The following is a 72,089-nucleotide window of genomic DNA, read 5'->3' on the forward strand; positions in this document are numbered from 1 at the left end:
GTTATGTCTCCATTTTCATTTCTGAGTTTGATAATTTAGATACTGCCTCTGGGCCCTTTAGTTAGTTTGGCTAGGGGCTTAATTATCTTGTTGATTCTCCCAAAGACCAGATTTTGGGGTTTTTTTTTGGGGGGGGGGTTGTTTTGTTTTGTTTTGTTTTGTTTTGTTCTGTGTATTGTTCTCTTTGTTTCTGTTTGGTTGATTTCAACCCTGAGTTTGACTTTTCCTACTTTGTACTTCTCTGTGTACTCCTCTTGGCTTCTTTTTGTTCTAGGGCTCTCAAGTGTGCTGTTGTTAGTAATGTACAGAGCCATATCAGAGTGTCATTTCTTGTAGGAACTTGACATTGATCAAGGTGAACTTCCTCTCCCAGCCTTTGGTGAGCAGGGATTTCTATGCTATTCAGGATCCTACTCCACCTAGGGTGGAGTGCTCAGAGCGAAGGTGAAGGCTATTGTTCCTCCAGGTCTACAAATTCTTGAATTAAGCAGGTGACACACCCAGCTGCCTGAGCAGTGGAGCCCACACCCAGACCAGTTTCCCAGAACACATTTTGGAACTTGGGGAGGGTCTTGCCTGAAACCTTAAAACACTGGGTCCCACAATAAACCACAGGACTTTGAACAGCTGGTGTTGTCTTTGTCTTCGTTCCTTTAATCGCCCACTACTGGCTATTGTAAGACCCCCAAAAACCAAGGGCGCCCCAGCACCCCCATGCCTCGGGAAGCAACACCCAAATCACTCACAAGAAATTGTCTCGATGCAATAGCATGAGGATTTCTTTATTCCAGAATTCTGGGTTCCATGGCGATACACCACGCAGGGTTAGAAGACTGTGGACCCCAAGTGCAGAATTGGGACAGCTTTTATAAGTTCACAACGAAGCCTGCGAATCACCAACCAATCATTTCTTAGCATGGAGAGCCTGCGAAATGCGAGCCAATCGATTTGTACCATTCTATAGTTTTTAGGCCAATCAGTTTAAATTATCAGAGCCCATGCTCAGTGGACCAATTAGTTTCCTATTTTCTTGGAGTCTATAGCTGTGTGAACTCCTGGATAGGTAATGGTGTAAGCAGTTTACAGCTTGGCTCATTTCCAGTAACCTTGTGGGGCCAGGATCACCTATTCAAGGCCTTTTTGCTAGCTCTAAACAAAGGGTGGGCTCTGAACTGTGACCTTTTATCTAGTTTCTAACAAAGAGCACAAAGAATGGGCTCTGGAATATGAAGTGTTTGGGGCTCCTTAGAAGGCTGGAGTTAGACTGTATTTTCTATTCTTTCATTCTCCACTCCTTCTCTTGTTAATAGTTCTAATCTTAGAACTATAGAACTAAATCACTGACTCTATATATTCTGGATTGTCCTGTCCTAATCTCTGATATAGTTGGCGTAGCATAAAAATCTGCACAGCACTTATTTGTTCCCTAATAAAAACTATTAACCGGTTAATCACACAGGTTCCAGTTGTAAGCAAAAGGAGTAAAATACAAAGGGTCTCATCAAAGCAGAAAGTAGGATTGTCAAGAGTATGAGATAAGGGGCTTTCTACCAAGTGTCAAGGTTTACTGCGCAGTGGCATCTAATGTAGACTGAATCTCCAACTTGGAAGCAATGTGGGATTTGCAAGTCTCTTTCTCTTGAGTAGGCCTCCCGGAGCTGCTTCCACACTTGCTGCCTCACCCACTCGAGGGCCTTGAGCGTAGAGAACAAAAGCCTGAAGAGCACAAATAGTAGGAGGGCTATCTAATAATTAATACAAGTCTCTGTGGTCAATTTGGTGAGGGTTTCTTTCATCAGGGTTCCAGCAACAGTTCCTGAAGCCTTCTTATACAGATCCAGTCACCTATCTGGAAACAGTGAGGAGTCTCTGGCATGCCTGGAGCATTTAAGGCAAATGTCATATTGTGGGACACCTCCTGGGTGGGTCCATTGAACACCAAAAGAGTTGGGGTATCAAAGAAAATCTCTAGGGGAGTCAGGTTAAAATGGTAGGGGCTGTTCAGAAACAAGGGGAGAGGTACTGCCCAGCCTGACCCAGTCTCCAAGGTCAATTCAGTTAAGGTCTCTCATAGGGTTTTGTTTATTCTCTCTACCTGCCTTGAGCCCTGGGGATAGTACATCCAATAATGTTTCCAATTAGTCCCCAATATTTTTGTCAATTTCTGACTTATCTTAGAAACAAAAACAGAACCATTGTCTGACCTAATTACCTTGGGCACTCTGAAACTCTGGAAAATTTCGTCTAACCTTGGCAGCTGTTTCCTGCTTCAACCCATCTAGAGAAAAGTATCTATAAATGACAGAAGATATTTTATAACCATATTTTAATGCCTTAGCTTTTATGAAATCTCTTAATGTACTCTAGGCTGTTCTCTTCTAGGTCTTTTGCCCCGTTTACTCTTTACTGCATAAGCATTTACTTGCTGGCATATCTTACACTGTTCTATTATCTCTCTAGCCTAAAACCTGAGTCATAAATATATACGTTTGGTCCCGTAGCTGCCAGAACAAGGTTTTTAATCCCCTAAATGAGTCCTTCTGTGCATTTGGCCTAGTGAGTCTTTAGCTTACTTTCTGGGGAGTATAGTTCTCCCTTCTTGTGTGCATCTTCTCTTGGTAATATTTGGTAGGGTGGCCAACGATCTCAGTCCTTTTTTAAGTGAGGGTGCTTCTTAATTTTGTGCCATTTCCCAATGGGTGTCTCTTATGGACCCATAACCAGTAGAAGCTCCTGCATATCCATTCCTGGAACCACTTGCTCTGCCTGTTATTGCCCATTGAGTTTTTTCACTTTGGACGTCCTGGGCAGTGAATACTCACAGTGGCTGACTTCATTAGGACATCTAAGATGTCCAAGATTTTCTGTTGGTTTCCGCTGATGTGAGCAGTCCTCTTGGCATATATCCCTGTGGACGTGGGCTGTGGCAAAGGCATACCTGTTAGCCACGTGGCTGTTGATTTTCTTGCTGGTTCCAAGTTCCAAAGTCTTGGTGAGGGCAATGAGCTCTACTTTCTGCATTGACATACCAGGGGGTAAAGATTCTTCTACCCAGATGACATTTGTGCCGTCCACCATAGCAGCACCTGCTTCCATCATGGAGAAAACTGCTCTGGTCTGTAGCAACTTTCAGCAGGGGTCAGTCTTTCTTTGTGGGCCAGTTAGCTGCAGCCCGTTGTGCAGGAAGCATATCTGCCCCCTCCCCATTTTGGAGAGTATGTCTTACTCCAACAGAGAGTAGGAACAGTCTGGGGTGACCCTAAATGGATGAGCTACCCATCCCATCCCTAGGTCCACTGTTCTTTGGGTAGTCCAGGAATACATTTTGGTGCTAGGGGCTTCTCGGATCCAAGATCTTTTCTTGGAAACAGCACCATTGGTTTGGAAGACTGATTGTTGAACCCCTGTGTCCACCAAGAACTGAGTGGGTTTCTCTTTCACTCCCACAGTTATCCTGGGTTGGGGGAGGTGGTCAGAAAACACATCTCCCCTAGTTGCTGTCTTCACCCAGGGCTAACACCTGGGTTTGCCATTTGGGGGCACTTTTCCCAAGACCAGGGAATTCCTGCTCCCGGCTTCTATTTCTTAGGGCACACTCTGGCTCAGTGACCTCTCTCCTTATAGTATGCACACTGGTCCTTTTCTGTCTCCCTTTTCTGCTTTTTCTAACCATTATAGCCAGGATTCTCTGTAGTTTCCTTCTTTCTCTATCATTTTCTTTCTTTTTTATTCCTCTGTTTCTTCTCCTCCTCTGTCTCCCTGTCTCAGCAAACTGTACTAAATCTCTCTACCGACTTTCTCAATAACCTATATTAAATCCTTATATAGACCTTCTCAGCAACCTGCACCAAATCCCTCTAGCCTCTGAAGCTTTTTCCTGATATATCTACCAGCCCTGTCTATAAAGGCCATTGTTATAATATAATAGCTTTATATACCTTGCCCCTGGATTCATAGCATGTATATTGACAGAATGCCTCTATGAGGTGCTCTAGAAAAGCTGAAGGTGACTCATCTAGTCCCTGCTTAATCTTACATACCTTGGTCAAATTTGTGGGCTACCATGCCCTCGAGACCTGCCAATGGAGTCTGGTGTTGGCCTTTCAGGTGCCTCTTACCTTTTGTCTGGGGGGTAATCTTTTTGGCTTCCTGTATTACAAATAAAACAGTCTCAAAGAGATTAATTAGTCTCTTGGGAAATATACGCTTAGTGAGAGAGCTACCATGGTATCAGGAGAGGTGGTTTCAGGTCCTCTTCTGCTCCACTCTGTGGTCCTCTCTAAATATCAATTGAGCATAATTATTGTCATTTTGTAAATTATAAACTATAAGATGGACATAACACCTAATTTATCATCCCTGTCAATTAAACAGAACCCTTTCATCTGTATTATCTTAAAACACTGTCAGAGTTAACACTTAAGAATTAACATTGTAAGAATTGACTCATGTCCTGGCTTTAAATTTTATGTCACCTGAAAATCATTTATTTAAATCTACATCAGCTTTCTCAAGGTTAAACAGCTTGGGCTGTCTGCGAGACTAACAGTCTTCAACCACATCAGAAATCTAAGAGTGACCAATATTAACTGAAAATATATAGAAAACTTCACATAGCTTTTAAGACATAAACATCATATACCATGGATATTTTACATTTTTGAAAACCAACTATCTATATAAAGTAATGTGGACTGTTTTCTGTTAAACTATCTTCAGCTATTTCTGATTAAAACCTAGAAAACATCCTAACAATAAACTCAGAGCCTTATATTTCTATTTAGCCCTAAACTTATAGGTTTAAACATCTCAGATTGGTAATAATAACAAAGAACTGGGTATAAATCCTGTTTTCAAATTTTTAGCATTTATACCAATGAAAACCTTGATTTTGTATCAAAATAAACCCTGTATCAAATAAGAGCTTATGTCTTGAACTTAATAACAATTATAAAGATTTTAGTATCTGAAAGACAGATTTTTGCATTTAATATTTTAGAATCTAGTCTTCTGGAGGTCTCCCTTATTTTGATCTCTCTCCCAGAGGAACAATATAACCACAAAGTTTAACATCACATCTATCATAACAATTTAAACAAGTTAAAATAAAAGAAATAAACCATTTGTACCAACTTAATGTACCAGAATACCTGGACCTGCCACATTGAGCTTTTTGTCAAGACTTATTTTCCCTACCAAGGGGTGTCAGAGTCCAAGTATTTTGTCCCTCCTTTTGTTCTAAGTTGGCACTCTTGAGTCATGTGACCTGATTTTGGCGTGCTTGAGTCATATGACCCGATTTTGGTACCACAGAGCTGCTTTTCAGCCAGTCTAATAGTCAAAATAATATGGTCCGTCTAACTCCAATAACACAAAACACGATACAAAACAACACCACATAGACAGCCTGACCCAGCCACTGTCAGGCCTCTAGATTCAAAAACACCAAGCAAGGAAAATCACACAATTTGCCCCTAGAGGGGCTGAGTTTCAGACACTAGGTGTCCCTGCACACATTGCAGGGACCAGATAAAACAGATTTCAGTAAAACATGGCTTCCACCATTACTGACTTGCTGTTTACAGATGGAAGAGAGCCTTATTTAGCTCTCTCCAGAGTCTAAAGCTTCCTCCAGATCCCCGAGGTCTCGACTCTAGCAGCTGCCAGTTGAACGCCCCACACCAGACAGGCTCTTTGAGCCCCAGAAGCTTGCAAGCAAAACCAAAATTTTCAAAAAGGCTTATAGACTCAGACCTTGACACACAGTAAGACAGACAGAAAACAAACCATGGCACCCATCTAGTGGTCAAACTGTAGACAAAGACACACAAAACTGACACGTATTCACCTCCACTTAGATGGACAGAACCAGATCAGAAAACCAGACAGCCAGGAGGGCGTATAAGTTCTCCAATTCAGTAGAACTACTGTGTCCTCTCCGACATTCAGACAGGAATCTTCCAGGGTCCCTGGTGTTCCCCCAAAATACCCTGGAATGTCTCCCCAGGTCGCAGCCTGTGGGACAGAGCACATCTGCTCACCACGGTCCTCTAGTTCTCACGAACTCAAGAGGACAGCTGCCCACCGAAAACACCTGTCTCCTCAGATACAGATTTCAGAAAACAGAGCAGGACACACACTCAGGACACAGACACCAGCTGGCACACACACATTCCAGAGGGGATCCACTTTACCTCTGAGTTGGTTCTTGCATGTGAAGGAAAGTCACACTTCCCAGTCAGGGAACCAAGAAAATGTAAGACCCCCAAAAACCGAGGGTGCCCCAGCACCCCACGCCTCGGGAGGCAACACCCAAATCACTCACAAGAAACGGTCTCGATGCAATAGAATGAGGATTTCTTTATTCCAGAATTCTGGGTTCTACAGCCATACACCACGCAGGGTTAGAGGACTGTGGTCCCCGAGTGCCAAATTGCGACAGCTTTTTTTTTTTTTTTTTTGGATTTGGGTTTTTCGAGACAGGTTTCTCTGTGTAACCCTGGCTGTTCTGGAGCTCATTCTGTAGACCAGGCTGGCCTCCCAGAGTGCTGGGATTACAGGTGTTCACCACCACCGCCCGGCTGCGACAGCTTTTATAAGTTCACAACAAAGCCTGCGAATCACCAACCAATCATTCCTTAGCATGGAGAGCCCTCGAAATGCGAGCCAATTGATTTGTACCATTCTATAGTTTTTAGGCCAATCAGTTTAAATTATCAGAGCCCATGCTCAGTGGACCAATTAGTTTCCTATTTTCTTGGAGTCTATAGCTGCGTGAACTCCTGGATGGGTAATGGTGTAAGTAGTTTACAGAACAAGATAAGCTTGGCTCATTTCCAGTAACCTTGTGGGGCCAGTATCACCTATTTAAGGCCTTTTGGCTAGCTCTAAACAAAGGGCAAGCTCTGGACTGTAACCTTTTACCTAGTTTCTAACAAAGAGCACAAAGAGCAGGCTCTGGAACATGAAGTGTTTGGGGCTCCTTAGAAGGCTGGAGTTAGGCTGTATTTTCTATTCTTTCACTATCCCTAGATTTTCTTCCAGGGACCCAGTTTGCTGTAGCTGCAGGCAGTTACAGTGTAAGATCTCTCTAGTTTCTTTACCGGGACACTTAGTGCTATGAATTTTCCTCTTAGCACTGTTTTCATTGTCTTTGGGAACGATGTGTCAGCATTTTCATTAAATTCCAGAAAGTCTCTAGTTTCTTTCTTTATTTCTTCCCTGACAAAGTTATCATTGAGCAAAGAGTTATTCAATTTCCACGTGTATTTGGGATTTCTGTTGTTTCTGCTATTATTGAACACCAGCCTTAGACCATGGTAATCTGATAGGATTCATGGGATTGCTTCAATCTTTTTGTATTGGTTGAGGGTTGTATTGTGACCCATTATATGATCAATTTTGGCTAAGGTACCATGAGGTGCTGAGAAGGAGGTGTATTCTTTTGTTTTAGGGTAAAATGTCCTATAGATATCTGTTAAATCCATTTGATTCATAACAATGACTATTAGTTTCACTGTGTCTCTGTTTAGTCTCTGTTTCAATGACCTCTCCATTGGTGAGAGTGGGGTGTTGAAGTCTCCCACTATTATTGTGTGGGGTTCAATGTGTGTCTTGAGCTTTAGTAATGTTTCTTTTATGAATGTAGGTGACCTTGCATTTGGGCATAGATGTTCAGATTTGAGACTTTCTCTTGTTGGATTTTTCCTTTGATTAATATGAAGTTTTTTTTCCTCGTTGCACTTGATAACTTTTGGTTTAAAGTCTATTTTATTGGATATTAGGATGACAACTCCAGCTTGTTTCCCAGGATCATTTGCTTGGAAGACCTTCTTCCATCCTTTTATAGTGCCTGTCTTTGTTATTGAGGTGTGTTTCGTGTATGCAGCAAAATGCTGGATCTTTTTTTTTTTTTTTTTTGGTATCCAGTCTGTTACCTTATGTCTTTTCATAGATGAATTGAGTCCATTCGTATTGAGATATATTAAAGACAGATGACTGATGGTTCCTGATATATTTGTTTTTATAGGTGATTTTGTATGCTTGTGGTTCTCTCCTTCTGGCTTTGTTGTGAGATGCTTAATATGTTTTTTTTTTTCTTTGTTGTGGATACCTTCCTTGTGTTGGAGTTTTCCTTCTAGGATCCTCTATAGGACTGGATTGGTAGATAGATTCTGTTTGAATTTGGTTTCTTCCTGGAATATTTTCTCCATCTATGTTGACTGAGAGTTTTGCTGAGTATAGTAGCCTAGGCTAGACTCTGTTCTCTTAGAGTTTGTGTGACCAGGGTCTCTGGGCTTTCATATTCTCTGTTGAGAAGTCTGGTTTAATTCTGATGGTCTACCTTTGTATGTTACTTAGCCCCTTTCCCTTGAAGCATTTAATATTCTTTCTTTGTTGTGTGCCTTTAGTGTGTTGGTTATTATGTGATCAGAGGATATTTTTTTTCTGGTCCCATTTATTTGTTGTTCTATAGGCTTCTTGTACCTTTGGCCATCTGTTTCTTTATTTGGGGAGGTTTTCTTCAATGATTTTATTCAAGACACTTTTGGTTTCTTTGAGCTGGGAATTTTTTTCTTCTACATTCCAGTTATTCTTAAATTTGGTCTTTTTATTTTGTCCCGTATTTCTTGGATGCTTTGAGTTAGGAGTTTTTACATTTTGAATTTTTTGACAGTTCTATCAATCTCTTCTGTGGTATCGTCTACAGCTGAGATTCTCTCTTTAATGTCTTGTATCTGTTGGTGATACTTACATCTGTAATTCCTGACCACTTTCCTAGTTTTTCTATTTCCAGGTTTGCCTTGATTTGTGTTTTCTTTATTGTTCATACTTCCACTTTTAGGTTTTGAACTGCTTTATTCAGTTCCTTAACCTTTTTTTTGGTTGTGTTTTCCTTTATTTCTTTAGGGGATTTATTTGTTTTCTCTTTAAGAGCTTCTACCTGCTTACATGTCTTTTCCTGTATTTCTATCCGTATGCTATTTATATCCTCCTTAAAGGACTCTATTATCTTCATGAGATAGGATTTTAGGTCAGTTTCCTAGTTTTCAGGTGTGTTGGTGTACACAGGGCTTGGTGTGGTGGAAGAACATATATTGACTTCTGTTTCTTACAGTCTTGTGATTGCCTTTCTCCATCTGGTAATCCCTGGTGCTTGCTGGTCTAGGTGTCTGTCTTGTATCTGCCCCTTTTGTCCCTGGGTTGCTTCAGATCTCCTGGTAGGCCTGCGACCCTGGCTGTAGCAGACCACTGTTGGGGCCTTCCAACTAGGGGGCTTCACAGAGGGTTAGAAAAGTTGCTGATCTATTGATCTGGATACAGTAGATCTCCTGGGAGTCCTTCAAACCACTGGGTCTTCAGAGGAGTAGTCAAGCTTTTATCCTGTGTGGTGATGTTCTCCAGAGGCCCTACAGACTGTGGTTTCTGTTTCCCTGTGTGCAACAGAAATCCCAGGAGGCTATCAGTCTGACAGTTCCCTTGTCCTGCATGCCAGGGAGCCTCTGGAAGGTCTTCAGACTATTGTGTCTGTTGCCCAGTTGCCCTGTGTACAGAGGAGCTCCTGGGATGCCTTCAACCTGTGGTGTCTTCAGGAGAACAGACAAGATGGTTTTCAGTTGTTCAATTGCCCTGTGTAGCAGATCTCCTGGCATGTCTTGGGCTGTGGTGTCAGACTGCTCTGAGTGCAAAGGATCTTTTGGGATGGTTGAGGATATGGTGCCAACTGCTCTGAGTTCAACAGATCATCTCAGATGGGACAGGATATAGTGTCTTCATAGGAACAGACCAGCTAACAGTCTGCCCCAGCATAAAGTATGGGCTGGAAGAGGAGTGGTATTCAGGGGTGGGGGTGATGGTGGGTGATGTGTCCCAAGTCCACTGGGCTCCCAGTGGCAGCTCTGGGACTTCAGAAGGTGAGGGTGAGATTCTTACCAACTGCTGAATGCAGCAGATCTCTAGGATGGGTCAGGGTATGGTGTCTTCATGGGAGCAGATCAGTTAGGAGTCTGCCTCAACAGAAAGGACTGGAAAGGAAGCCTCATAAAATCTTAATACATCATTTGAGTTCCATAAAACAAAGAAAACTAGGTGATAATACTTATTTATGCACAGATGTGGTCTCATTCTGAGATCTGTGGTAAGGCAACTTCCAAGTACAAACATCATATAATATACTTCAGCAGACTTAAGATACCTACAAATAACATCATTAATTGAAATTGCTCTATTGGTCCTCAGTCACCCATTGTTGGCTATCATGCCACTATATAGTACCTGAATACATTTGCAAAGATTTATATTTAAATTTGTGTTATTTACTAGGCAATATACATAAAAAAACAAAATCAAACAAACAAACAAACAAACAAAAAACTAGTACCTTGTTAATGTCCTGCTATAAGCATCTGATATCAGTGTGTGGAGTTGAATCACCTGTCTGTCCTTATTCATTAGAAAATCTTGTGTAGACTAAGGATAGCTATCCTATTAATTATAAGAGAGGATTAGTGACAGGCAATTGGCCAAATACTCTGAGCTTGATATGGTGATATTCCAAAATAGATCACTTTTAAACAGCACCGTCTGGAAAAAAATCTTTTAGACTAATATTTTAGGAGACAAGAAAAGTAGCGAAAATAAATGAATGCTTTGTCAAGATGTGACTGAATGTAACAAAAGACAGCAAATGAATAGGATAGAAAGCATAAAATACAGGCATTGTACATAGAATTGATTTATCGTCAGAACAGAATAACCAGCATATATATGTACACTTTTTTACTGTATTCCCCTGGTACAAAGGCAGATTAATGCAGGATACCCAATTTGCTTGCACAAATGGAAATAGTTTTCTGTTGTGTAATGAAAAATCTGTGGTCACAATCAACAGAGTGAACTCCCTGAACCTGTCTACCATTGATTTAGGTAATTGAAAAGTACAGATTGAGCCCCTTGCCCACCACTGTGTGTGTGTGTGTGTGTGTGTGTGTGTGTGTGTGCGTGTGTGTGTGTGTGTGTGTGTGTGTGTGTGTGTGTGTGAGCATGCATGCACACATGCATGATTATGGCTCTAGGCTCTTGTGCGGGACTCCTGGGCCTAGAATGTATTTTGAGATTTCTCATTGTTCTTTTTTTTTTTTTATTCGATATAATTTATTTACATTTCAAATGACTTCCCCTTTTCTAGCCCCCCCACTCCCCGAAAGTCCCATAAGCCCCCTTCTCTTCCCCTGTCCACCCACCCACCCCTTCCCACTTCCCCATTCTGGTTTTGCCGAATACTGCTTCACTGGGTCTTTCCAGAACCAGGGACCACTCCTCCTTTCTTCTTGTACCTCATTTGATGTGTGGATTATGTTTTGGGTATTCCAGTTTTCTAGGTTAATATCCACTTAATAGTGAGTGCATACCATGATTCACCTTTTGAGTCTGGGTTACCTCACTTAGTATGATGTTCTCTAGCTCCATCCATTTGCCTAAGAATTTCATGAATTCATTGTTTCTAATGGCTGAATAGTACTCCATTGTGTAGATATACCATATTTTTTGCATCCACTCTTCTGTTGAGGGATACCTGGGTTCTTTCCAGCATCTGGCAATTATAAATAGGGCTGCTATGAACATAGTAGAGCATGTATCCTTATTACATGGTGGGGAGTCCTCTGGGTATATGCCCAGGAGTGGTATAGCAGGATCTTCTGGAAGTGAGGTGCCCAGTTTTCAGAGGAACCGCCAGACTGCTTTCCAGAGTGGTTGAACCAATTTGCAACCCCACCAGCAGTGGAGGAGTGTTCCTCTTTCTCCACACCCTCTCCAACACCTGCTGTCTCCTGAATTTTTAATCTTAGCCATTCTGACTGGTGTGAGATGAAATCTTAGGGTTGTTTTGATTTGCATTTCCCTAATGACTAATGAAGTTGAGCATTTTTTAAGATGCTTCTCCGCCATCCGAAGTTCTTCAGGTGAGAATTCTTTGTTTAACTCTATACCCCATTTTTTAATAGGGTTGTTTGGTTTTCTGGAGTCTAACTTCTTGAGTTCTTTATATATAGTGGATATTAGCCCTCTATCTGATGTAGGATTGGTGAAGATCTTTTCCCAATTTGTTGGTTGCCGATTTGTCCTCTTGATGGTGTCCTTTGCCTTACAGAAACTTTGTAATTTTATGAGGTCCCATTTGTCAATTCTTGCTCTTATAGCATACGCTATTGGTGTTCTGTTCAGAAACTTTCTCCCTGTACCGATGTCCTCAAGGGTCTTCCCCAGTTTCTTTTCTAGTAGCTGCAGAGTGTCTGGCATTATGTGTAGGTCCTTGATCCATTTGGATTTGAGCTTAGTACAAGGAGACAAGGATGGATCATTTCGCATTCTTCTGCATGCTGACCTCCAGTTGAACCAGCACCATTTGTTGAAAAGGCTATCTTTTTTCCATTGGATGTTTTCAGCCTCTTTGTCGAGGATCAAGTGGCCATAGGTGTGTGGGTTCATTTCTGGATCTTCAATCCTGTTCCATTGATCCTCCTGCCTGTCACTGTACCAATACCATGCAGTTTTTAACACTATTGCTCTGTAGTATTGCTTGAGGTCAGGGATACTGATTCCCCCAGATTTTCTTCTGTTGCTGAGAATAGTTTTAGCTATCCTGGGTTTTTTGTTGTTCCAGATGAATTTGATAATTGCTCTTTCTAACTCTGTGAAGAATTGAGTTGGGATTTTGATGGGTATTGCATTGAATCTGTATAGTGCTTTAGGCAAAATGGCCATTTTAACTATATTGATTCTACCGATCCATGAGCATGGGAGGTTTTCACATTTTTTGAGGTCTTCTTCCATTTCCTTCTTCAGAGTCTTGGAGTTCTTGTCATACAGATCTTTCACATGTTTGGTAAGAGTCAGCCCAAGATACTTTATACTGTTTGTGGCTATTGTGAAGGGGGTCATTTCCCTAATTTCTTTCTCAGCCTACTTATCCTTTGAGTATAGGAAGGCCCCTGATTTGCTTGAGTTGATTTTATAACCTGCCACTTTGCTGAAGTTGTTTATCAGCTGTAGGAGCTCTCTAGTGGAGTTCTTTGGGTCACTTAGGTAGACGATCATGTCGTCTGCAAATAATGATAGTTTGACTTCTTCCTTTCCAATTTGTATCCCTTTGACCTCCTTATGTTGTCGAATTGCCCGAGCTAGTACCTCAAGTACAATATTGAAAAGATAAGGAGAAAGGGGGCAGCCTTGTCTGGTCCCTGATTTCAGTGGGATTGCTTCAAGTTTCTCTCCATTTAGTTTGATGCTGGCTACCGGTTTGCTGTATATTGCTTTTACTATGTTTAGGTATGGGCCTTGAATTCCTGTTCTCTCCAAGACTTTAAGCATGAAGGGATGCTGAATTTTGTCAAATGCTTTTTCAGCATCCAATGAAATGACCATGTGGTTTTGTTCTTTGAGTTTGTTTATGTAGTGGATTGTATTGATGGATTTCCGTATATTGAACCAACCCTGCATTCCCGGGATAAAGCCTACTTGATCATGGTGGATGATCGTTTTGATGTGTTCTTGGATTCGGTTGGCAAGAATTTTATTGAGTATTTTTGCATCGATGTTCATAAGGGAAATTGGTCTGAAGTTCTCTTTCTTTGTTGGATCTTTTTGTGGCTTTGGTATCAGCGTAATTGTGGCTTCATAGAAGGAATTGGGTAGTGTTCCTTCTGTTTCTATTTTGTGGAATAGTTTGAAGAGTATTGGTGTTAACTCTTCTTTGAAGGTCTGGTAGAATTCTGCACTGAAGCCATCTGGTCCTGTGCTTTTTTTGGTTGGAAGACTTTCTATGACTCCTTCTATTTCTTTAGGCATTATGGGACTGTTTAGATGGCCTAGTTGGTCCTGATTTAATTTTGGTATTTGGTATCTGTCAAGGAAATTGTCCATTTCCTCCAGATTCTCCAGTTGTGTTGAGTACAGGCTCTTGTAGTAGGATCTGATGATTTTTTGGATTTCCTCAGTTTCCGTTGTTATATCTCCCTTTTCATTTCTAAGTTTGTTAATTTGGATACTTTCTCTGTGCCCTTTGGTCAGTCTGGCTAAGGGTTTATCTATCTTGTTGATTTTCTCAAAGAACCAGCTCCTGGTTTTGTTGATTTTTTGTATGGTTCTCTTTGTTTCTACTTGATTGATTTCAGCCCTGAGTTTGATGATTTCCTTCCTTCTACTCCTCCTGGGCGAAATAGCTTCTTTTTGTTCTAGGGCTTTCAGGTGTGTCATTAAGCTGGTAATGTATGCTCTCTCCATTTTCTTTTTGGAGGCACTCAGGGCTATGAGTTTTCCTCTTAGCACTGCTTTCATTGTGTCCCATAGATTTGGGTATGTTGTGTTTTCATTTTCATTATGTTCTAAAAAGTCTTTAATTTCTTTCTTTATTTCTTCCTTGACCAAGGTATCATTGAGTAGAGTATTGTTCAGTTTCCACGTGTATGTGGGTTTTCTGTTGTTTCTGTTGCTATTGAAGACCACTTTTACTCCAGAGTGATCAGATAGGAGGCATGGGATTAGTTCTATCTTCTTATATTTGTTGAGGTCTGTCTTGTGACCAATTATATGGTCGATTTTGGAGAAGGTACCATGAGGATGCTGTGAAAAAGGTATATTCTTTTGTTTCAGCATAGAATGTTCTATATATATCTGTTAAATCTAATTGGTCCAAAGCTTCAATTAGTTTCATTGTGTCCCTGCTTAGTTTCTGTTTTCCTGATCGGTCCATTGAGGAAAGTGCAGTGTTGAAGTCACCCACAATTATTGTGTTAGGTGCAATGTGTGCTTTTAGTTTTAATAAAGTTTCTTTTACAAAAGAGGGTGCCCTTGCATTTGGGGCATAGATGTTCAGGATTGACAGTTCTTCTTTTTGTATTTTTCCTTTGACCAGCAAGAAGTGTCCCTCAGGGTCCCTTTTGATGACTTTGGGTTGAAAGTCAATTTTATCTGATATTAAAATGGCTACTCCAGCTTGTTTCCTGAGACCATTTGCTTGTAAAATTGTCTTCCAGCCTTTTACTCTGAGGTAGTGTTTGTCTTTGACCCTGAGGTGTGTTTCTTGTAAGCAGCAAAATGTAGGGTCCTGTTTACGTATCCAGTCAGTTAGTCTGTGTCTTTTTATTGGGGCATTAAGTCCATTGATGTTAAGAGATATTAAGGAATAGTGATTTTTACTTCCTATCATTTTTGACGTTATTTTTTAAATTTGAATGCTTAACTTCTTTTGGGTTTGATGAAAGGTTACTATCTTGCTTTTTCCAGGGTGAAGTTTCCCTCCTTGTATTGGTGTTGTCCTCCTATTATCCTTTTTAGGGCCGGGTTTGTGGATAGATATTGGGTAAACTTGGTTTTGTCATGAAATATCTTAGTTTCTCCATCTATGGTGATTGAGAGTTTTGCTGGATATAGTAGTTTTGGTTGGCATTTGTGTTCTCTTAGAGTCTGCATGAGATCTGCCCAGGACCTTCTAGCCTTCATAGTCTCAGGTGAAAAGTCTGCTGTGATTCTGATAGGTCTTCCTTTATATGTTACTTGGCCTTTTTCTCTTACTGCCTTTAGTATTCTTTCTTTGTTTAGAACGTTTGGTGTTTTGATTATTATGTGACGGGAAGTATTTCTGTTCTGGTCCAGTCTGTTTGGAGTTCTGTAGGCTTCTTGTATATTCATGGGCATCTCTCTCTTTAGGTTAGGGAAGTTTTCTTCCATAATTTTATTGAAGATATTTGCTGGCCCTTTAAGTTGTAAATCTTCACTCTCATCTATGCCTATAATCCTTGGGTTTGGTCTTCTCATTGTATCCTGGATTTCCTGGATATTTTGGGTTACAAGCTTTTTGCATTTTGCATTTTCTTTAACTGTTGAGTCCATGGTTTCTATGGAATCTTCAGCATCTGAGATTCTTTCTTCTATCTCTTGTATTCTGTTGTTGATATTTGCATCTCTGTCCCCTGATTTCTTCCCAAGGCTTTCTATCTCCAAAGTTGTCTCCCTTTGAGTTTTCTTAGTTGTTTCTACTTCTGATTTTAGATCCTGGATGGTTTTGCTTAGCTCCTTCACTTGCATGTTTGTGTTTTCCTGTAATTCTTTAAGAGATTTTTGTGTTTCCTTTTTCATGACCTCAGCCTGTTGACCAAAGTTCTCCTGTATTTCTTTAAGAGATTTTTGTGTTTCGTCTTTCATGACCTCAGCCTGTTGACCAAAGTTCTCCTGTATTTCTTTAAGTGTTTTTTGCATTTCCTCCTTGTTGGCTTTTGTATTCTCCTGGATTTCTTTCAATGATTTTTGTGTTTCCCTTGCAAGGGCTTCTAACTTTTGATCCATTTTCTCCTGAATTTCTTTAAGTATGTCCTTCATGTGTTCCTGTACCAGCATCATGACCAGTGATTTTAAATCCAAATCTTGTTTTACTGGTGTGATGGGGTATCCAGACATGTTGGTAGAGGAGAATTGGGTTCAGATGTTGCCATATTGCCTTGATTTCTGTTAGTGACGTTCCTGCGTTTGCCTTTTGCCATCTAGTTCTCACGGGTGTTAGTTTGTCTTGTCAGTGCTGGACTCACCAGTGCAAGCTGCCCCTTCCCAGTTGGCCTCTGGTGCACAGCTTACCTCCTGCACTGCTTGTAGACAGGGTGCTGCTGCCCAGGCTGTTCAGATCCCAAAGCAGGCACCCGAAGGCTCCCGCTGGGGCCCGCTGGATTCACTGGAGCACACTGACTTCTCCCAGCTGGCCTCCCGGAAGCCCAGCAAGCCACTTGCAGGACTTGGAGATGTGGTGCTGCCGCCCAGGCTGATCTGGATCCGGAAGCAGAGGGAGTAGAGCTGAGGGCTTCTGCCTGAGGCCTTGCCCCAGATTGTGTCTGTGGAGCAGATGGAGCCCGTGTGCACCCCAGGGAGTGCAGATGGTGTATGCTGCTGTGATCTCCCCTGTGTTCCGCTCACTCCACTGGGCAGCCGATCCGCCAACCGGGCTGTCGCACACAAGGTTAGCCTGGCCGCCCAGTCCCTGAGTCCAGGCAAAAGCCTGGGAGGCCAAGGTCCGAACAAAGTTCCCCTAGGGCTATGACTGTTAATTGGGTCCGCCAGGTGACTAGGATGGCGGGCAGGCGCGCCCACGCTCCCTGAAAGCGCCGGGAGAGTCTGCTGTGCTAACAATCCCCTGGGCGGGTTGACTCACAGATGGCTCACCAAGCCACCCAGTCCTTGGGGTCAGTCCTGTGCCTTTTGGGGCCTAAACCCCCCCTGCCCCGCTTTGTTAGCCTCAGGCTATGCCTGTTACAGGTCTGCCCGCCAGAGCTCTCTGTCGTCCTGCAGGCAAAATGGCGGCGGCGCGCACGCTGGCCTGGGCAAAAAACCTCCTGGCTGGGTTGGCACCCCGATGGACCCCGACCGGCCCAGGGCCTGGGTGCAGGCCAACGCCCGTCGGGCTCAGACCACCGCGGTGTTGGCCTCGGATTATGTTTGTGGACCTCAGTCTGTCCGATCCCCGGAGTCCGGAACCAAGATGGATGCACCTCTGCTCATTGTTCTTTTATATCAACCTTTTGCTGTAATGTAGAAATGAAAGTCTCCAAACTTGTTGTCACAGGGAGCAATATTTATGAAGAACAATAGGAATAATAATGCCCAATACTTAAAATTGGGAAAACATACTAAGCAAAGATAAGAAACTGTCTACCATGTTACAATGTATTTCAGTGATAGAACTTTTGTCTAATGAGATGTGAAATAGATGTCTTGCTTTCTAGAAATCCAACCCCTCAAATGAAGATGCTGCAAAACCTTTGATATGCATTAAGATACTGTTTCACACTGAAGATGTTCCAACTGACTTATTGTGTCCTTACTCCTTGCAGATAAGCCTTGCTCTTTCTATAAAAATAACCAGTGCAACCTGTAGAGGGTGGTCCTGAGGTTAAAATCCAGTTTCTCAATTGGTCCTTGATTTGTCAATAAAGAAGGCTGGGGGCCAATTGATAGGCAGATGGTACAGATAGGAATTCTGGGTTTCGGGAGAAAAAGTCAGACACAAAAAAGGAAAGAAGCTTTTCTGTCATGCTTTGGAGAAAAAAGAACACAACAATCATGTAACACCTCAGGGAGAGCTAGGGCCTGTGGTATCTGCTAAAAGTAGGTGACCAAGGATGTTTGTCAGTGGTTAAGTTAAATAAGCCATTAAGTTTAGGGAAGGAGGAAAGATGGAAATAATAAATTGGCATGCTTTTCCAGGCAGAAGATATCTGCACTCAGCAAATATGCTTAGAAAGCAAGTTATAAAGTAACAAGCTATGTGTGAACATCTTTTATCCTCAGGCACAAGTGTCTTGGGAGTGGGATGGTAACACAAACCATTCTAGAGCAAAGGCAAGTAGAAAGGGAAGCTGGGTTAGCATTGATTGTGGCCGATTCCAGAGCTAAGCTGGGTAGGACAGAGGGGAAGCCAGGAGGGGCCAGAATGGAGACTGAACCCCAGCAAAGGCAGAAGTACTTTAAAACTACACACAAGAGCAACCTCTGACATCATACATATTGAGATTCAAGAGCCCTTTTCTAAGGTTATATCCTCTATTTTGATCCTTGAAGTTTTTCCACTCAATACTTATGAGGTGCACGATAACCAAACTAAGTTGCTTATCCTGAGCCTTTTAAGGTCTGAAGTATGAAGGAGCCCCAGACCTATATACTGAGAGGTCCTTAGTAGGATACCCTCTGTAAGAGGAACCAAGAGACGATAATCTCCAAAAAACTGAAACAGGGTGAGAAGGACATCCAACAGAGATATACCTCTTAAGTGAAGCATCTTACAGTAGTCTTCACCTACATGGTTTATGATACTGGATCTTGATCCCTACAAGCAAGTTTACTTTGGCTCTTTCATTTTTGTCCTATGCCAAAAAATGTCTGTTGAGATACAAAGTTGTTAACAACCTCACTTTATCACCTAGGATGGCAATAGACTCATTCATGAATACTGTAACTGCTCCATGGTATGACCCACACTTAAGCTTTGAGATGTACAGAGATCCCTCATTCCCCTTCTCTTTAACAACTTTGTATTTCTAGAACAAATAAAAAACAAAGCATGAAAGAGAATTGCACCAAAAAGAATAATTTAGGTAAAACATCAAAGAATATCCTGTAAGCAAGAGGCATCATGTAAGGCTGTGCATACAGGCATGCCTACTGGCATGCAGTGTTCCAACCTCCACTAGATTGACAGGAGAAATAATTATTGTGACTCACCTGTACAACATGTCCATGTAAACAAGGACCTGGTCACCTAGGATTTCATTTTTAATAAATTCTCTAAAAGAGATAGAAGAGTACAGCAAGTGAACAATGAAAACATTATTTGTTTTTAGCTCAGTAGGTCCCAATAAAAGCTGTTTCATATGGAGTAATTTTTTCTTAGAAACCATTAAACATATAATGGGGCATTTCTACTGAACAGGACAATAAGTCTACTCATTTTAGAGGCAAATAGACTACAGATTGGACATGAGCTCAATCTTCCAGTTAATTACCTTAGGAAAACTAATATTTTGAAACCTTGACCTTTTATCTAAAATATGAGGACAATAATGTCTAAAGTTATTTCATTGTAAACATCACTTAGTAATGTTGTTGACTTATCAAAAGCATTCTTTAAAAGCGGTGTCTTCCACACTAAAATAAAATCAAAACAAATAAGTAAGAGCAGGACAGTAGTAATAAAAACTAACCATCTTGTGAGTTCAACTCCTCCATACTACACAACAAATTTTTTTAAATAACTTATGTCACACTATAGGTCAGTGTCAATCAGTGACTACTTTTGTCACAAATCCCACTGATTTGAGAGCCTGTGGGATTGAAAGATCCCCCCAGAGGGGAGACCCTCATTCAAATTGCAGGATAACATGACCCCCAAGAACTCACGAAAAACCGTCCTTGCTGCAATCACACGAGGTTTATTTGGGAAACCAGTGTACTGGGGTAAAGCTCATATCCCACACAGGGGTAGAGGAGTTCGACCCCGAGCAACTGAAGTCAGGGGTATTTAAAGGGGAAAATCACAAGGCAAGGGGTGGAGGAAAAAACATGCACGGAATGGGGAAGTACAGGATGGCTCAAATTTTGCTGTTACCTAGTTCCCAGAGCAGGATGTTCTAGAGCTGGGGCCAGGCTGATTCCCAGAACTAAGGGTCCAGTAAGGTGGGGCTTAGCCAAACATGCAGTTCCAACTCTATTTCTGTCTCAGGCTCTAAGTTCACTAGGGGTCTAATTTTCTCATGAGGGACTTAGGTCTTTCAGGATAACCAAAAGTAATATGAAAGCCTGGAAGTTTTATATTTATTTTGTGTCTGTCTCCTTTGCTTTGGATCAGACTACTGCTTTACTCTACAAAGACATTGTGTTCATAAAAAGAGAAAAAGGTTTAGAGAATGTGGTATACAGTGGTGTGGGGAAAGGGAGTGCCTAGAGGGCCCAGGCCCAGGCATCCCTTCCCCCAAGGGACCAGACACACATAGACAGAGTATAGAGTAGATTTTATTCAGGGCAGAGAATGGGAGTTAATGGGATAGTAGAGGCAGAGAAAGGCAGAGAGGGAAGTATAGGATTGTTGCATTCTGTTGCTGCCTGCAGCTACTGCGAACTGGGTTCCTAGAACAGAAGCTGAGGGGTGGATGGAAAAGCAGCGAAAAGAACAAGGGCCAGGACGATAGTTTACCGATCAAGGCAGAAACTTTAATGGAGGTCAGACCATTTAACAGTTTGGGCAAGCCCCTCTCCCCAGACTCCAGGCTGAGTTCCAGGGGAAGTCATCTGGCAGTCCTTGGCTTCACTGCTCAGGCAGCTGGGTGGGTCACCTGCTTAATTCAGGAATTTGTAGACCTGAAGGAACAATGAACTTCACTTTCACACTGAGCACTCCACCCTAGGATAAAAATTCCTGCTGTAACCTACTTCCCTATTATACCCTAAAGTCAGATTCCTGACGAAACCCTTGTCCTTGGCCAATGTCAAGTTCCTACCATGTGGCATGACACCCCCAAAATGGCTCTGTACATAGGATGGCCATGACCATGTGGAGAGAGGGAGGAGGAGAGCCTAAGAGGGGCAAGAGGAGTAAGAGAGATGAAGAGAGGCAAGAAGAATAAGAGAGAAAGAGGAGGGGGCCTATTACTGGCTTTTATAGGCCAGGCCTACCTGGCTGTTGCCAGGCAACTGTGAGGAGGGGCATACCTGGCTTTTGCCAGGTAATTGTGGGGTAGAGCTTAGACAGAACCCTAACAATCATGATAATCCTTTTAACTATAAAATGGGTGGTATCTATCCTGTATCATTCTTTCCAGGTGAAGTCATGGAGGTTGCCTTAACTAGGAGCTACAGTGGATTTCTAGGACAGCAAAGTTTCGCAGGACAGACCACTTCCCGAATGAAGACTCACTAAGTACCAGGACTTACTAGCTTACAGGAAATGTACTGATTTCCTTAAGCAGGAACAGTGGACTTGGGAGTAGATAATGATTAAGGCACTAGATTTACCAAGACTGCTGCATTAGGCATATCTCTTGCCTTCCCCTTTCCTCATTGTTTCTCTTGTCAAATCTAAAGATCACATCAGTGCCTACAAGGTAGACTTCAGATTTCCCAGACCCTTTTATTGGTTTATCTTCCAAAGTGTACATTAAGTAAAATTTTATCTTTCACCAATACTCTTTTTTAACTGGCTTCTTGGGAGAGACAGTTGAATCTATTCTATTGGAGTTCCCAGACTTGGGGCCTTTACACTAAAAATCAGTTACGTCAGTTACACTGATCTATGGCAAGTGCAGTTTTTATCTGACATAAATGGGCTATGTACCTCACAGTAAGTTTTAACATTGACAATAGGTAAAACTAATCACCCTAGCTAGTGAAAAGGAAGGAACCTAAGCCTGACATTGGGCAGGAGTCTGGTAAGCACTCAAGTTGTAAGACCCCCCAAAAAACTGAGGGTGCCCCAGCAACCCACGCCTCGGAAGGCGACACCCAAATCACTCTCGAGAAACGGCTTGATGCAATTACATGAGGATTTCTTTATTCCAGAATTCTGGGTTCCACAGCTGTACACTATGCAGGGTTAGAGGACTGTGGACCACTAGTGCCAAATTGCGACAGCTTTTTGACAGTTTATGACAAAGCCCGAGAATCACAAACCAATCATTTCTTAGCATGGAGAGCCCGCGAAATGCGAGCCAATCGATTTGTACCACTCCATAGTTTTTAGGCCAATCAGTTTAAATTATTGGAGCCCACACTCTGTGGACCAATTAGTTTCCTGTTTTCTTGAATGTCTACAGCTGTGTGAACTCCTGCATAGGGGTAATGGTGTAAGTTTACAGAAGCAAGATAAGCTTAGCCCATTCCCAGTTACCTTATGGGGCCAGGATCACTTATTCAAGGCCTTTCTGCTAGCTCTAAACAAAGGGTGGGCTCTGGAATGTGACCTTTTACCTAGTTTCTAACAAAGCAAGATAGCATTTTAAACTTCTGACTTCTTGGGGTCATTAGAGTTAGGCTGTATTATTTTCTATCCTTTCAAAGTCACTATCTTCAAAGTAGCATTTTCTTTTATTTAGTTATATTAATTAAAAATAAACTTCATACTCTAGAGCCAAAGAAGACTGATGAAGAAAAATGAAAATTATGATAAAAATGGTAGGATCAAATGCCTTGTACTTTATTTAAATGACAATGTCAATTGTTCATGGAAATATAAGTACAGAAGAAGCATCAGGCCAATTTAAGCCCAGAGTGCTCTTTTAATGTGGTCCAGAGCTCATGATTCTGACTGTCTCAACATGAAATCTTTGAAATCTAGCAGTAGAGACCCGTGTGTGAACTGAGATGAAATGAGACTACTGAGAAGCAGCTGTATCTTTCTGAGAATTTTCAACAGAAATTGAAATGTAGGTTGGAAGGTATCACGTATCTAAGCTTTATTAGACAACAAACAGAAAATTTGACATTATAGCAAATTCTAGAGTATTCTAAAGCATTTAGTGGAAAAGTGTGGACCTGTGTACCAGAGACTTTCCACGAAGATCTCAAGCCTGGCTCGATTCCAGGGCTCAGGCAAAAGGGAGAGAGAGTGAGCAGGAAGTGGGGGTCATTTCTGCTGCTTCTGCTGCTGCAGTTGCCTCCATCTCTATCTCCAATGACCCCTCTCAGTTGCTCCCCCTTGCCCTGAGCTGATTCTGGCTGGGCTGGGCAGAAGAGAGGCTGACTAGCTAGGGAGTCGTGGGGGGAACTTCAGGTCGTGTTTCAGGAGAGCAGACCTCTTCCTAAGTGTTATAGCTCTTGTGACAGAAGCTCTCAGGTGACAGAGTAGTTCTCAAACACCTTTAATCCTTCTGATTCCTATAAACAGTTTTGGAATGGGTCAGGGTCTGACAACAGTTACCTCTCATTGGCTTGGCCTAAGAGCTTGGGGAACCCTTATTTGCACATGGGAGGGCTTGGTGCTGCTCCTACCTGACTGATGGCCACACACCGCTCCATTGGGGGACTATGGGGGCTGTAGCTGCGACAGGAGCCAGGCGCCCAAGGGGCGAGGCCAAACACCTGCCACCCCTTGCAGGTGAAATAATACAGATTAAGATGAAATACACGTGAGAGAGACTGAAGGCGCTGGAGGCCCTGGCTGGATAAATAGTTTTTATAACATCTGCCTGAAATCTAGTTGTGGGCAGTAAGTTAGAGCTCAGAAGTCTGAGAAGCTACTCCTTCTACTTTTCTAGATGCAGGAAAGGGAATCCAAGGTAGATGTCTGGGAGTATTGCTACCTCTCTAACTCTACCTTCCAAGCTCATGCTTTCTTGTTAGCAACCCCTGTTACTGAGCTGACAGGGGAGGGGAGCTGGAAAGACTTTGGGAGAGTGTGATGATGAAAGTTAGTAAAACACAAATCTAGCTGCACTGAGTGGTGAGATGTCCTAGCTCCCTGTAGAGGACATGGAGTGTGTCAGAGTCCTTAGAGATTCATAGCCTTTAGAGAATCACAGTGCTGCTTTTAGCATTCTGAAAGAACTCAGTTGGCAATGGTAGGTGCAAAGTGACTAAGAAGACTGAATGAAGGAGAAAAATGGAACATTTATGAAATACCTTTGTGCAAGAGGCATTAAACAATTTACAGATATTATTTCATTTACTTTCACAACGTAGTTTCTTTCAAACAGGAAATACCCCTTCATTTTAAAGATGAAAAACAGTCTCTTGAATAATGCAATGGGGTGAACCTAAGCTTTTGTTAGACAACAGATTGTTGTATAAACCTAAGTATTTTATATACCATGCTACTTCCACTACAATGCATCACAGCCTATAGGAGGCACATGCATTCTGACAATACTTTTAGTAAAGCATGTGAAGGTATGATATTAACTTAACTAAAACTGGCATATAGTTGTGTCAATTAGGTCTGGTATGGTTTTCCATATTATATATGAATGACTCAGGAAAATCAAATTTTCAAGAATCTCTCTGGGTAATTCATATTTTATGCTATGTAATATGCAATATATTTCCTTGTTCATTAGGATGATCAAAGATGTAGTTAGGGGAAAGAAGTCTATTTTATGGCAAAAAACAAAGTCAAACAGAATAAAAGTCTAAATTTGAAAGGGTTGCATATTACACAGAATTGTCAGTATTTCTAATTTGTACTATCTTTCTTAATAATTTGCTTTGAATAATTGTTTTCTTGGGACTAAATAGCATCCCATTGCTTCAAAACAAAAGACATTTCAAATAAATAAATGATGGTTACTGTTTACACATAAAATTTACATACTTATCTAAGGTCCTCATTTATTTTAGATCTCTGAACATTTTCATTCCCAGGTACTAACAAATGTTTGGAACACAACCACATTACCAAAGCCCATCAGCATGTACTTGAGTTTACTTCAATTTCTTATATAATGGCTTAGTACATTCAGCACTCAATGACCTTGGCAGGAACAACCATGCTTTGAAGCAGTCATAATCATCATTCAGAAACTCCTAGTACATCCTGTGCTGTGGCTCCCAAATTCTAAATAAAATATAAAGACTTAATTGGGGACATGTCCCTTTTTGACAGAAAGATTTTTGCAGACTGAAGCTTATGTTCCTAGTGTAAGCATCAACATGAGGAAAATCTTGTCAAAACAAAAACAAAAGCAAAAACAAACAAACAAAAAAACCCCAAAACTATAGAGCTTCAAGTCTCTCATTTAGAGAGTTTAAGCAAGAAGCACATGCCTGATTAAGCTATTCTCTGTAGAGCTAAAACAATTATACTTTTGATTTTCCTGTTTGGTAATAAAACCATAAAATTAAGATAAAAATAAAATAAAACAAAATGAAACCAGCTCATAGCATGGTTGCTCCTCAGAATGAAAGGATGAGTTATTTAAATGTGGCAACACGGGAGAAAAACAGTTAATTTCATTTATTTGAAAACTTCATGGAGAAAGTATAAATTAAAAGAAAGTATTATAAACATTTCAAATTGGAGAGAGAAAAAGCTAGTCTACCTAAATCTTTTACCTAATGGTCAAGTATCCTAATGGTCAAAGTAATTTGCATTATGCTCATTGATACCTTATTTACCAGTCCTAACATGATCTACTTTTGATCATGTGCCTATGACTATGTAATCTTGGAGTTTTCTGGTGTACTTATCTCATTTACCATTTGATTGTCTTGAGGTTTTGCAGAATTTACTCTGGTCTGTAAGTGTCTATGGTATCTCTAGCCAGATCAGTGACTTTGCCTAATACAGTTAAGGGGCAGTTTAGAGACTCTCTGCTCAGGTGTAGGCCAGGCCATACCAGCCAGAAGAACAGTAAGAGGCCATGACTACCTAAAGAACTGATGCACAGGCCTGAAGAACAGGTAGGTAAACTAAGATAGTGACTCTCAGATGGACCAGTGGCCACAACAAAGTACTCCATAAAAACATGCCATCTCTGGACTTCCTGCACTCTCTCAGTGCCCTGCCTGATACTATTCCCAATCTCCAACTCATTTTCATCATGCCTCATGTCCCAGTTTGGGTGGAGACTTCCTGCTGTACTAAATGAAGAGCTAGCCACCAGAAGTCCAGGCCCCATTCCAGATGTAGACTCCATGTTGGATCGGAGGTCCCACTAGATGACCACAATGGCCACAATGACCAGAAGACCAAAAAGTAAAGAGAAGCCAAGGAACAAAATATGCATCCAAAAAAGGCAAACCCAGAATTAGCAAGCATCATCACCCCAAACCCAGCCTAGATACCAGCATAAGAACAAAATCAACAAAAGTCTGAGCACTATGTCCCCATCAGAGCACAGCTCTCCTACTACAACAAGCCTTGAAAATACCAACACAGCTGAAGTACAAGAAAAAGACTATACAACCAACTTTATGGAGATGATAGAATGGAAAGGATAAATCCCTTAAAGAAATTGAGGAAAAGAAAAGCAAAAACTTGGTGCAAATAAAGAAATCCTTTAAAGAAAGCCAAGAAGGCCAAACAAACAAACAAACAAACAAAAAACAGTTGAAGGAACAAGCAAAACGATTTAAGATTGGAAAAGGGAAACAGAAGCAATAAAGAGTGTCAGGTGTTAAAAATATGAAAGAAGAAATAAGTACATTGGTCAAAGAAAATTTTAAATCTAACAATGTCCTAACATAAAACATCCAGAAAATTGGGGGTACTGTGAAAAGTCTGTGGTGATTTGAATAAGAATGACTCCCAACGACTCATGAGTTTTAATACTTGCTCACCAGGAAGTTACACTATTAGGAGGTCCAGACCTGCTGGAGGAGGTGTATCACTGGGGGTGGGCTCTCGGGTCTCAGTGTTTCTAAATTCACTTTCTGCTGCCTGTGGATACAAAAGTAGAACTCTCCACTCCTTTTCCAGCACCATGTCTGCTTCCATGCTGCCATGTGTCCCACCATGACAATAATGGACTAAATCTCTGAAACTGTAAGTTAGCCCCCACTAACTGTTTTCTTTCATAAGAGTTTGGTGGTTAGGATGTCTCTTAATTACAATAAAACCTTAACTAAGACAAAAACCAAGCCTAAGAATACTAGGAATAAAAGAAGAATCTCAGATCAAAGACCCCCAAAATTGTTTTTAACAGAATCATAAAAGAAAATTTTTCTAAACTGAAAAAGGACATGATTATAAAGGTGAAAGAAGCTTACAGAGTATCAAATAGATTGGACCAGGAAAAAGAATCCCTCACCACATAATAATTGAAACACTAAAGATAAGGAGCAAAGAGAGACTATTAAAAGTTGAAAAGGAAAAGGCCAAGTAACATATGAAGGCAGTCCTATTAGAATTACACAGGACTTCTCAGTGGACACTCTTACAGTCAGGAAAGTCTGAACAGATATCTTCCAGACTATAAGAGATCACAGATGACACTGAAAACTACTACATACAGTATAGCTTTCAATCACTATAGGTGGAAAAAACAAGATATTTTATAATAAAGTAAATTTCAAACACTATTTATAAATCCAGCCCTACTGAAGGTAATATAAGAAAACTCCAACTCAAGGAGTTTAACTAAACCCACAAAATCACAGGAAATAAATAATCTCGCACCATCAAAACTAAAAGAAAAATGCACATATACATGTACATACACAAATATACACATACACTTACACCCCACGACCATCACCAACAGCAAGATTATTAAGTAAAAATCATTGATAATTAATACCTCTCAATATCAATGGATTAAACTCCCCCAATAAAATGACAAAGACTATCAAAATAAATGTGAAAAAAGGATCCATCCTTTGCCTATCTGCTGAAGCATATCTCAATATCAAAGATACACATTATTTCAGAAAAAAAGAGTTGAAAAAAGATATTCCAAGCAAATGGTCCATGAAGAATTTGGTGTAGCTATTCTAATATTAATTAAAGTAGGCTTCAAACCAAAATTAATCAAAACAAATGGGGAAGTACACATCTTGCTGATCAAAGAAAAAGAATCCACCAACATGACATTTGACATTTCAGTCTTAACATCTGTGTCCAAAGTACAATGGCATACATGTTTGTAAAAGACACATTAGTAAAGCTTAAGACACACAATGTCTCTCACACATTAATAGTGGGAGTCTTCAAAACTCTGCTTTCACCAATGGATAAGTCATCCAGACAAAAACAAAACCCAGAAATGCTAGAGCCATCAGATGTTATGAGCCAAATGTATATCACAGATGTGTCAAGAAGTTAGACTCCATAGAATCAAATATTCCTATTAAAAATGGGGTACAGAGCTAAACAAAGAATTTTCAATTGAGGAATATCAAATTCCTAAAGCACCTAAAGAAATGTTCAACATCCTTAGTTATTAGGGAAATGCAAATCAAAACAACCATGAAATTCCACCTCATAGCAGTCAGAATGGCTAAAATCAAAAACTCAGATGACAGTAGATGCTGGCAAGAATGTGGAGAAAGAGGAAGGCTTCTCCATTGCTGTTTGGAATGGAAGCTGGCACAACCACTCTAGAAATCAGTTTGACAGTTCCTCAGAAAATTGGACAAAGTACTACCTGAAGACCCAGCTATACCACTCCTAGTCATATACCCAGAAAATGATCCAACCTGTAATAAGGACACATCTTCCACTATGTTCATATCAGCCTTATTTATAATAGCCAGAAGCTGGAAAGAACCTATATGTCCTTCAACAGAGGAATGGATACAGAAAATGTAGTACATTTACACAATGGAGTACTACTCAGCTATTTAAAAAGATGACTTCATGAAAGTCTTAGGCAAATGAATAGAACTAAAAAATATACTGAGTGAGGTAACCCAGTTACAAAAGAACACACATGGTATGCACTCACTGATGAGTGGATATTAGCCCAAAAGCTCCAAATATCCAAGATACAATTTGCAGACCACATGAAGCTCAAGAAGAAGGAAGACCAATGTGTGGGTGCTTTGGTTCTTTTGAGAAGGTGAGCAAAATACTTACAGAAGTAAATATGGAGATAAAGTATAGAGCAGAAACTGAAGGAAAGGTCATTCAGAGACTGTCCCACTGGAGAATTCATCCCATATACAGTGACAAAACCCCGGCACTATTGTAGATGCCAAAATTGCTTGCTGAATGAAGCCTGAGAGTTCCTGTAAGAGCCTTGCAAATACCGAGGCAGATTCTTGCAGCCAACAATTGGACTGAGCGCGAGGGCCCCAGTGGAGGAGTTAGAGAAAGGACTGAAAGAGCTGAAGGGTTTGCAGCCTCATTGGAAGAACAACAATATCAGCCAACTAACCACCCCCCCCCAGAGCTCCTAGGAACTAAGCCATCAACCAAGGAAGACACATAGCTTCAGCTGCATATGTAGCAAAGAATTTTCAGGCATCAATGGGCAGGGAGGTTCTTGGTCCTATGAAGACTTGATAGATGCCCCAGAGTAGGGGAATTGAAGGAAGGGAGGTGGGAGTCGGGTGAGTTGAGGAACACCCTCATAGAAGGGGAGGGAAGATGGGATAGGGAGTTTCAGGGAGGGGGAAGCCAGGAAAGGGGATAACATTTGAAATGTAAATAAAGAAAACATCCAATAAGAAAAAAGAAAAAAAAAGAATATGTGTGTCTCAAAAAAAAAGAAAGAAAAAAAGAATATACCTTTTTGTCAGCACTTCACAAAACATTCTCCACAAAATTGACTACATACTTAGTTATAAATCAAGTCTCAACAGATACAGTAAAATTAAAATAACACCTGTATCCTCTCAGAATACCACATATTAAAAGTGGATTTTAAAACAGGGGCAACAACAGAAAACTTACAAACTCATGAACACTAGACAACTGTCTTCTGAGTGACTACTGGGTCAAAGCAGAAATAAAGAAAGAAACTAAAAACTTCCTAGAATTCAATGAAAATGAATGCACAACACTCTTAAACTCACTGGACACAATGAAAGTGGGATTAGAGGGAAGTTCATAGTACTGAGTACCTACAAAAAAAAAAGAGATTTCATATTAGCAACTTAATGGTACACCTGAAAGTTCTGGAGCTAAAAGAAGCAAACATCCAAGATAACTAGATGGTAGGAAATAATCAAACCAGTAGCTGAAATAAATAAAATAGAAGCAAAAAGCACAATACAACAAATCAACTAAAACAAGAGCTGCTTCTTTGAAAAATAAAGAAGGTAGACAAACCCTTAGCTAACCTAATTAAAAATCAAAGAGACAGTATCCAAATTAACAAAATCAGAAATGAAAAAAGAGACATAATAGCAGAAACTGAGGAAATTCAACAAATCATTAGATCTTACTTCAAAAGCCAGTATTCCACAAAATTGAAAAATCTAAATGAAATGGACAATCTTCTGAACAGATTTCACTTATCAGAGATAAATCAAGATTAGGTGAACAATTTAAATAGTCCTATAACCCCTAAGGAAATAGAGGCAGTCTCCCAACCAAAAAAACCCATGTCCAGATGGATTTAGCAGAGAATTCTATCATACCTTCAAAGAAGAGCTAATACGAATATTCCTTAAATTATTCCACAAAATAGAAACAAAATGAACACTGATAAATTAATTTTATTATACCGCAATAAACCTTCATATGCAAACTATACAAAGATTCAACAAAGAAAAAAGAATTATCAAGCAATTTTCTTCATGCACATCAATGGAAAGATACTAAAAAAAAATATAAGCCAAACTCAAGAATACATTTAAAAAAAATGATCATCCAACATGATCAAGCAGGATTCATTCCAAAACTATAAGGATAGTGCAACATAAGAATGTTTGTCCATGTAATCTACCATATAAACAATTGAAAGAAAAAATTACATGATCATCTCACTAGATGCTGAAAGACCCTTTGACAAAATCCAAAGTCTTCAGTATAAAAGTCTTGAAGAGATCAAGGATACAAGGTACATACCTAAACACAATAAAGGCAATTTAAAACAAGCTCACATTCAACATCAAATTAAATGGAGAGAAACAAATCATTTTCAGTAAAATCAGGGATAAGACAAGGCTGCCCACTCTCTCCATATCTATTCAAAATAGTTCTTGCAATTCTAACTAGAACAAAAAGAGACGATGGTGATCACGGTGGTGCACATAGGAAAGGATGAAGTCAAAGAAACATTTATTATTTTATTTTATTATTTTATTGCAGATGATATAGTAGGATACATAAGTGATCTCTAAAATTTTACCAGAGAACTCTTATAATTTGTAAACAGCAAAGTGGCTGAATTTAAAAATTAACTTTAAAAAGTGTGTTGCCCACCTAAATAGAAATGAAAAATTGACTGAGAATGAGATCATGGAAACAACATACTTCTTAATAGCCACAAATATTATACAATATCATAGGTAAATCTAAACAAGCAAGTGACAGACTGGTATGATAAAATCTCCAAGTCACTGAAGAGAGAAATTGAAGATGTCAACAATTTACAATGGTCATGGGCTGGTAAGATTAACAAAGTAAAAGTGGCATTCTTACTAAAAGCAATCTACAGATTCAATTCCTATCAAAATTTCAAGACAAATCTTTATAAACCTTGAATGGATAATACTCAACTTAATATGGAATATTAAAAAACCAAAGATCAGAGAAACAATACTGTACAATAAAAGAACTTCAGGAGGTGTTACTGTCTCTGATTTCAAGCTGTTCTACAGAGTTATAGTAGTAAAAAAAACTATGTGGTATTGGCATAAAAACAGACAGGTTGGTTAATTCAGCTAAAACAAAGACCCAGACATAAATTCCAATACCTATGGACACCTTATTTTTAATAAATATCACAGAAATATAGAATGGAGAAAGGAAATCATCATCAACAAATGGCACTCATCAAATTTGATGTCTGAATTTAGAAGAATGCAACCATATCATTATCTGTCACCCTGTACAAAACACATGTCCAATGAATCAATGACGTCAACATAAAACTAGTCAGACTGAATTTAATGGAAAAGAAAGTGAGGAACAGCCATAAACACATTGTCAGGTGAGACAATTTCCTTAACAGAGCACTGATAGCAAAGGCACTGAGATCAACAATTAATACATGGGCCCTCCAAAAACTAAATAGCTTTCCTAAGCCAAAGAACACTGTCAAAAGGACAAAATAGAAGCCTACAGAGTGGAAAAATATTTTTACCAACTCCACATCTACTATTATCCAAAATACATAATAAACTCAAGAAACTAGTCATCAACAAGCTAAATAATCCAATTAAAATGAGATACTGATACAATCAGAATTCAACAGGAATATCAAGTGGATAAGAAACACTTAAATGTTCAACTTCCTCATCCATTGGGGAAATGGAGATTAAAATGAATTTGAGATTCCATCCTATACTTGTCCAAATGGCCAAGATAAATAACCCAAGTGGCAGCTCATGCTGGAGAGGATGTGGAGCAAGGGGAACACTCCACTGCTGGTGGGAGTAAAAACTTGTACAGCACTTTGGAAGTCGATATGGGGGTTCCTCAGAAAATTTGGAATCAATCTACCTCAAGACCCAGGAATATCAGTCCTGAACATAACACCCAAAGGACACTCCATCCTACCAAAAGGACACTTGGACACTTGATCAATGATGTTTGTAGCAACTTTATTTGTAATAGCCAGAAACTGGAAACAACCTATATGTCCCTCAACAGAAGAATGAATAAAGAAAATGTCATATATTTACACAATGGAGTATTACTCAGCTGTTAAAAATAAATAACATCATAAAATTTCCAGACAAATGACTGAAACTAGAAAAAAAATCATCCTGGGTGTGGTAACCCTTACCTAAAAAGACAAACATTGTATGTTCTCACTGGTAAATAGATATTAATTGTAAAATAAAGGATAATCATATTATAATCCAAAGACCCAGAGAGACAAAATTACAGGGAGGGCTCAAGGGAGAATGTATTTCTCTCTGGGAAGGAGAAATAGAATATACTCTGTGGGTTGCATGAGGGCAGGTGGGGAACAGAACAGGAGGGATCTCCTGTGGAAAAGTACTGGGAGAGACAACTGGAATTGGGGGGAGGGCATTTTAAGGGCTATGTGAAACCCTAGGGGACTAGAAATTCCATGGAATCTTAGAGGATGACACTAGTGATGACTCCTAGTAATGGGGAATATGGAGCCTGAATTGCAACCTGGCAAGCCTTCCTATGCTGGGACAGGGAAACCAACCCAGCCACAAGTATTTGACCTACAATTGTCTACAAGGTGTGCTTGGGTAACAGTGGTGTAGAACTTGTGGTAGTGCCCAACCACTGACTAGTCCAACTTGAGGCAATGCCAGGTAAAGTAAACATTTCTGGTTTCTTGGAGGACTCAGTTATGTCATGTAATTTTTATTTCGGGAAACTGTCTTATGAGATGATGTTTTTGCTGAAGGAGACACATGGAGGAGATATTTTGCTGAGAACAGACACATGGTGTTTTTCTTGAAACTGCCTTGGAAGAGGGCATGTGATGTTTTGCTAGAGCAGACATTTGAGATATGATGTTTGGGAAAGGTATAAATATAACCCACCAAACAGTGATCATGCTGTGTGGTATTAGTTCTCCTTGTCACTTTTAACTCATCATCATTTGTTGTGACTCTGTAGACAAAAACGTATCAAAGAACCTCAGGTAGTGTTCAGAAAGCTTCTTGCCACTTCAGTGGACTTGGGCAGATTGGCAGAGCATCCTGGTTTCTTCTAGATCAAACTGATGGTGTTTCGAGAGTGGATTGAGTTACCACAGCTAATTCATATGAACTGAATGGCTGATATCCTGCCAACACTGATTTCATTCATACCAAATAACTATTTCTGAACAGGCCCACATGCTCCATTGCTCTATTATCCTTTTCTTTCTACTACCTCTGGTGGGTGGTGGGTTACAAGGAAGATTAAAGCATTTAAGTACACTTATTAAATTAGGTTTTGAAAAATATATCCCCACAGCCAAGATAGGGTACCCACTCCCTGGATAGCCACAATCAGAGGCAAGATAGTCCAGAGTCCTAGGATAGAACCAATCAAGACTGATAAAAAAAATAAAGTCAATGAAATGATTCCTAATGAATATCATTAGGAACTCACAGTTTTGAGCCTAGCATAATCATCAGACAGGTTTTATCCTGCAATTGATAGGAGCAGATATAAAGACTCAACCCAGCATTAGGTGTTGCTTAGGAATCCTGCAGAACAGGAGGAAGAACGATTGTAGGAGCCAGAAGAGTTGAGGACACCACAAGAATACAGCCCAGAGAATCAACCAAGCAGAGCTCACAGGGCCTCACAGAGACTGAAGGAAGCATATATGAGTCTGAGCTATGTCCTCTGCATATGTTATAGCTGTTAGCTTTGTGGTCTTGTGAGACTCCTAACTGTGGGAGTGGGATTGTCTTTGATGCTTTTGTCTACTTTTGGGACCCCTTTTCCTCCTACGAGGTTGCCTCTTCTAACTGTGATAGGAGGGTTTATGCCTAGTCTTCTAACTTGTTATGTTATGCTTAGTTTATATCCCTGTGGGGCCTGAGTTTTTCTAAAGAGAAACAGAAAATGGATTTAGGGGAGAGGGAAGGTGATAGGAAAAAGGGACAGTGACTGGGAGGAGTGGAGAGAAGGGAAAGTGTGGTTGGGATGTAATGTATGAGAGAATTAAAAAAAAAAGCATCAGTTTCCAATTTTAACAAACATCAGCTCACAAGTTATCTAACTAAAGTTCACCTGCTAAGAAAGTTGAGAGCAAACCTTTTTCTAGACCTTTAATGTCATTGTGTTTCCTGTAGATTTCTTTTCTATATATTCTTTTCTATACATTTTTCTCTGAGGGCTTCATTGAGAATGAAGTGAAAGAACACATGATCCTATCCAGGGTCCACATACATAGGGCATCTGTCACTTGGTAATTACTCCAGAACGGAAGCTAAATTCCTTTCATTAATATTACTTACACTGCATTGACATACATGCAAGATTAATGTTTCCTCTTCATATTATAGTTCATCGGTTTTTTTCTAAATAAACATGCTATTAAAGTGTTAGTAAATATCTTTCAAACCTCTAAGGTAAGAGCTTTTTTGTTTGTTTGTTTTTTGTTTTTTGTTTTTGTTTTTTGAAACAGGGTTTCTCTGTATAGCCCTGACTGTCCTGGAACTCACTCTGTAGACCAGGCTGGCCTCGAACTCAGAAATCTGCCTGCCTCTGCCTCCCAAGTGCTGGGATTACCAGTGTGTGCCACCATGCCCAGATGGATAAGAGCTTTAATTACGTACATTATTTTGGAAACCTCATTATCTTTACCAAGCTGGGTATAATAGTATATATGCAATAGTCACTGAACTGAATTAAAGTGAACAGGAAGTCAGAAAATTTTGGTTGTCATTGCCAGCTACATATTATGCTTAATAGAATGTGTTTTGTACACTAATGATTTTGAATGCCAGGTTGGCAGCCACAGATATTCTAAGAAGAGAAGCAAGCAGGAGGAAAGGAGGGTTTTTTTGTGAAAATCTAAGTTTCACTGGAATAACCTTAAAGTGCCCCTTATTGTTTCCTACCTCTGGCACTAGGAGTGGTAGCATGAGTCTCACTGCTAGTAATTGGTAGTGGCACACTGAGGTTCCTCTCACTAGTAACTGCTGCTGGATCCCAGGCTCTGAGGAGCACATGAACACTTCAACGAATTCACGAAGTTTAACATTTATAAAACTGTCTCTCCAGTGCTTTTAAACTTAATGTTAACCAGAAATTATGAATGATTTTGAATTCCTAAACTGCCTTAGTATCCAGTGTTGTAGAGGAAGACATTTTTATTGGTACCTGAAACTGCCTAGATTTTATAGCCATGATCTTCTGAGTCTTAAGGGTTATTTAAACAGTGTAGAGATCTGTCAAGAATTTTGGGGAAAATGTATTGAACACAGGTCTGTCCTGACTATGAGAATAAAGTTGTGGGTCTCTTGATCAGAATACAAGAACAGATAATGTTTTTCAACATTTTAGGCATATACATATATGCACACTTTTCTTGTTAAAACATTACATATTACTTTCATACTGTGGTGTAAAAATATAGATTTCATCTCAAAAGAAAGAAAATGTATTCTGGCCAAAAAAATGACCCTGGCTTGGGAACACATATTCAAAATGACTTGAATACTGTGGTCTAATGTTCTAACTAGCAACAGACCAAAAATAACATAAAACATGGGACATTTAAATTAGATTATTGGAACTAGATGGTGAAGATGTTAAAGCAAATCTGGGAATTCTCACCTGTAGGTCTAAGATGCTCTCTGGAGATATTCTATCTGATGATATTTTTAGTCTTTGTGTTGGGGGAAGCTGTGGTCCGTTCAGACATTTTTAATGGAATTTATTGACTAGCAATAAGTATATTAGATTGAACATCAAACATGAACACAGACAATGGGTGGCTATTAAGGAGAATAAAGATATTCCCAAATAACTTGCTTACAATCTTCAGCATTCCAACTCTACAATTATAGATATTCTGGTTAGTTTTCAGCCTTATATCATCTCTTACATGGACATTGATTTGTTTCTCTATTAATTTCCTGGTGTAAATGTCCCTGTTTTATATCATATCAACCTATGGGCTGGAGAAGATGAGCTCAAGGAACCTGCCAATGCCAACATCATGTATAACTTAACTGCCTCATTTTACTTTATAGTTAGTAGTAAGCTTTTGCTACCGGATTATATATATGATATATATATATCATATATATTATGTATACATGATCTATATGTATTTGATATATATATATATGTGTGTGTGTGTGTGTGTGTGTGTGTGTGTGTGTGTGTTCATGAACACCATGGATTATAAGTGGCAGTGGCCATATTCTTCCTATGTTGAACAGAAGTATGTCTTGCAAATGCTATAATGATCTGATGTAAGAACATAAAATGTGATCATACTATAAAGCAAGAAAGCAAATAATCACTAAGTTTTCCTGTTTTACAGTATAAAAAGCTCACTGGTATGTCCTTAATCTCAGACATACAATATTTAAAGAAAGGTCCAATAGCTTCTTAATATTTCTTCAATTATCTTAGTCAGCAGGAATTATTCTTTATTATATTAAGAGGAATTCTGATTTTTTCCTCTCCTAACCTCCTTCTATCTTGATAGAGTAAAGGCATATTTTGAGAGAAGTTATCTAAGTGGAACATACAGGAGCATGGCAACTCTAAGCCCTTACTCATGTTTCCTGAGTAGCATTAGTTCCATAAGTCTGTTGAAGTACTGAATCTTAGTTTTATTTCAAAACGAGGCAGTGGAAAGCCATGCATTATATTACGCAGATTCCCAACAGACAGAGCTCAGGTATATCTTGTATCATTCCAGTCATCTAGCATTTTAAAAGCTATGCTAGGATAAAGTAGGTCACTGTTATTGAGTCACTGGAACAGAGAAAAACAGATTGAGTTTAAAGAGGCAAAAAGAAATAAATCAAGATGTTCTCCTGTTCTTACTGTAAGTTGTGGCTTTGTGGTATCACTCATTCATGCAAAATCACCAAGTTCAATGTTCAAAAGGGCCAACTTTATTTACTTGTGAATAATATCTCAATAAAACTGAATTTAGAAACAAACAAGTAGTGATTTAAAAAAAATATTGACATAGGTTCACCACATCCATTTTTGAAAGCCTCTAATCAAGACATCAACTTTTTGTTGTTTTCCCCCCAATATAATATTTTTACCAATTATTTGGGAGTTTTATACAATGCACCCTGATCACACTTGCTTTACATTCCTCCTAGGTCCACCCTCCCCAGAAAACAAACAAGCAAGCAAGCAAGAGAGCAATCAAACAAATAAACAAACAAACAATGCCAAGCACATTTTTTGTTGCACAAACGCTCACTGGAGCATGGTCAAGTCCCGATGGCCAGCCCCTTATAGAAAACTAAGTCAGTTCCATCTACCCCACTCCATACACTCACTCTCGCTTTCTACCAGAAGTCATCAGCTGAGAAGAGCTATACTTCAGCATCTTTATGGCAAATTTTAAGGATTGTTTTCAATAACTTCCTGTCTGTACTTTCACTTTTTTGGGAGGGGAGGGATGTTGTGTCACACGCCTCCAATGCCTTTCATTCTCAGGTATGAGTCTGCAAAAGAAACTCTGTTACCCATAGCAGCCAGTGACAGCATGCAACATGGACTTCCACGTGGTTTCTAGAGGCAGCACAGAGTGTGAATATCAATTTGGTCTCCAGCAGCTGCATAGATCATGGACATCAACATGGTTTCTGGTGGCAGAATAAGATCCTCAATATGGTCTCCAGTGACAGTATGGATCATTGATATCAACTTGGTGCATGAGGTACCATGGATTACAGACATCAACATGGCCTCTAGTGGCAACACAGACCATGAATGTCAACATATCCTGCAGCATTAGCAAGGACCATAGACACCAACATGGCCTCGATGACAGCATAGACCATGGAACTCTTCCAAGAAGTTATAATCTAGAAAATGCACCATCCTACATCTCAGATATCTTGTTGGTCAGAGTCACGATGATCATGGCTTGGGCAGCATGTTGGGGGTAGGAGAGAACTGTGAGAGTTCCAAGTTGTTGTTCACCACCCTGCCCTTTGCAGCAGCTACCTGGCCAGTGCCTTGAGAATGTCCATTGTCTTTTCCACCTGCAGGCAGCACCAAAGCCCCTTGCTCTCCTGCCTCCACCAGGGTATGCGTCAGCATTATCAGTAGCTCCATGCCATTGGTTCAGGCCTAATGGGCATCGACAGAAAACTGTATAGATTTGTTGAAGTACATAGATAGGGATTTAATATGGAAAGTTGGTGATAGAGTAACCCTGAAACTTATTTCTGAAATAAATATCATATCAACTCTCCTTTTACTCAGAGTTTATAGTCTCAGTATCAATAAAGAGGAAATACCAAATGTGACTGCCAACAAGGGTATTATGGTATGGTTCAACATTTACTATGGACTATCTGATTTTTTGTGTCACTCCCAGCAAGGGAATATATATCTTCTAAGTTTTGATATTTAGACCATCGAACCTTTTGTGCTCCATGGAGAGAGCTGTTTTGGTTTGTTTTCAGTTAGAACATTCTGTTTTTTTTGACTCTGAGCAGAATGTTCATGGTGTTCAGCAAAATAAATTTGTTTTGAAGCAATGTAGAAGGGAAGTTATTTACCTGTACTTATTCCTGAAGTATAAAGTGAATTTTTGAACTTTCAGATAGTGGCTCGATACACACTTGTTTTTTTCTGAGTAATATTGCTTCATATGTGATAAAACATCTTAAATTTAAATTGACTACAGATTTACTTAAAAGCCAAAGCAATTTGATACATTCTTACCTCAAGAAAATATTAGAAGAATTTAATTTACTGCTAGTGTTTGATGGTAGAAATTCTTGACAGTAAAGTGTAAGTCATTCATTTTATGACTCATTTCTTGCAACTCAGGAAAATAAATTTAGTAATTCTGCATCAGTGCTATCAAGTCAAAATAAATTAGAAATATTCAAAGTCTTTCTAAAGTATCAGGTAAAAATTATCACACCTAAAAGGGTACTTGGGCATAGACCACATTTGTTCTTTATTCCTAAAGTCCCTGAGTAAATCAGACTGTGAATTATCTCTCTGCTTATGTGATGGAGGCAAAAGTAAAAGCCATGGTCTTTGCTTTAAAAAAAATCATGGTGAAAGTCTTGATATAAATTTTGTGATTGGAGTCATCTCAAAATCCAGAATTTGTAAGTCTGCTCTAAACTCTTTTTATATTACTTAAAAGTAATTTACAGAAATTTACTTCACTAATACCACCTCCTTAGAAATGCTTTTCTGTCTAGAACCTAGAGGATCTGTCTTCTCATGAGAAAAATGTCTGTATCGATTACAGAAAGGTGGTTTCTAGTTCGATTCCCTCAATGATTCAGCAAGGACATCAGTGTTCAATTACAAACAAGGCTTGTAAGCCAAGATGTGAGACATATATGCATCATGACTGAGAACAACAACTAAGCATTGTCACCCAAAGAACCTGCTTTCCCCCCTTCATCTACTTTTCTATTAACTTAAAAGAATACAATGTCACTGCCCTAGACCATGCCAGCTAGCTATAATCTAGGCATTTGTTCTCTCTTGTTGTCCAAACATAAGATACATTCACATCATACATTTAAATGTACACAAATTTGCTATAGTCAATTTAGCAATGTGGCCTCAGCTTGACTGATCAAGCATAGTCATGTCATGAAAATGGTAGAATTGAAACAAGGAGACCTCTTATTTCAGAATCAGACGATACAAATCTTAACCACGTACATAGTTTTTATTAACATTTTATTTTACTATCAATTATTAGTAAGTTTACTTATTTTGTGCTCATTCTACTCTGCATCACTCTTTTGCATATTATATTTACTAAAATTATAAAAGGTAGGCTACCTATGACCTTTCCACATTCTCTTACACCAGACCCAATTCTCAGTATCACCCTTATTTCAAGAACAGAACACCAGCTGCAACTTCCCCTCCCTGCTGTGCATGCCTCCCATGGATCCCACAGACCATATCTCCCTATACCCCACCCTTCTCTTTCAGCCTTAAAGCTATGATTCAGCTTCCAACTTCAGCGGACATACTCTGATCAACCATAAGCCATGCCTGTCAGATGACCAGCCTTCTCCCATGAGCACACCAGCCTACCGAGCAAGTAAATCAGGTAACACTCAACTAACACATTCTCTGAAAATCTAGAGAAAACAGGAAGAAAGGAAGAAAACTCTTACCCAACCAAGACAGACTCAAAGATCAGCCCCTGTATCTATATTAAGCCCAACCACAGACAGCTAGATGCCAGCATAAGAACACAATAACAACCAGGGCAGTATGTCTCCACCAGAGCCCAACTGTCCAACCACAACAGCTCCAAAATATTTAACACAGGAAAAAATGTGAACAAATCCCTCAAATAAAGCCAAAAAACAAAAACAAACAATATCCCTTTAAAAAGCCAAGAAACAAACAGTGGAAGGACACAAATGAAAGTGGTTCAAGACCAGAAAAGGGTACTAGAAGCAACAAAGAAAACACTAACTGAGGGAATCTTGGAAATGAAGGGTCCCTGGTTTGCAGAAGAATTATACACCAGACTCAAATAGTATGTGAAAGCAAAGAGTGTGTGTGTGTGTGTGTGTGTGTGCGCGCGCGCGCGCGCGCCTGATTCCAAGATAGAGACAACCAAGTAAGCTCTCAGACCCAATTTAACACACTAGGAAAATTCTGGCAGATGTGGCCTTTACCTTAATCTGTTGGCTCCATCTCTAGGGACATTCCAGACCCATTACTGTGGTGCGGGGGCTGGAATCTGTTGCTAGGGAAGTTTGGTCTGTTGCTGAGTCATTGCCCTTGCCTCAGGCCTGTTGGGGATGCAGCTTCTGATGTCAGGGCAGTTTCTGATTACCTGCCTGAATCCTGGGCTGGTTTTATTGTTGTTTTGTTTTGTTTTGTTTTCTTTTCTTTTCTTTTCTTTTCTTTTCTTTTCATTTCTTTTCTTTTTTTCTTTTCCTTTCCTTGCCTTTCCTTTCCTTGCCTTGCCTTGCCTTGCCTTGCCTTGCCTTGCCTTTCCTTTCCTTTCCTTTCCTTTCCTTTCCTTTCCTTTCCTTTCCTTTCCTTTCCTTTCCTTTCCTTTCCTTTCCTTTCCTTTCCTTTCCTTTCCTTTCCTTTCCTTTCCTTTCCTTTCCTTTCTTTCCTTTTCTTTCAATAAATGACTTTCCCTAGCTTGCCTAGACTCTCCTAGTTCTTGGAAACAGAGATTTAAGCCTAGTGGTTTGAATTGTTAATTTGAAGTCTGTCATGGAGTCAGCCTATCTCATCAGGAAATCTGGTATAGGACTAAAAGACCAAACCCAAGAGTAATAGGAATAGAAGAAGCTCAAAGTCCCAGAAAATATATTCAAAAAACCATAAAAGAAAAATTTACTAACCTAAAGAAAGAGATGCCTATAAAGGTATAAGAAGCTTATAAAACACCAGATAAATTGGACCAAAAAAGAAATTCTTCTAGCCATATAATATCAAACCACTAAAAGTCCCTAAGGGCTTCTGTCAGTCTTATACCCCATCTCAACTCCTACATCTTCCCCCTCCTGCCTGAGGTCAAGGGTAGGCCAAATTCCATTCTCTAGCCTCAGTTCTCAGGAAGAGCAGGAACATTCTTGAGAAAAAAACACAGAATGTACTGACTGATAGTCACCTGACCCTCTGGAATGTCCCAGATAGTGTTCCAATGTGTGTCATTACCTGCCCGTGCTTGCTAGTATAAGATCCAAAAACCGAGGGTGCCCTAGCACCCCATACCCCGGAAGGCGACATCCAAATCACTCGCGAGAAACGGTCTCAATGCAATAACATGAGGGTTTCTTTATTCCAGAATTCTGGGTTCCACAGCCGTACACCACAGAGGGTTAGAGGACTGTGGACCACGAGTGCCAAATTGTGACAGCTTTTATAAGTTTACGACAAAGCCCGAGAATCACAAACCAATCACTTCTTAGCATGGAGAACCCGCGAAATGAGAGCCAATTGATTTGTACCACTCCATAGTTTTTAGGCCAATCAGTTTAAATTATCGGAGCCCACGCTCAGTGGACCAATTAGTTTCCTATTTTCTTGAATGTCTATAGCTGAGTGAACTCCTGCATAGGGGTAATGGCGTAAGTTTACAGAAGCAAGATAAGCTTAGCCCATTTCCAGTTACCTTACAGGGCCAGGATCACCTATTCAAGGCCTTTCTGCCTAGCTCTAAACAAAGGGCAGGCTCTGGAATGTGACCTTTTACCTAGTTTCTAACAAAGCGAGATAGCATTTTAAACTTCTGACTTCTTGGTGTCATTAGAGTTAGGCTGTATACTTTTCTAACCTTTCACTAGCCCATAGATTTAAAGCCTAATATGCTTAGCTAATAAGTTTAAACTGTAACCTTGCTGATGTAACCTGTGTGCCTAAAAAGTATAAGAACTGCTTGTAATAGCCATTTGGGGGGGGGGGTGTCTCCTTCTAGTCACTCTCCTTGAGGGACTAATTGAAGCTCAATCCAGATATGCCAGAAAATAAACCTCTTGCTTTTACAACAATCTCCATCTCGTTGTCTCACTTTAGGGCATCTCGAAGTAAGTACCACTGATCCAGGATGGGGATCTTACACCACCAAACATACAACACAAAGAAAGAATATTAAAAGATGCAAAAGAAAAAGACCAAATAGCATATAAAAGTAGCATTATTAGATTTACAACTGAATTCTCAATGGAACCTCTAAAAACAAGAACTTACGTAATACAATAAAATGGGTGCTAAGAAGACAGTTTATAATACGAGGTTCTTTAATTTTAAAAATGAATAGAATCCTTACTACAAGCTAAAAGCATACCTAAAAGTTCTATAACACAATGAAATAAGCACACCCAAGAGGAGTAGACAGCAAGAAATTATCAAATTAAGGGCTAAAATCAATAAAATAGAAAGAAAGAAAACAATGGCTGTCTCTCTTAGATGGGTTGGGTCTCAAGTTGGGGAAATCATTAGTTGACAGTTCCCGCAATCTCTGCTCAATCTTTATTTCTATGCATCTTTAATAAGCAGGACCAATTTTGTCTTGAAGACTTTGTGAATGGGTTGATGTCCCCCTCTCTTGACTGGAGTTCCTCCCTGCCTACAGGAGATGGCCATTGCAGTCATCATGTCCCCTGCTGGTAGAAGTCTCAGCTAGGGTCACCCCCTTAGACTCTCTGGAGGCTTCCCAACAATCTATTTTTTGTTTTGTTTTGTTTGTTTGTTGGTTGATTTTTTTTCGAGACAGAGTTTCTTTGTGTAGCCCTGGCTGTCCTGGAACTCACTTTGTAGACCAGGCTGGCTTCGAACTCAGAACTCGACCTGCCTCTGCCTCCCAAGTGCTGGGATTAAAGGCATGTGCTCCCACTACCTGGCCCCAATCTATTTTTAATTAAAAGAAAAAGCTATAAAGGAAACTACCCATGATATCTATTATTTTAGAAATCTCATTCTATATAACATATAAAATCCGCTTCATTGTATCTTAATTTTGTTTATATTTTTAATTTACCCTCTTTAAAAAGGAATCTTAAAATACTGCAGCTAGTCCCCTCATTTTCTGTCTTTTAGAAACACTTTCTATTCTCTTTAGTTTTGCTTTATTTTAAACCTTAATTTTTATTCATTTATGCAGCTTACAATTGCTCATATCTTTCTCAACTTATTTATCTTTGCTTTTGTGCATACAGCACTTTCAAAGTGAATTATTTTTGCTGGTACATGTCCTTTAGTGGTTCATTCAGTAAATATGCATGAATAGTAAAATCTCTCAATTATAATGTATTTAAAAACAGCTTTCTTTAACACTCATTTTGAATAATGATTTCAAAGTACATAAACTGTTCTATAAAGTGTTTTGACTCCAAGTTTTAAAAGAGTCCATTTTGCTATAAGACATAATGAGACATTAAATTGCCTTTAGACTTTAATACAAAGTAGCAATAGATATGCCATATTGCTTAATTCAAGGTAAGTGTAAAGGCCAGAGAAGAGCCTGTATTTGTGTTATACATAAATAACCAAATAAAAAATGCCTTTCTGCATTATATTCTTGTAGCTAAAGATTAAGAGCTACATATGTTCATGGAAAATGAAAGCATTATACCATGTTATATTATCAATAAGACTCTAATCTATGCCTAGATTTACTGATACACCTGATATCTTGTTTTTCTCACTTAAACATATATCCTGTCAGCACATAAACATTAAGCTTAAATTATTGCATAATATTTACTACTCAAAATTCCTCAAGGAACAAAATTAAAAAAACAAACAAACTATAATTTGTATACAATGGTAGTGTTCAGATTTGCCATTAAATCATTGCTGGAGTCTCTCCTACCCCCCCTCAAATGAAGGGGATGTCCCTTACTTTATTCTGCTGTTTGTCTAAGTTTACATCACTCACACACACACACATCTTAACACTATTAGTTATTTTTAGCTTCCAGTCCTTCTATCATTTCTGCCCTGAGGCTTCCTTCTCCCATTTGTGTTTGAACATTAGTTTCTTTGTTGTGGCATTTTCCCCCCAACAACTATTTTATGTGTGAACCTCATTTATGGGTCCTTCCTCTGCTAAGCAATGAAGTGAATCTGCCTTTGTAACCAGTTTCTGACTAAATGCGAAGAATATTCCTAATTTCACCTCCAATGAAATAAATGAGCACCCTTTATTACTAGGTTTATGTTAATGATTAAAAATAAAAATTAAAACAAACTTGCCTTTGAATATATATGTATATATAAACACATGGATATGTGTATACATTTTACTGGATGCTATTAAGACTAAAATCTGAGTATTCTAAGCACTCCAGGCTTTCCAATCTTAAGACTGCATAGATATAAAAGTCATGCCTAAATGGTTGGAGCACCTTATCTGGCTCTGTATTAAGTGAGATTATTTGATATTCTTTGTCTGACTGATAAATTTAGGGTACCAAATGTCTTTTAGTAATCAATCTAGAGAAGTTCCTTAAAGAAATTTTTGAAGTCAGACAAGCCAAGTTTTAAGCTTTCTTTGTCACCATGTATTGTCTGATCTTGTAAGAAGCAGGATATGATTGCGCCAGTCTTTCATCATCTAGTTTATATTACCTGGATACTTACTGCGTGACAAACATTACTCTAGACTTCGGGGATACAATAGTGACTCAAAGAGACATGCCCTCAGCACTGGTGGTGACTGTATTTTGAGAATGAGAGAAAGGAAGAAAATATGTACAACCAAATTAATAAAAATTATGGTTGTACCTGTCTTTATGGATGGTTTTTGAGCATTCACTAATTTCCTGGGACTGGAAATCATCTTGGTAAAAGGATCTTACAGTACATTGTGGGAACTAGGTGCACAACTGTACATTTGTCATTCCTGAAAGAAGGAAGGATGGAAGGAAGGAAGGGAAGGAAGAAAGGAAGAATGAAAGGAAAGAAGGAAGAAAGGAAGAAAGAAAGGAAGGAAGAAGAAAAGACAATGGTAATAGCATTACTATGAGGACACCGCAGAGAAGTGAATTCTGGGCCTCAGCAATCATTGCAGCATTAGGACTGGCAGCAAGATAGATCAGCAGTAGCCTAAGGCTATGGGTTTTTTTTTCTTTCATTTAGGCCAAGTTACCACTACTTTTTTTTTCAGCATGCTTTAGCACATTAAAGCACTCCTAAAATATTTTATTTTACTAGAGCTCTACCTTCCAAATATTCAAGACATTCCTGTATGTGGTATTGTCAACTTTTCAGAACTGGTTAATAGATCTGATAGCCTAACCCCGAGCTCTGGGAAGGGCTAATTTGTTGAGAATTTTATTTCTGAGGTTTTATTGAGATCATTTCTTTTCTTTGATGGTGGAGGGGGATTCTGCATTTATTTACATATCTTCCTTTGTTTCAATTTCATTTTTCTTAAAACCCATTCACTCTAAGGGAATTCTACTTGGTGAGAAATTACAAACCTTGTCCTCAAAATTGTTAAAAATATTTTTTAAAAAAATACAGTATTCTAGCAGTTGACAATTACTCAGGCCTCCACACTGTACCATGTGGAGAGACATCAAAGGATTGGACCAGAATCTCTAGTCCAATGCATGGATCAAAGTCATATCACTGCAAGGAGTGCACTGTAAATACTCATATCCACATCTCAGCAAGTGGAAAATACCTAGAGACTACTGTAAAACATAACAGAATATATAATAAAAATGTTGACATTTTCATGCAGTGAATTTTGATACTATTTAGCTCTCTCTCTGTCTATCACTGTCTCTCTGTCTCTGTCTCTCTTCCTCTACGTCCACTGATCCCTTTCTTATTCTCAACTAGTGTCCTGCCCATTAGCATGTCTTTTTTGTGAGTTTGTTTTCAGGGCCTGTGCAGGTAACCATAGCTGCCTTGTGATCATGAGTGCAGTGGTCCTATAGTAATCAGAATTCAGTGTCCTGCAGCACTGGATCTCATCCTCTTGTGCTGATGACCTTTCCGATTTGTTTGTAATTTTATGGGGAAAAGAATTAATGAGGCTTCACACTTGTGACTTTAAAGTTCTTTCTGCCTTGGGATGGGTTAAAACCTAAAAACTCTATTATATACAGAATTTCAACAGCTTGTAAATTGCCAATTAACAGTTAAACCATGGTAATCAATGAACAATTAAACCTGCAGAATTCCATCCAGATATAGATGTCAGAAGTGTTTCTGTCTTTATGGGTTGAATATGTGAAAAAAAGCCTCTCATATTGATCTCAAGTCCTGAATTTTAGATCCAGCTGCATTATCATTTATAGATTTTAACACTGACCCTAGAAGACTTAAGTAGTGATAGCTTATTGAAGATGTTAGTGGTCTGTATAAATGCTTACATTGTCTGTGTGTGCTTACACCACTGCTGACAGAAAGGTACAAATGGGGAGTTCTCCTGGTTTTTCCCTGCTTTCATCTGCCTAAGAAAGTCATATTCTTCACTGAGGCCTTCCACAACTCCATACTCTGTGTCAACTGACAAATCTGTCCCTTGGACTCCTGCTCATACCTATGACACCTGTCAGAAGTCTCAGAAACTCCCAACGTTTAACATTCTTCCTACCGGTGGCTCAGTTCTTCCCATATCTCAGATTAATTCTCTACTATTCAGACAGGTAAAAATCAGTGAAATAGTATTGTTTTCCTAAAAATATTGAATATCTCTTTGGCAATAGGCAAAGAGATACCTTTTTGGTGCTATTTTTCTAATATCAGTTAGGAACAGAGTAGTGGCAGTCCTTTGTTCATCCTGACTTGATGTCTGGCTGGATGGCCAAAGCTGTTTTATGTATAAGACACATACAATTCAAAATCAAAATAAAAATAAAAATAAAATAAAATCGAGGTAGCACAGTGCAGAGGGAGGAAGATAGAGATCTGCTCACTGACACACTATCCACTACCTGCTGTCCTGTACAGGGCACAAACAAGCCATATAGACTTGGCAGAAGATGACACCAAGGCATGTCTGACCTACATGGGAGCCACCAAAATGTGAATATGTGGGGGAAAAATGAAAGAGAAGTGGAGCAGATTTAATATTACAAAGAAAGATGCAACTGGAGACTTGAGGGTAGAGAGGACTATTCTGTTGTGTGGCCAGCCCCCCTCCCTTAGTCCATGGTGAAGTCCCAGCCTGAACTGCTGCTTAGGGACATGTCTGGGTCCATAACTATGTAGTGGCAGTGGTTAATGTTAATGTCTAGTGCTTATATTGCCCTTAGAGAACATGGGATGCCCCTGGTTGTGACAGCTGAAGGGAACCACGTGGATCTTCAAGTGCTATGTAGAACTGTCTCCATTTCTTAGTGGCTTTAGCACTCTAGAGAGTTGTTCCCATCTCTCACTGCCAGAGAAGGGTCCCTGCACCTTGCTTGGTCAGCACAGTAGGGTTGACTTTGGATGAAGGGTGTCCCTGTGGCAAGACCGCAGGGGAGCTTGTCTAGGTCATTTGTGTATTGTGAGGTGGTGTGGAGTGGTAGTGACATTAAAGAAGAGAAACTGTCCCTGTCCCTCACCACCTATAGCACCCAGGAAAGCCGGGCTTGCTTGCAACTCGTCTAGGAAGCTCAAAAGTGTTGATACTGGTCAAGGGGAACAGCTGAGCCAGCCCTTAGGGTAAGAGCTTGGAAGAGGGGCATGCCACTCTTCTTCTGAGGTGGTGTGGGTGGGTAATGATGCCCTCCTGAATCACCATCTGTGTTAGTCAGGAGAGCTTGCTATGAGGGGGGAATACATAGCCCTGCCAGAGGGTTACAGCACTCAGGAGAGCAGTCCCTGCACCTTGTCTCAACAGCACAGTGGAATTAGCCCTGATGGCTAAAGCACTGGTGAGCCAGCCCCAAGGATGTAAGAATGGGAGAGCTGGTCTAGCCTTTCACAGGATGCGGTACTTGAGAAGACCCAACACTTTGACTGCCAGGAGCCATTCTCACTTAGATCTCAAAACCTCCTCCTTTCAACCATCTTACACGCTCAATCCTGCCTTTGGAAGGAGAAATATTAGCTTTCAGGTTTGCAAATATCAAGTTGGTTAGCACATATAGAGCTTATGTTGGTTAGAACAAAAAGAACTCACCTGCAGTTAGGTTACTATAAAAATCTCTTTCCACTTCACCTTCTCATGATCATTTTAATTTGCCAGCTTCTTTGAAGCCCAAGACAGCTTTGTCATAAGATTCTGAGAAAAAATTCTGAGAGACTACTTCCTAGAGAAAATGTTTAGAGATAGTGTTTGCCCCCTGAGAGACTGTTCCCCGAAGACAATGTTTTCCCCCTCATACCCCCTCCCTACATCCTGCTTGCTTTCCTTTATATTGCAGTGTGTAAAACAATAAAGTTTGACAGCTTGATCAGAATCAGACTTGCTGTCTGTCTCTCATGTCTCTTGTCTCTCGTCCTCTCCTAGGTGGTTCGGGGACCCTGTTGACTATCCTGTGGGTCAGGACATTTGACTGTAACAAATAAACTTTTACGCTGAGAAAATCTTAAATATTTTAACTAGCTTTGCTTGTTTGCCTCTCTGCTTTATAATTCTATAACCAACAGCACTTTATTCCATGAAAATGGATAAATTAATATTTGAACCTCTTCCTAGGATCTAACATAATCCAAAGCCAACTTTGTAACAAATATATGTTCAATTTATAGGCAGGGACACTGGCTGCCTCACAGAGAACATTTATGACAATACACCAAAAGTTGTCATACCTCTGAGCTGTTCTTAGCCTCTGTCAGTTTCCTGGAACTGATATGCTCTAAGTTACAGGGATGGCCTTTCTAATACTAATCAATCAAAGAAGCAATCATAATAACCACCTATGTTTTATACAGAAAATCATATGCCATACTTTTATGCTGTTTTTTTAAATCCTAACAAAACACACAATTTATTTAAAATACAAATTATATATTCTGATTTAATTTAGTTAAAAATATTAGTATTTGGACTTTGTGAGAGTTCTCCTCCCTGGGTAAGCACATCTATTGATGTTGTCACTGTTCAGGCTTGTTTAAACAATTACATTGAGACTTAAAGGAGCAGTTTTTCCTGAAATATCTAGGAGACAGTCTCACAACAGATTTCCTTTCTCTGGCTCTCACAGTCTTCCTTCCACCTTGTTGGGCATGTTCTCTAAACTTTGGGTTTTGCTAAAGATGTATCAGTTGGGTTATCACTGAAGTCATATACATGCAAATAATATAATGACAGAATACGCTGCATTTATATATTTAAGAATATATAAACATATATCAAAAATAAAAAAGAACAGAAGCCATGAATTTGAAAGAGAGCAAGTTGGCAGTGTACCTGGGAAGGGTTGAAGGGGAGGGAAAAAATAATGCAATTGTATTTTAATTTGAGAAATTAAAATATTAATATTAATATTCTGTAAAACTACTAAAGCTCCTCATTGTTGCTGAAAATATTTAGAAGCAGTGGTCATTATCTGTGAAATATATTTTTGGCAGTTTGAATGAGAATGCCCCTCATAGGCTCATATATTTGCATGTCTAGTCCCCAGCTGATGAACTGTTTAGAAAGGATTAGGAGGTGTGGCTTTGTTGGAGGAGGTGTGTTATTGGTTGGGCTCTGTGGTTTCCAAAGTACATGACATGCCAAGTCTGTTTCTCTCTATTTCTCTATTTCTCTATTTCTCTATTTCTCTATTTCTCTATTTCTATTTCTCTATTTCTCTATTTCTCTATTTCTCTCTCTCTCTCTCTCTCTCTCTCTCTCTCTCTCTCTCTCTCTCTCTCTCTCAGGCTGCATGCTGCTAGGTTTATCAGTATGATATGATGATAATGGAGTAATCATCTCAAACTGTAAGCAAGATTTCAATTAAAAGTTTTTTTTTTAAATAAGGTTGCCTTAATCTTGGTGTCTCTTTATGGCAATGGAACAATGAGCAGGACAATAGTCCGAGGTAAAAGTTTATTACAACAACCACTTCTCACATAATTTCAAGCCAAAGTTTCCAATTATGTTTAGTTGAGTTCAACTTATACACCTTCTGAATTGCTACAGCAGAACATAATGCTCAGAAAGAAGGCTCAGACCTAACAGAAACAAGAATAAATGCTGGAAACATAAAATCTATGCTCACAGTCATAATATTGTCACATTTTGACAAATTCCACAAAATCTGTACATGTATGTTTTCTTATGTCTCTAGAATGTTAGTGTGGTTGCTCCTGCACCAAATCATTATAATTTTAATCCTAAAGGGACTATTAACTATATAGAAGAGATTCCAGCTTAATATCAAGTGGCATTTGCTATCGGAGATTATCTCTGATGGAATGAGGACTAGACAAAAGGCAGCTTAATTCAAACTTCTGTTATGCACTAGGTGAAAGAGAAATAAGGTCGCTCTTTGGTATTCATGAAAATTGACTGTTTCATATTGTGATGGTTTTAATGAGACATCGCCCATAAGTCTTGCATATTTGAATATAGTTTTTGGCTGTTTGATGAGGGTTAGGAAGTGTGGTATTGCTGGAGGACATATGTCATTGCAGGTGGTCTTTGAAGTTTCAGAAGACTTGTGCCATTTCTGGTGTGCTCTATCTCTGTCACTCTATGTCTCTATATTTCTCTGTCTTTGTCTGCTTCCCCTACCTTTGTCTCCCTCCCTGTTTCCCTCTACCCTCTCTTTCTGTCTGTCTGCCTGTCTATCTATCTGTCTCTGTCTGTCTGTCTGTCTGTCTGTCTACATGCATGCACGCACACACACACACACACACACACACAAATGGACTATGGGATACTCACTTATACTGACATCTGCTATCTGCTTCAGCAGCCAGTGTCTGAGATGGCAGCAATATCCTATGCTGATCTGAGACTGAGAGAAACCTCAAAAATAGAAAGGTGAAAAAAAAAAGAGGGAGTCTGCGTGATGCCAAAGCCAGGGATTTCTTTTGTTTGTAATCTCACTGCTATAATATCAGCTCAAAATGGTTCACAGAAACCACCATGATCTCTGTCAGGTCTCGATCGCTCTCTCTTTTTGGCTTGAAGGATGTGATAGTTTATTTAAACACAGAAACAACAAAGCAAAACAACAGTAACAAATAAAATGGTACCACACTGATCATGTGACCAGCATACATGTAATGGCTTTTCTCTTGGGTATTAACATTGCAGTATGTTTAGATACTGAAATGTCCCAATAGGGCCAAGAACGTGAGAGAGTAAGGATCTTGGATGAAAATGGACACTAGTAAGTCTGGTGCATTAGCCCACAGAAATCATTTAAAGTCCCATGAATCGGTGAGATCATGCTGTGTGGTTCAGGAGGATGAAAGTTATCTCAGGAGGAGGCAGCATGAGCTTTATACTTCTTTGTATTTTAATCTTTAGTTTATGATTTAAGCTATATCTACCTTGGTGAAAGCACAATCAGACAAGACAGGTCTCTTAAAAAGTGATTATTTCTTCTTAAATGTACATGTTGACTGACACCAACAACAAAAATTATAATAAATGTTTAAGATATAGATGTCATGCACTTTATAATATACGGGTGCACCTTACTATAATCTCCAGTCATTCAATCATCAAACAGCAACAAATAAAATGGTGTAAGTTGGAATACATTTGTATTTTGTTGTATTGTCCCTTCAATAGGGATATAAGCTTTCAAAACCAGTTAAACGCATATATTGGATATTAGCCCTCTATCTGATGTAGGGTTGGTGAAGATCTTTTCCCAATTTGTTGGTTGCCAATTTGTCCTTTTGAGAGTGTCCTTTGCTTTACAGAAACTTTGTAATTTTATGAGGTCCCAAGAAGTTAGATCCCAGAAAACCAAATAACCCTATGAAAAAATGGGGTACAGAGTTAAACAAAGAATTCTCACCTGAAGAACTTCGGATAGCAGAGAAACATCTTTAAAAATGTTCAACTTCATTAGTCATCAGGGAAATGCAAATCAAAACAACCCTGAGATTTCACCTTACACCAGTCAGAATGGCTAAGATTAAAAACTCAGGAGACAGCAGGTGTTGGCGAGGATGTGGAGAAAGAGGAACACTCCTCCACTGCTGGTGGGGTTGCAAATTAGTACAACCACTCTGGAAATCAGTCTGGCGGTTCCTCAGAAAACTGGGCATGTCACTTCCGAAAGATCCTGCTATACCACTCCTGGGAATATACCCAGAGGATTCCCCAGCATGTAATAAGGATATATGCTCCACTATGTTCATAGCAGCCCTATTTATAATAGCCAGAATCTGGAAAGAACCCAGGTATCCCTCAACAGAAGAATGGATGCAAAAAATGTGGTATATATACACAATGGAGTACTATTCAGCCATTAGAAACAATGAATTCATGAAATTCTTAGGCAAATGGATTGGAGAACATCATACTAAGTTCTAAAAGTACTAAAAGATTAATCATGGTATGCACTCACTAATAAGTGGATATTATCCTGGAAAACTGGAATATCCATAACATAATCCACACATCAAATGAGGTACAAGAAGAACGGAAGTGTGGCCCCTGGTTCTGGAAAGATTCAGTGTAGCAGTATAGGGCAAAACCAGAACAGGGAAGTGGGAAGGGGTGGGTGGAAGAACAGGGGGAGGGAAGGGGGCTCATGTGACTTTCGGGTAGTGGGCGACCAGAAAAGGGGAAATCATTTGAAATGTAAATAAAAAATATATCGAATAAAATAAAAATACATCGGAAAAAAAAAAAACAGTTAAATGCAGTACACTGATTGACCACATGGTGTCAGGAGCTTCATGCTGTTCTTAATAGAAGGGCCTGTTTTTGTACAGAATTGGAACAAAGCATGCTTTTAAAGACTTTTCTGAATTTTCTCCAACTTTGAAATTTGTTAATACTTTAGTATAACTCCCCAAAATCCGGTTTAAATTTTCCATTAGAGTTATTCTAATTTTAATGTTAAAAAATATTGATAACTTACTGTAACACATTAATTTAATTTTGTAATGATCTTTTCAGCTTTTTAACTGAAGATACTTGGTACATAACTCCACCATTATAGAGTCTGTCTGTAAGGAACGGAGTATAGTAGAAAAAGGAGTGAGATAGGCCAGGGTTCAAATCCCTCATGGAATACTTTCTTCCTGTAATAGACTATCAAAAAGACCATCTCTATCTAAGCCTTAGAATCAAAGATAGACCAAAACTTTATTGTACAACACAGAGAAGAAAATGTATGTCAACTTAAAACATTGAATATGGTCAAAGTATGTTATATATGTATGGAACTCATTATTTCATGCAACAAATAGAAAATAAGGAAAAGGAAAATACACAGAAAAGAAAAAAAGGTAGGAGAGAAAGGGGGAGGAAGAAAAGAAAAGAAAGAAAAGAGAAAAGAAAGGAAGGGAAAAACTACTGTCATAATTCATAACCAAATTTCCAAGTCACTAACGTCTTATTTCCCTTTTCTGTCACACATGAAGGATGGTGCTATTTAACTCTCTAAAAGCCTGGGCCTTCATGAGTTTTTGTTTTGTTTTTCTCCCAGATCTCTAGTTTTCAGGTGAGGCCTAAGTAATGAGACCAACAGCTCCTTTAGCACGTTACTAGGGACAACATACCATGATGGAGACAACCAGCAGCTGGCTGGGATGGAGATATCTCAGAAGCCTGTGACAGGTGCTTTAAAAATAAAAAAAAATAAATAAAAATAAAAAAAGATGGTATCTGGAGCCCTGAGAAGCAGAAGACACATGCCTCCAGGAGATAGATCAGCCATCTGAAATAAAGGACTGCCTGCAGTAGGCCTGGATGGAGTCATTCAAGTAGCCTGCAGCAGCTCTTTGTAAAAATCAGTTGTTCCCATTTCTCCTAACTTTAGCCCTGAACAATGGCTGTATAGGTTTCATTTGTGCGTGGCTACTCTTCAGTTGGCCTTGGTGTGCATAATTATTCTATTATATTTGATTTTATTCTTTCTCTCTCTGCTCTGGTGAATTCTGTGAAACTAGATGTTTCTTGATGTAATGATTCTTAAACAATTAAAAATTGAGGCATGGGGCACAGCACAGCACAGTCCTAATGGCCCAGGTGCATGCTGTGTGTTCTCATCTTGGAAACGATGCAATAACTACACAATGGTAGTTCCAGAATAATGTCTGACTTGCAAAGAAAGTTTAAAGAAATGATTAGACAATGAAATAGAGCCAACATTGGGACCCTGGGAAAGGAAAAAAAATATTGAAGTTATTAAGTTTTGTACAACATTTAAGAGTGGTTCCTAGATAATAAATGTGGAATACATAAAATTTACATAAGTAAAACTAAATCAAAACACTAGGACTCTTAGAAGAGTCATTGTGTGCAATGTACAGAAACAGAAAACCACTGGAACTACTGTGCTTAGGGTTAACTTGATTCTCTCTGGCCACTGACTGACAGCTTTGCCCATGTCATTTATCATTAGAGCTTCAAAGGAAAATGCAAATAAGCTGAATTCTGACCTCAGAACTCTAAGCTCTGAAGCATAATAAGTCAAAAGTTAAAGTTTAAGGAATGATAAGTTTGCAATTATTATTTTGGCCTCAGGGCTCAGAATAGGTGAAGCTTGAAACTTTGAGGAACAATTGCAATTCTTGATTCTTTGTGGAATGTGGTTATTCTTTTGAATCTGATAATGATTATACAATGTCTTCATTTTCCTCCTGCTTTTGGAGTATCAATAAAAGACTGGGCAAGAAAAGGCAAGAGAGCGAGTACAGTGAGAGTGAGGGTTGCCGGAGACGAATGTGAAGGGTGGGTGAAAAGAGATTGTGAGGAGTGAATGGAGAGTGGCTGGGTGAAAGGAGAGTGCATGTGGTATCTGCCTGCGGTGTGTGAAGAGGGTGTGTGAGTGAAAGGGGAAGGCACAGAAGTGTGTACAAGAGTGTGGGAAAGAAAAAGGCACAAGAGAAAAGCAGAGTGTGCAAGAGAATGCAGTGTGTGCAGCCTCAAGCGTTGAGGAAGTAAGCAAGAGAGAAAGAGAAAGAGATGGGGGAAGAGGAAGGGAGAGAGGGAGCCAGAGAGAGAGAGAGAGAGAGAGAGAGAGAGAGAGAGAGAGAGAGAGACTTTTTGCCTTGAAAAAATGTCTGTCTTTCTTTGAATTTGTTTATGTAGTGGATTGCATTGATAGATTTCCTTATATTGAACCATCCCTGCCTCCCTGGGCTGAAGCCTACTTGATCATGGTGGATGATAGTTTTGATGTGTTCTTGGATTTGGTTGGCAAGAATTTTATTAAGTATATTTGCATCGATATTCATAAGGGAAATTGGCCTGGAGTTCTCTTTCTTTGTTGGATCTTTGTGTGGTTTTGATATCAGCATAACTGCGGCTACATAAAATGAATTGGGTAGTTTTTCCTTCTGTTTCTATTTTGTGGAATAGTTTGAAGAGTATTGGTGTTAGGTCTTCTATGAAGGTCTGATAGAATTCTGCACTGAAGCCATCTGGTCCCATGCATTTCTTCATGAGAGATTTTCTATGACCCCTTTTATTTCTTTAGGGGTTATGGGACTGTTTAGATGATCTATTTGATTCTGATTTAATTTTGGTGTTTGATATCTGTCTAGGAAACTGTCCATTTCCTCCAGATTCTCCAGTTGTATTGAGTACAGGCTTTTGTAGTAGGATCTAATGATTGTTTTGACTTTCCTCAGTTTCTGTTTTTAAATCTCCCTTTTCATTTCTAATTTTGTTAATCTGGATACTGTCTTTGTGTCCTTTGGTTATTTGCCAAAATTCAGCATCCTTTAATGCTAAAAGTCTTGGAAAGAACAGGAATTCAAGGCCCATACCTAAACATAGTTAAACCAATATACAGCAAACCAGTAGCCAACATCAAACTAAATGGAGAGAAACTTGAAGCAATCCCACTAAAATCAGGGACTAGACAGGGCTGTCCTCTCTCTCCATATCTTTTCAATATAGTACTTGAAGTTCTAGCTAGAGCAATTAGACAACATAAGGAGGGCAAGGGGATACAAATTGGAAAGGAAGAAGTCAGATTATCACTATTTGCAGATGACATGATAGTCTACTTAAGTGACCCGAAGACCTCCACCAGAGAACTCGTACAGCTAATAGACAACTTCAGCAAAGTGGCAGGTTATAAAATCAACTCAAGCAAATCAGCTGCCTTCCTATACTCAAAGGATAAGCAGGCTGAGAAAGAAGTTAGGGAAATGACACCCTTCACAATATCCACAAACAATATAAAGTATCTTGGTGTGACTGTAACCAAACATGTGAAAGATCTATTCGACAAGAACTTCAGGTCTCTGAAGAAAGAAATCGAAGAAGACCTCAGAAAATGGAAAAATCTGCCATGCTCGTGGATTGGCAGGATTAATATAGTTAAAATGGCCATCTTGCCAAAAGCAATATACAGATTCAATGTAATCCCCATCAAAATCCCAACTCAGTTCTTCACAGAGTTAGAAAAAGCAATTCTCAAATTCATCTGGAATAACAAAAAACCCAGGATAGCTAAAACTATTCTCAACAGTAAAAGAACTTCTAGGGGAATCAGTATCCCAGACCTCAAGCAATATTACAGAGCAATAGTGTTAAAACTGTATGGTATTGGCACAGTGACAGGCAAGTGGACCAATGGAATAGAATTGAAGACCTAGAAATGAATCCACACACCTATTTGACCTTCTACAAAGAAGCAGAAAATATCCAGTGGAAAAAAGATAGCCTTTTCAACAAATGGCGCTGGTTCAACTGGAGGTCAGCATGCAGAAGAATGCTGTGATCTTATCATTGATCCATTCTTATCTCCTTGTACTAAACTCAACTCCAAGTGGATCAAGGACCTCCATGTAAAACCAGACACACTGAAACTAATAGAAAAAAATGGAGAAAACCCTTGTGGACATGGGCACAAGGGAAAATTTCCTGAACAGAGCACCAATAGCTTATGCTCTAAGATCAAGAATTGACAAATGGGACCTCATAAAATTGCAAAGTTTCTATAAGGCAAAGAACACTGTCAAAAGGACAAAATGGCAACCAACAAATTGGGAAAAGATTTTCACCAACCCTAAATCTGATAGAGGGCTAATATCCAATATATACAAAGAACTCAAGAAGATAGACCCCAGGGAACCAAATAACCCTATTAAAAATGGGGTACAGATCTAAACAAAGAATTTTCACCTGAAGTAATTCTGATGGCAGAGAAGCACCTTAAGAAATGCTCAATATCATTAGTCATTAGGGAAGTGCAAATTAAAAAAACCCTGAGATTTTACCTCACACCAGTCAGAATGGCTAAGGTTAAAAACTCAGGAGACAGCAGGTGTTGGCAAGGATGTGGAGAAAGAGGAACACTCCTCCACTACTTGTGGGGTTGTAAGATGGTACAACCACTTTGGAAATCAGTCTGCCAGTTCCTCAGAAAACTGGACATGACACTTCCGGAGGACCCTGCTATACCACTCCTGGGCATATAGCCAAAGGATTCCCTGGCATGCAATAAAGACACATGCTCCATTATGTTCAGAGCAGCCGTATTTATAATAGCCAGAAGCTGGAAAGAACCCAGATGTCCCTCAATGGAGGAATGGATACAGAAAATGTGGTCTATTTACACAATGGAATATTACTCAGCAATTAAAAACAATGAATTCATGAAATTTTTATGCAAATGGTTGGATCTGGAAAATATCATCCTAAGTGAGGTAACCCAATCACAATAGAATACACATGGAATGCAATCTCTGAGAAGTGGATATTAATTATCCCAGAAGCTCTGAATACCCAAGGCACAAATCGCATAACAAATGACTCTCATGAAGAAGTATGGAGAGGGTCCTGATCCTGGAAAGGCTTGATCTAGCATTGGAGGGGATTATCAGGACAGAGAAAAAGGAAATAGGTGATTGGAGAATGGGTGGAGAGAAGAAGGTTTATGGGACATATGGGGGGGGGGGGACCAGGAAAGGGGAAATCATTTGGAATGTAAACAAAGAACATAGAAAATAAAATTATATAATAAAAAAAGAAAAAAATTTCTGTCAGTTTGTACCTAAAAAGTAGTCTGTGCCTGTTTATTATGCACCTTCTAGATATCTCAGCTTTCAGTTGAGAACTCTCATCCTGTGTCAAGGCTGGACCCCAATAGCGACAGCACATAATCTCCAGATATGGATCCTTCAGCTCTGTGAGGTAACATTCTGCCAGAGTGGGTAGCTCTTATTTTATACTGAAAGTTCAGATTCATGATTCACTTAACACTTATTAGAAGCCACAATTAAATGTTCAGTGAAAATTCAAAAATTTAACATATGAAAATTCTCAGCTTATACCTGCAATTACCAAGAAAACATTCTATAGTATTTACTTAGCTTAATCTCTTTCCCAACACCAGAAGAAAGGACAGAAAACAGACAGACAGACAGAGAAAAGAGAAAGATAATACCTAATATTCTGAGGAAAGACAGTCATAGTGAGATAACTAATATTCTTGCCCAGGGCTCTGTGTTGATAGAATAAGTAAGTACATTCATAGTAAAAAGAAAGGAAAGGAGCAACTGTAATAGTTTTAAAAATCATAGTCTTAAATTCCCACAAATGTTTGATTCATGTAAAAATATAGCATTATAATTCTCTTAAATGTCACAATTTTTTATTCGATATATTTTTTATTTGCATTTCAAATGATTTCCCCTTTTCTGGCCCCCCCCCACTCCCCGAAAGTCCCATAAGCCCCCTTCCCTCCCCCTGTTCTCCCACCCACCCCTTCCCACTTCCCTGTTCTGGTTTTGCCTTATACTGCTACACTGAGTCTTTCCAGAACAAGGGGCCACTCCTCCAATATTCTTGTACCTCATTTGACTTGTGGATTGTGTTTTGGATATTCCAGTTTTCTAGGTTAATATCCACTTATTAGTGAGTGCATACCATGATTGATCTTTTGAGACTGGGTTACCTCACTTAATATGATGTTCTCCAGCTCCATCCATTTGCCTATGAATTTCATGAATTCATTGTTTCTAATGTCATAATTTTAAATACAGTGTTTTAGATTTGTTCTCAATTTTACACACACACAAACACACACACAGCCACACACAGTTGCACATGCACAGCTGCACACACAGTTGCACACACAGCATCACACAAACACACACACATATTCTCATACACGCATGCTCACACACACATGCTCACACACACATGCACAGCATTTTGTTCGCATGCACTTCCTGTTACCCCCTTTATGACCATTTTCCTTTTTTGTTGAACTTCCCCTTTACTCCAAATCCCCCTCCTACAATTTTTTAAAGAAAAAGGTGAGAGACTTGCTTAGAATAGAAATTCATCTGTCCACACTCTATTTGCTATACATATCAATAGTAGTTTAAAATGGCTTAACTCTAATGCCAGGACTCATTTTGAACATAATTGTATAAAATTCAGGCTAATGGTAAAGTGGACTCAAAACTTATCGGGCTGGTTTTGAGGTGTCTGAGACCACAGTGTGTGGATTCCTTATATTAGAATTATCTCTGGGGAAGTTGTGATCACACTAGAAAAATAGACATATGAATATTGTGTCAATGAAGAAAAAAACTTTTTATTAGTGTAATTACCTTTAATGAACAAAACAATGACTCAATAAAAATTTCTACTTTAAAAAAAATGTACAATTTTATTTTATTTTTTCTAGGACAGAAGAAAACATTTCAGAGAGAGGGAGCAAAGTATCTTTTGGAACTTGTTAAGCTGTAATCCAGCTCTACTGCTTAAAGCAGATCTCCTTTACATTCAGTGCTTTCTGCAACTGTTTTAAGATGTTGCCCTAACTTAGAAGAGCTAGAATTCCTCAAGAGACAAGGAGGGAGAATTCTGAAGGTTAGATTGAACAGTTCTGGAGACAGAACATGGAAATAGATTTAAGAAGTTTGTGAGAACTCAAGTGCCTTTTGAGGTAAAATTCACAAGTGGTATTGAAGTCACATAGACTATATTCTATGAGGATAATTGATATCTTAGAACATGGGTACAGGAAGATCTTCAGTAGCTGAGACATTTTTATTAAAACATTTTTGTTGTTGATTTAAAGAGCAACTTTAACCAGATATGCTGTATTTTTCATGTAACCATATGAAAACATTTACTTACCATGTTGTTTGTTAATAAGAAACAGCTGTAGTACACTCCAACTGGCTCTGATCAATATTAGACTACCAGAGAGAAGCCATACTGATTCTCCACAGATTGCATTAAAGCAGTTGTTTGTGTTCTTCTGCCATTGGAGAAGGTCCACAGGCAAAGAATAACATTAAATAATAGAACAGTCTTTTGTGAGGTTTTATAACATTGAGGACAAGTGTCCTAAGACAGAAATAAAATCTAGAGGTATTTTTTCCTCTCTCTCTGCTTTTGAATAATAAAATGAAAAATTACCAAATCTTTTTTTTATTCGATATAATTTATTTACATTTCAAATGATTTCCCTTTTTCTAGCCCCCCACTCCCCAAAAGTCCCGTAAGCCCCCTTCTCTTCCCCTGTCCTCCCACCCACCCCTTCCCACTTCCCCATTCTGGTTTTGCCGAATACTGCTTCACTGAGTCTTTCCAGAACCAGGGGCCACTCCTCCTTTCTTCTTGTACCTCATTTGATGTGTGGATTATGTTTTGGGTATTTCAGTTTTCTAGGTTAATATCCACTTATTAGTGAGTGCATACCATGATTCACCTTTTGAGTCTGGGTTACCTCACTTAGTATGATGTTCTCTAGCTCCATCCATTTGCCTAAGAATTTCATGAATTCGTTGTTTCTAATGGCTGAATAGTACTCCATTGTGTAGATATACCACATTTTTTGCATCCACTCTTCTGTTGAGGGATACCTGGGTTCTTTCCAGCATCTGGCAATTATAAATAGGGCTGCTATGAACATAGTAGAACATGTATCCTTATTACATGGTGGGGAGTCTTCTGGGTATATGCCCAGGAGTGGTATAGCAGGATCTTCTGGAAGTGAGGTGCCCAGTTTTCTGAGGAACCGCCAGACTGCTTTCCAGAGTGGTTGTACCAATTTGCAACCCCACCAGCAGTGGAGGAGTGTTCCTCTTTCTCCACACCCTCTCCAACACTTGCTGTCTCCTGAATTTTTAATCTTAGCCATTCTGACTGGTGTAAGATGAAATCTTAGGGTTGTTTTGATTTGCATTTCTCTGAAATTACCAAATCTTATAGCAATGAAACTAAATAGGATGAAATATTGTCACTCATTTGATGACATATGATAAATTTGCTCAAAAATTTGGAATAATTCCTAGGCATCTAATTTGTTTGTTATAATGATCAATGAAGATAAGAGAGAGGAGTAGATTTTGAGGGATATATTAGATCCTGAAGTTGAAATGTTGATATTGATACAACCTTTGGAGGATATAGCCATTATTTCATCCACCAATATGCACTTTGATACACTAACAGAATTCTTTAAAGACAAGATTTATAGTGGAAACTATAAAATAAAAGTAATCAAAAAAATAATTGCAAGGGTCATAAAAAAAATCCTTGAGAACATATGCATTCTAAGGGGGAGTAGAGAAAAAAATAGCACAGAAGGTAAACCACCTGGAAAATGTGGGCAATCTAGCCATAATGAACAGTCTAGAAAGTTCCACAGAGGAAGTACTCAAGGGTTACAAATGCTGGTGAGGTCAAGTGAGCTGTAGCCACCAAGATGTCATTGAATTTTGCAGGTGTGATGACTGCAGGTATGTGCCATGAGTGGGAAGCAGTGGACACCTAAGCTCAACTTTGGTGAAATGTCAAATCACAGTTGCAAAGAGGCAGAAAGTCTGAACATTAACCAACCAATCATTCAAAGAGGCAGGCTATGGATTGGGGAAATAGAGGAACACCTAAAGGGGATATTTAATTAAGATATAGATCTCTAGTCTTTTTTGCAAGGGGACAGGAAAGTAGAGACTATTGCTGTTGTTTAGTGACAAAAATGAGATCATGTCTGTGAGGTAGGTAGTCAATTATCAAGGTGCAAAAGAAAGGATAAATTATAAAAAATGACAGTAGACCTGAACATATTATTGCAGGAAAACAAAACCATATATATATATATATATTTATACAATCACAAAATTTGCATGCTTCCTACACTGTTATTGTGTACTATAACTAAAAAGTAGGTAAAACACAGAAAATTGTACAGACTACAAGAATGTGTGAAAGGACTAGTAAGTGGAAGGAGCAGATCAGGTTAACCTTTAGGATGAACTAATGAATGCATTTACTGAGACACAAGTGAGAAAAAACAAGAGAGTCATGTTAGAACTTGATGACAGCTAAACAAGGACAGGCTAGCCTGAAAGCTTTAGATCTGGCAGAACCACAAGAGTGTAAGCAAATGGGAGATGGAGAACCTGGTAATGTGTATTTATTGTCCAAGGAAGAGGTGCTCATATTGTCCTGCTTGACAGATACATTACTAAAGTACAGCATAAGAGATCTTCTTGCCTTTAATACTCAGATGTTTGTGGGTTGGAGAGAAGACTCATTGGGTAAAGTGCTTGCTGATCAAGTATAAGTACCTAGCTTCAGATCATAGCACCCGTGTAAAAGCCATGTATGGTGGCACACATCTTACATATAAGCTGGGCATTATTAGCCAGTCTCACAGAAATGGCGAGCTCCAGGTTCATTAAGATACCCTGTTCTAAACATGTGTTAGAGATTATATTAACCCTTGGCTCATATACATACTTGCATAGATAAGCACAACTATATGCACATCAGCATCAAACACAGAGACACAGACACACACACTTCAAATGTTTCAATTAATTTCCATGGTTCTACCCAAGTATCTCTATGAAGTTGCATCAGATCAGAATATATACTTATAATTATGTATATTATACAGAGAATGAGAAGAATAAAACATATGCTTATACGTTATAATCAAAATTCTTCTAGATAGGCAAAAAAAAAAAAAAAAAAACAAGAGAAAACATTTTGCATTCTCATGCAAAAGAGAAAGCAGAGCTCTACAAATGCACTTGGTTCCGAGTGTTATTGTCTCCACAAATTCATGCCAAACCCCCCAAAAGAATTTAACCATCCTTGTCAAACAAGCAGCTTGAGAATAACCTCCCCAACATGGTTGGAAAGAATCCCAGAAGGGTCATAAGGAGCCATGCATTCACTTCAGCTGCAGATTAGCTCGTGAGAAAGTCACACAGTATGTTGTATGTAAACGAAGAGTGTGAAAGCGATACTTTCCACTGAGTCTAAATCATTACTGAAGTCAGTAGATTTGGAAGCTAAATAAATGTAAAGTGTTTTATTTTTTTAAAAAAAAAAAGAAGTCTTCCTATGCATGACTTCAGGAAGTCAACAGAAGAACTAACTTTGGGTGTATAGCTTCCAAAATATTCATTCTTCATTTTCTCACAAGCAGCAAAGGACCACTGAGGCTAAATACAAAAAAAAAGGGAGGACTTCCTAACCTGAAGATAGGTTTCACAGCTCTAGAGATGCTCTCCCATCTCTTTAATGCAAGGCCATGAAGCCACAAGTGGAAAGGCTAAGAGGCTAAGAGAATTGAGCATAAATAAAGGCATCATGACCTGTCAAGCACAAAGTCTTTGAAGAAAGCCTTTAGCCCTAAAGCTTGTGTGTATGTGTGTGTGTGTGCATTAGTGTGTGTGTGTGTGTGTGTATGTGTATGTGTGTGTATGTGTGCATGTGTGCATTAGTGTGTGTGTGTGTGTGTGTGTGTGTATGTGTGCGTGTGTAAATTTTAGTCAAAATTAAGGAAATGATCATTCCTAGTCCTTTTCTCCATGCTGCATAGGAATGTTGTGGCTTATAAATAGCACAAGAGCCATAAAACATGTGTACAGGTTTTACACAGACCGCCTGTTACTGAAACTCAGAAATGTCTTCCTTTTCCCACCCGAATCCAGGGATTTGGGGGAATTTTTCTCTTTGCATATTTTATGTAGAGAATCCATAGGGGAGGGAATATGGCTCAGAAGTCAAGAGCAACTTCTGTTCTTCCAAAGTTTGGTTCCTAGTATCCATGTCTGGCAGTTCACAATGACCCTAAATTCCAGCTCCAAGGGATCTGATTTCCTCAGCTGCCCTCCATGGTACCCACATGTACATTTCATACATGCAAAAAACATACATACTAATAATGTGTCATAAATCAAAAACCTGATTTTAAAAAGAAATAACACCTAGGATTCTATTCCAGTCAGTCTATGTTCAACAAAATATACTTTATAAATTTGCCTCATTATTTCTAAAAATGCAATACCTACTTCATTGTTCTTTCCTTTATAAATGAAGTTAAACTGTATATTTTATACTGAAGATCATTTTCACATTGTATTACTTAATATTTTTCCATAACATTAATCTTAACCTAATTTCACTGGAAATATTTCTGGGTTTTGGCGGTATTGGTTATATAGACTTTATAAATCATAAGTAGATCAGTTTTAGTACCCTTTTAGAACATGAACAGTTAAGATTGTTAATCAGACTACTTAAGTTTTATTTGTGTTTTGTTCTCATTTATAAAAGGACAGTGTCCAGTCTTTATTATCTAGAAAAAAATCATGCAAATGTGTAAAACTATCTTTCTATATTTTTGTTCTAAGATATTGGATGTATTTAAAAAGTAAAATTATATGTACCAGTCATTGGTTTTCAACAAATGTTTGACTAATGTCTTTTCTAATGTGGTTAGGGTGGCTCCCATCCAATTTTAAATCCTTCACATATACCATTCCTTATACCAAAGGAATATTAGCTTGATGGATTAGCTCTTTTGCAAATGAATTTAAGCCTGAGTTAAACTCTTAGGGACATTTAAATCTACATCACAATGATTAGCCATTAGGATAATAACAGTAATAAGGAAAAAGACCTTTACTTTGAAAAATGTTCAACCTTCCTCACACATATTGTTGCATCCATTTGTTGTGACTTTCTAAACCTTTATTTTGCACATTAAAGCAATTATAACCTCATATTACCCCAGAGAAATAATGAAGTAATGAGAGACAATCAAGGTAATTAGAAACCAACAGGTTCACTTCAATCATGAAGACTAGGAAAGTTAATTTTTACATTTTAAATTTTTTAAAGATTTACCTGTTTTATTATTTACATATATGAGTGTTTAGCCCGCACTTATGTATGTATACCATGTGAATTCCTGGTGCCTATGAAGGTTAAGAGAAAGCTTCAGACCTCTTGGGACTTACATATTGCTGTGGCATAGGTCCTTGGAATTAAAAGAACTCTGTAAGAGGAAAAAGAGCATTGAACAGCTGTACCAACTCCTCAACTCCCAAAGTTTATGTTTAATAGTATATTATAGGATATTTATTTATTCATTGAGAATTTCATACACGTATTCAATGTATTTTGATCATATCTATGTCTCCATCCTTCCTGCTAGAGGCCCCCAACATGTCTTCTTCCCACCTTTATGTCTTCTTCTGTGTGTGTGGGTATGTACTAGACTATATTGGACCATGTCCAATTAGTTCTGTCCATATGCAAGTGAACTAGACTTTATATATATATATATATATATATATATATATATATATATATATATATATATATATATCGTTTTAAGGTGCACCATGTTCAATTAGTGCTGTCCATATTATGCAAGTGAACATGGGGCCATCCACTGGACTACCAGCAACCTACCAGTGATCACAACCCCAAAGAAAAATGATTTACTTTTCCCCAGAAGGCATTAAACTTCCAATAGGTACTGAGCTAGGGGTGGAGCCTCATGATATATTACTACATCTCCGCTGGAAGATTGACTCACCTCATCATGTTTAGGTTGTATGCAAGTGACCACAGCTGCTGTGAATACATGAGTAAAACAGTCAAGTTGTGTCCAGATACCAGCCTTCAACAGCACCCCACCTGCCCTAGCACTTAGATTCCTCTCCTACTCTGTTCCTCGAGCCTGATAAGGGTCAGACTAACCAATTGCTTTCTGATTGGACAATTAGAAAATACTGAAAATCTTGTCAAAAGCTATGGCTGGGATGCCATTGAGAGGTAATCTACTATTATTGTTTAGCTATTACTATTATTGTTCATGCTGTTAGCTACCTTCTAAATATCTATATTCACATAGATAGATTGGTGACATCTCAGTCTTTGTCAGAGACGCTTCTCTTTTCCAGGGGTTAGTGGTTAATACACACTCATAACTAGTCCAGGTGTTGAAAAGAACTGACTATGAGTGTTCCCTGTCCCTCAGTGAGACATGTACATCAGTCCTGCCACTGACTAATAGTGGTGAGGAGCTAGCTGGGCCTAGGTTATCTATTTAAATTGTTGCATGCTGATAAGAACCCATTTAATCTGATTCTACCATTTAATGGAATCCCAAACATTTGGACAACATTCTTATTTATTTTTCCTGGAAATCACTTAAATACTGAATTATCTTGACTTTTTAATGTCTTATACTGAATAATTCATTCTATTTATCTTGCAGTAGAAATTGGAAATTGTAATCAGGGCCTGGGTTCCAAGAATGCAAACCAGACAAATGTACTATGTATTTACAAGAAAAGTTTTTAGACTAAGCTAGAGAAACTAATTCGAAAACTGGGTATGACACTTTGGAGGACCCTGCTATATCACTCCTGGGCATATACCCAGAGGATTCCCTGGCATGCAATAAGGACACATGCTCCACTATGTTCATAGCAGCCCTATTTGTAGTAGCCAGAAGCTGGAAAGAACCCAGATGTCCCTCAATGTAGGAATGGATAAAAAAAAAATGGTATATTTACACAATGGAGAACTATTCAGCCATTAGAAACAATGAATTCATGAAACTTTTAGACAAATGGATGGAGCTGGAGAACATCATACTAAGTGAGGTAACCCAGTCTCAAAAGATCAATCATGGTATGCACTCACTGATAAGTGGATATTAACCTAGAAACTTTGAATACCCAAGACATAATCCACATATTAAATGATGTCCAAAAAGAACGGAGGAGTGGCCCCTGGTTCTGGAAAGACTCAGTACAACAGTATAGCGGAATACCAGAACAGGGAAGTGGGAAGGAGTAGATGGAGGAACAGGGGAAGGGAAGAGGGTTTATGGGACTTACAGGGAGTGGGGAGCCAGAAAAGGGGAAATCATTTGAAATGTAAATAAAGAATACATCGAATAAAAAAAATTGAATGTCAAAAAAAAAAAAATACCTAACTCAAAACCTGTATGTATAAGAATGTTCTTCAAACATTCTTATACTTTCAGTCGGAAAAGTTATCATGGAGAATTAATACCATCTTCTATAAGCATATATAGTTTTAGATCATTTGTCTAGCTTTGAAAGTTACCACACACATGTATTTATATAAGTATAAAACAGTATAACATTTGCAGTAGCATGGCAATCAACCAAGTGACTTTTCAAAAGGAAATGATGCTTTACAGCAGTTAGAAAGAGGAGATCTTTCAAGACTGGGGAGTTGACTCTGGTGAAGAAAAAGAAACAGCAAGAGGGGCTGGTGTTCATGGCTTTCCTGGGGAGATTTAAAATTAACAACTGCCCCAACTCAGACAGCATTAACAGCCCAAAGCATGACTCACACAAGTTCATCCTCAAGAGTAAGTTAAGTTTATCAGCCATTACATGTAGAGTAGTGGGATGGCCAGAGATAGCTGCATTCTCTAGTGATAGCAAACCTTCTACCTACCAAACAACATCTATTCTACAAAGCCCAGGTCGACAGCAGAGTCCCTGAAGAATTGAATATAGGGTGTTGACTGGTATTTAAGTAGCACACCCAGTCAAGGATCAGACAGCAGAAGCACTGTCAACACCAGATTTTGGTAGAAGTGAATGCTGAGTACCTGCTCACCACGCCCTTGTTGGGGATTTGCTGGGTTTGGTAAACAGTCTGACAACAGAAAGGGTGGCAAGCTTGCTGCCAACTGGCACGCAGGAAAGCTAGATGGCAGGCAGCTGCAGGATGGAGTTACTTTAGCTAGAATTTGGAGATGTCAAGGGAGATGAGCAGCAGGATAAAACATTTCAGACACTGATGAGAAGCAGCGCACAAGCAAGAGATCTCTTAGTAAATCTTCAAGTATCTCCATGTTTGGGCTTGACATGGTCAGACAAGAAAGAATCTGTCAAATTCACATGAGCCCTAAGGAAACTGTTCAATTTTTCTCCAATAGTCCTGTAAATATCAAATGTTCAAAGAAGAGAATGATGATGGACCAACGTCATGATGGTGGACCAAAGAAAAAAGTCAGGTAGCAAGAAGCAAAGGTAGGCAGGAACAATGTTGGCAAAGATATATAGCTACCAACTGAGTCTGGCCATACACTAAAGAAAAGCTTCTGTTCAGTGAAAGGTAGAAGCTGTGGAGTGAGTTCTGAACCTCACCGTGTCAATATCTCTGACCTTCACAGTTAGATGGTATGTTCTAAAGACCATATGCTGGGTGAGCATGGGGGGCGGGGGAAGGAGCAAATGCTCAAAAAGAAGAAGAAAAGCAAAAATGAAACATTAATGAGAATGGCCAGAAATGGAGTTTGGAATTAGAAAGAACTTTTACTGTACATGAGATTATTTCAAGGTATTTTTGCTCTAGTTTTGTATGATTAGTTTCTGTAGAATGAGAACAATAAAACTGGTTATTCAATAATATACATTTTACACAAAATATTAACATACTAAGAATGAAGTGAAAGTAATTTTGTTTAACCTAACAGCTTCATTACCTCAACTGCATGATCCCTAGGAATAGCCTTATAATAATGTTGTATTGGATGGGAGATTGTTATTATAGAATTGGTTTGTAGTAAATTTAGATGACATAGAAATTAAGCATGATGACATAGAAATTAAAGAATCATGAAGCACACCTATATTCAAAGTCCTTACTACTCTGAGGTAGAAAAGTTATGAGTTTAAGATCAGTGTACTCTATATATGGATTTCAAACTAATAGAAAACATAAATATCTTGTCTCGAAAAATAGATAAAACAAAAAACAACAAACCTCCCAGCCTTTTTAAAACAGTATATTTGTTTTGTTTTTCATGGTATAATAAACTAGTTGCTGAGTTATTCTGTATTGATACTTGTAGGGTGTAAATAATTAAGAAATTGTAACAAATGATTCCCATGAAGAAGTATGGAGAGGGTCCTGATCCTGGAAAGGATTGATCTAGCATTGGAAGGGAATATAAGGACAGAGAAAAAGGAGGGAGGTGATTGGAGAAGGAATGGAGAGAAGAAGATTTATGGGACATATGGGGAGGGGGGATCTGGGAAAGGGGAAATCATTTGGAATGTAAACAAAAAATATAGAAAATAAAAATATTAAATAAAAAAAAAAGAAATTGTACCACCCACCAGGCCTCTTCACCAAGTCCCAGCAAGTCTTGCTCAGGGCAGCTATCGCCACCAGCCAATCTTTCCTAGCTCTCACAGCATCCCAGCTGTGTTTCCTCTCGCCATAGTCTCTGTAAATAGCAGGAGTCCCATGCTCCCGCTCCATACCCAAATACCTGGTAAAACATGACTCTTAAACTTAAATAGTTAACCAAATATCTTTATGTATATAAAACTCCCAATTACAAAATGCTAGTTTACAATGATAAAGGTCTTATCCCAATTTTCTAACCTCTCCAAAACACCGGAAATATGTCTGAAGCCATCTGGATATCCAGGTCTCCCTCTCTTCTCTCTTCTCTCTCTCTCTCTGTTTCTCTCCACCCCTCACTGCCCTTAGCTCTTCCTCCTTTCTCCCCTCCAATCACTGACCTCTCACTGCCTCCATTTGAATGGATAGGAAATATCCTGCAACACATACTATTACTTTGTGACATTTAAATGACCATCTATAAAGTGCATGAGAAAATGATTCCAGACCCTAGCTGAGTATAAACTGAGTTTGGTGGTACATATCTAATCCAACAGCTGGCGGTTAGATAAAATAGGTATTAGAAATTCAGTTTCATTTTCTAATGTATAGTAAGCCTGAGGTCAGGGTGGGACATAAAATGACCCTTTTTGTGCCTGTAATCCTACTATGTAGGTAGCTTTGGCAAGAGGATTCTCAGGATGTATAGAAAGAATCTTATCTCAGAAAAGTAAGCAAACAAACAAAACAAATGACCCTTTTGAATTTCACGTATGTTGCTATGTATCTAAAAAATAATACACCTTACTTAAACACAAACTAATTGCAGTCAACATGAATACTGTATTTCTCTTATGTTTCTGTTTATTTTTAACTAGATTCTATATGGTTTTTTTCTGAAATTGAAGTGGAGGGAGATCAAAGGGTAGTTTTGCTTGAATACACTTAAAAAGAATTATTACTAAAAACAATAGACAGAATAAAGTGTGTGTTTTGGAACATCGGACTTTTTGAAAAGAGAACTCATAAATGTATTTGCTTATTTGCAAAAAGAATCTCTGCGAGCATGGAATGTTCTAGTATAAGGGGCTATTTTGCTGCATATGGTGGTACATGCCTTTAACCCTAGTGCTCAGGAGACAGAGACTGATGAATCTCTGAGTTTGAGGCCAGCATGGTCTATAGAACGAGTTTTCCAACAGCTAGGGCTAAGCGAAGAGACCCTGTCTCAAAATAGAATTGCCCATCTCCCCCAAAAGGTCATTATTGCCTTGTTGTAGTGCTTTTTCAGAGTAGGATGACTAGTAACAGGAATCATCAGACAACTTGCTGTGTCTCTTTTAATAAAAAAATACGTTTTGAACCATGTGTATTGCTATTTTAAATATTAAAAATTACATGTAATCACATAAAAACTAATGAAAATTTCATTCT

Source organism: Apodemus sylvaticus, chromosome 17 (assembly GCF_947179515.1).
Source record: "Apodemus sylvaticus chromosome 17, mApoSyl1.1, whole genome shotgun sequence".
NCBI classification, from domain to species: domain Eukaryota; kingdom Metazoa; phylum Chordata; class Mammalia; order Rodentia; family Muridae; genus Apodemus; species Apodemus sylvaticus.